Source organism: Musa acuminata, chromosome BXJ1-1 (genome assembly GCF_036884655.1).
Source record: "Musa acuminata AAA Group cultivar baxijiao chromosome BXJ1-1, Cavendish_Baxijiao_AAA, whole genome shotgun sequence".
Classification (NCBI taxonomy): Eukaryota; Viridiplantae; Streptophyta; class Magnoliopsida; order Zingiberales; family Musaceae; genus Musa; species Musa acuminata.
Genome location: NC_088327.1, coordinates 31,440,811 through 31,512,027, shown reverse-complemented (window position 1 = coordinate 31,512,027; position 71,217 = coordinate 31,440,811). Strand labels below are relative to the sequence as shown.

At 37.7% G+C, this 71,217-nt stretch overlaps 5 protein-coding genes across 9 annotated transcripts; 4 read left to right on the top strand and 1 right to left on the bottom strand.

Annotated features, from left to right (window-relative positions):
• Positions 1-14,365: 14,365 nt before the first annotated feature.
• Positions 14,366-15,791, bottom strand: LOC135677696 (probable strigolactone esterase DAD2). The gene is made up of 2 exons (XM_065190072.1): positions 15,173-15,791; positions 14,366-15,089 (listed from the first exon to the last, which is right to left on the bottom strand). Exons 1-2 carry the CDS (start codon positions 15,574-15,576, stop codon positions 14,654-14,656), a joined length of 840 nt encoding a protein of 279 aa, XP_065046144.1. The 5' UTR covers positions 15,577-15,791; the 3' UTR covers positions 14,366-14,653.
• Positions 15,792-20,033: 4,242 nt separating this feature from the next.
• LOC135677678 (uncharacterized) lies at positions 20,034-27,846 on the top strand. Of its 4 annotated transcripts, none has more exons than XM_065190068.1 (8): positions 20,045-20,701; positions 20,820-20,982; positions 22,268-22,378; positions 22,531-22,665; positions 23,847-23,951; positions 25,422-25,591; positions 25,683-25,782; positions 27,691-27,846. In XM_065190068.1, exons 1-8 carry the CDS (start codon positions 20,610-20,612, stop codon positions 27,721-27,723), a joined length of 909 nt encoding a protein of 302 aa, XP_065046140.1. In that variant the 5' UTR covers positions 20,045-20,609; the 3' UTR covers positions 27,724-27,846. The 4 variants fall into 4 exon arrangements, with proteins under 4 accessions (XP_065046129.1, XP_065046140.1, XP_065046134.1 ...); XM_065190062.1 differs by lacking the exon at positions 27,691-27,846 and adding an exon at positions 26,939-27,138; XM_065190051.1 differs by lacking the exon at positions 27,691-27,846 and adding an exon at positions 26,949-27,551 and having other exon boundaries at positions 20,055-20,701.
• A 749-nt stretch (positions 27,847-28,595) lies between these two features.
• On the top strand, positions 28,596-34,014 carry LOC103973435 (mitochondrial outer membrane protein porin 5). The gene is made up of 6 exons (XM_009387998.3): positions 28,596-28,750; positions 28,831-28,898; positions 32,890-33,000; positions 33,092-33,178; positions 33,255-33,463; positions 33,543-34,014. The coding sequence occupies exons 1-6, from the start codon at positions 28,705-28,707 to the stop codon at positions 33,847-33,849; spliced, it is 828 nt and encodes a 275-aa protein (XP_009386273.2). The 5' UTR covers positions 28,596-28,704; the 3' UTR covers positions 33,850-34,014.
• Positions 34,015-45,524: 11,510 nt separating this feature from the next.
• LOC103973436 (mechanosensitive ion channel protein 2, chloroplastic) lies at positions 45,525-59,114 on the top strand. Of its 2 annotated transcripts, none has more exons than XM_009387999.3 (14): positions 45,525-45,681; positions 46,186-46,410; positions 46,501-46,560; positions 49,338-49,495; positions 51,984-52,104; positions 52,199-52,293; positions 52,391-52,504; positions 53,064-53,124; positions 54,122-54,271; positions 54,398-54,508; positions 54,704-54,871; positions 55,000-55,113; positions 56,382-56,438; positions 57,950-59,114. In XM_009387999.3, the coding sequence occupies exons 2-14, from the start codon at positions 46,300-46,302 to the stop codon at positions 58,703-58,705; spliced, it is 2,076 nt and encodes a 691-aa protein (XP_009386274.2). In that variant the 5' UTR covers positions 45,525-45,681; positions 46,186-46,299; the 3' UTR covers positions 58,706-59,114. The 2 variants fall into 2 exon arrangements, with proteins under 2 accessions (XP_009386274.2, XP_009386275.2); XM_009388000.3 differs by having other exon boundaries at positions 45,540-45,681; positions 46,192-46,410.
• A 7,921-nt stretch (positions 59,115-67,035) lies between these two features.
• LOC135677658 (protein SHORT-ROOT 1-like) lies at positions 67,036-69,605 on the top strand. The gene has a single exon (XM_065190031.1). The coding sequence runs from the start codon at positions 67,599-67,601 to the stop codon at positions 69,228-69,230; it is 1,632 nt and encodes a 543-aa protein (XP_065046103.1). The 5' UTR covers positions 67,036-67,598; the 3' UTR covers positions 69,231-69,605.
• Positions 69,606-71,217: the final 1,612 nt, after the last annotated feature.

The window sequence follows — 71,217 nt, the reverse complement described above, 5'->3', positions numbered from 1 at the left end:
GATCATAGCTATTCAAATGATAGTATCTAAATGTCAAAATTCATTACATCCTATCATGCATGATCATTAACTTCTTATTTGAATTTCATGCATTATTTTGTTTCATCACATAAGGAATATCAAGAAGAGTTATTGGGTGATGAGATAAATATTTCATGAGTACAAGGAATTGCATGAAAATCATATCATGAAAAGATAATAATAGAAGACACGTTTTGTTTTGAAAAATCTCCTCTTAAATAATCAAGAAAAAATCTTAGGAGATCATGATATAGATAAAATTCATTCAATCTTAGAATAAGATATTAATTCAAGCATATAAAATTTCTCAATTCATTATGAATCATAAAAAGAATTGTGGTTCCGAAATATCACGATTCATTTAGAAAATTTTTCTCTTTAGTGCACGATAAGAAGAAATATAGCAATGATACCAATCATAATTCATTTGGATAATAGATGCTAAAAAGGAACAATGAGGATACAAGATCTTGATTTTTATAGAGTAAATCTCAAGTTATAAATCTCGAAAAATCAAGATAAAGCTCATTCAAATTCAAATCATCAAATCAAAATAATTTTCAAGATATTCATAAAAAGATGATAAAATAGATTCATCAAACCAAGAATTTTCAAGAAAAATACTTTTATCTATTTAGTTGTTTCATATAAGTATGCCTTTGTCCTTTTTGTGCCAAAAAATATATATATATCATCAATCATTTAGGATCGAAAAACAAATTTCTTCATAACAACCATCAAGATCATTATGTATAACTTTTAAAATCTCATACATAAAATGGTATTAAAACATTTAATATTTTCATTCCATCATTTTGCATTTTTATTGAACATAATTTTGAATGATTCTTATAGATAACTAAAACTTCTTTAGTTTTAATTTATATGATTAACTTTATCTTAGCATGCTCAAATTTTGTTCATATGTCAAAACCATACATCATGTTTGAAAACCAAAGACAAGGTTTAAAAAAAAAAATCATCAAGCCTTCCATTCAAAAGTCATGCATCGTCATTGAAAATCAATATGGAAATCGTCAAAATACAAATTCTTGCTTCTCAATCACATATATAAGATTAATCTTACTAGGTGTATAAGCATTAGATTTATATCTAACATTTTACTGCATTAACATAACACATGCAATTTTCAAGAAAATTAATCCTAAACTAAATTAAAGTTAACTCAAGAAAGTATTATGTAATATCGAAATAAATTAGTGGGATTTTGATTACCTCATTGTTGTAAGAGGGTGAGGCATAGTTTGCCACCTCGCCTTTCTTGATTTTCTCCTCGTCTTCGGAAGAGCTCAATTCATCCCAACTTTTGTTCTTCTTGCGTTCAAAGCAAGTAGTTCCATTCTTTTTTCTTTTTAATTTTTGTTTCATTAGTAGTTTAAGTTCACCATCACTTGAGCTTATGCTCGAGTGGTCTTCATGTGTTCTATGTCCCAAATCCTTCCTATCATTTGGAAGGTTGTTCTCGAGTTTCTTTTTTGTCACATTGTTAATTTCGCAGGTCATTAGAGACCCAATAAGTTCTTCGAGAGGGAATGTTTTAAGGTCCTTGGCCTCTTGAATGGCCGTAACTTTTGGATCCCAACTTTTTGGAAGGGATCTTAAGATTTTAGTGACTAGTTCAAAATTAGAAAAACTTTTACCAAGAGCTTTGAGTCCATTGATGACATCCGTGAACCGGGTGTACATGTCTCCGATGGACTCACTTGGTTTCATCCGGAAAAGTTCGTAAGAATGCACAAGAATATTGATTTTGGACTCTTTCACTCGGCTAGTGCCTTCATGAGTGACCTCTAGAGTTCTCCAAATATCAAAAGCCGAGTCACACATCGAAACACGATTAAATTCATTTTTGTCAAGTGCACAATATAACGCATTCATAGCCTTTGCATTTAGAGAAAACATCTTCTTCTCCAAATCATTCCAATGGTTCATTGGGAGAGAAGACATTTCAAATCCATTTTCGACTATGTGCCATAAATTCAAATCCAAAGAAAGTAAGAAAACTCTCATTTGAGTTTTCCAACAAGTGTAGTCCGTCCCATTGAAAAAGGGAGGACGAATGAGAGAATGACCCTCTTGAAAGCCATAAAGAGCCATTTCTATTTGGGTGTTAAACCAAAGTAGAAAACCGTGGCTCTGATACCAATTGTTAGGATCGGAGTGGCACTAAGAGGGGGGGGTGAATTAGTGCAGCGGATTAAAACTTCGGTTTTAGTAAAATCTTTCGTACAATAAGAACGGAACTTGAAAAGCTTTAATCTTGAAAACGTATTATTAAATATGTGCAGCAAAAGTAATAAGGAACTTAAAGCATATAAGAAGGTTTGCAATAATGTAAATAGCAATAATGAAATGCAAACCAAGAATCACGCCGATTTTAGAGTGGTTCGGTCAAATGACCTACTCCACTTGCGAGGCCCCTCTTCGATGAGGCTCCCACCTTCCACTAGCAAGTCTCTTGAAATGGAAGGGTAAATACCCCTCTTACAACTTTTACAAGCGGTTCACTCTCTTACAGATTTTCAACAAGAAAGAAGGAGGTGAACACTAGCAAATTGAAAACAAGACAAGCTAACACTTTTCTAAGGCTTTTCTCTCAAACACTTGCTGCTCAAAAAGTTGTTCTCTCAGCTGAGATTTGAGGGGTATTTATAGGCCTCAAGAGGATTCAAATTTGAGCTTCAAAATTTGAATTCTCTTTGGGTTCCCGCTGTTGGAGGTGCCACCGCCCAACCAAGCGGTGCCACCGCCCAGGGCTCGGGTGCTGGGCGGTGCCACCGCCCAGCCAGGAGGTGTCACCGCCCAGCTCTCGGGTGGTGGGCGGTGCCACCGCCCAGCTAGGCGGTGCCACCGCCTACAGTGTTTTCAGCCCGACTACAGTGTTTTCAGCCACTAGTTGGGCTTCAATCTTGGCTCTCTAGTTCGTTGGTTTAGCTTAATTTTTAGCCTAAACCAACTCTGACTTTGGGCCCAGTTGGCCCCTAACCAGGATATAGGATTATCTCTTAATCCTAATCCTAATTACAAGTGGACTACATAACCAAAACACATCCTAAGCAAATTTTCAACCGCGAACGTCGAGTCTTGTTCTGGCGAGCTTTCCGACGAATTTTCTGCTGACGGGCTTCTAGCAAGCTCCCGAACTTGTGATGACTTTAATGAGTAGCCGAGCCTTCTCGGTGATCTCCGTGAACCTCCGACGATCTCTTCGGCGAACTTCCGAAAATTCCGACAGGTTCCCGATTTCTTCTCGGTTGGTTCTGGCAGCATCTCCGACGATTCTTCGGACTCTTAAACGTCCATCGAACTTGACTCCGGTATTCTCGCTTTGTGTTTTTTGGTTATCGTAGTTAATCCTGCACACACAAGCAAACACTCTACTCCGATCTAGACAATTATTATAACGCAAATTGACATTCTGTTGCCCGGCACGTCATTGGTTGGCGCTTCATCCGATTCTTCGGTGCATCGTCCTCTCTTGCAGCTTGTTGCCCAATCGGCGGTTGACCTCCGCAACCCCGATATCCTTGGCGCAATTTCGCTCTCCTTGGCCCGATGCCCGACGCCCGAAGCCTTCTGCCATCCAATATCCTGACGTGATCTCCTCCGACGCAACGTCAATTCCTCCTGCGTTAATTGTCTAATCCTGATCGAGTAGACCTGTATCACTCAAAATGTAGTCAAACATTTAAACACAATCAATTAGTTTCATCATCAAAATCCGAGATTCAACACGCAGGAGCATCACCGAGGGTTCATCGGATGATCGATGGACGTTCGCCGGAAACTCGCCGGAAGAAGCGATTGACGCACCGAAGCAAAGCTGCAGAAATTGTCTTAGATTTAATCATAGTTAGCACGTTGATTAAGTTGGAAAATGGGAGGTGATCCCATTGGCTTAATCTTGGGGCAATTGGGCCCCTGAAAGACTGAAATTGGGCCGAATGGAGCTAACCATTCGGACCCTGATTGCACCAGGAGGTGCAACCGCCCAGGCCAGGAGGTGGCACCGCCTGGGCTAAGCCTCCCAACGAGACTGGGCGATGCAACCTCCCCAGCCAGGAGGTGGCACCGCCTGAGCTCAGTCTTCGAGCTAGACTGGGCGGTGCAACCTCCCTAACAGAGAGGTGGCACTGCCTGAGCTCGGTCTTCGAGCTCTGGCAGAGAGGTGCAACCGCCTCAATCAAGAGGTGGCACCGCCTGGGCTCAGTCTTCGAGCTCTGCCAGGCGGTGCAACCTCTCCAGTCAGGAGGTACAACCGCCTGATCCCGGAATTCCGGGATTTGATCGTTTTGAGCTCCAAATTTGAACTGGGTTGGGGCCTATAAATACCCCACCCATTCAGAACTGAAAGAACAGAACACACACTCGAAATCTTGCTATCTTTCTGTGTTTCTTAGAGCTCAAAACTGCTAGTTCTCCTCTTTCTATTCTTCAAGTTTGAGTTGTAAAGAGAGGAGAGAAAACTTCTGTAAGGGTTATCTCCTAAGCCCGTCAAAAGGAGTGAATCTGTAAGAGGGTAGTTGGCCTTCGCCTATTGAAGGAAGGCTTCTAGTTGACGTCGGTGACCTCGTCGGTGGAGGAAGCCAAAAGTGGAGTAGGTCAAGACTGACCGAACCACTCTAAATCTCTGGTTTGCTTTCATTTTGAGCACTTTATCATTACTGCAAACCTCCTACATAGCTACTGCTCTCTGCGCTTTTACGAACAAGTTTCTAAGTTCTGTTCTTTTCAAATCTGCATTCAGACGTAAATCGGTGTTTTCGTACGATCTCTACATTGCGGTTTACACTTACGTTTTGATTCTATTTATAACTGTAAACTGTCTTCTACGCTTTTACGAACGAGTTTCTTTGCAGTTTACGTTTACGTCTTGATTCTGTTTATAACTGCAAACTGATTTCTGCGAACAAGTTTCTTTGCAGTTTATGTTTACGTCTTGATTCTGTTTAGACGTAAAACTGTGTTTTAGACGTAAACTACTTTTAAACGTAAAACTAGGTTTAGACGTAAAACTGCGTTTAGACGCAAACTGCGTTTAGACGTAAAACTACGTTTAGACGTAAAACTGCGTTTAGACGTAAAATTACGTTTAGACGTAAAACTGTGTTTAGACGTAAAACTGCGTTTAGACGCAAACTGCACTGCGCTCAGACGCAATCTGATCTTAGACGTAAACTGCGCTTAGACGCAAACTGCGCTTAAACGCAATCTGCGCTTAGACGCAAACTGCGCTTAGACGCAAACTGCGCTTAGACGCAATCTGAGTTTAGACGTAAACTGCGCTTAGACGCAAACTGCGCTTAAACGCAATCTGAGCTTAGACGCAAACTGCGCTTAGATGCAAACTGCGCTTAGACGCAATCTGCATTTAGACGCAAACTGCAAACTGCAGAAATTGCGCTTAGACGCAAACTGTGTTTAGACATAAACTGCACTTAATCATAAGTAATCTTAGAATTGGCTTTTGCATCAAAATAGTTTTTATCGAACGAACGTAGCTTTCGTTTTTAATCGCTGAAAGATTTCCGCTGCACTAATTCACCCCCCCTCTTAGTGCTCTCGATCCTAACAATTGGTATCAGAGCGGGGTATTTCTCATTTCGGATTTACACCCGAGAGAAATGGCTCTTCAAGAGGGCTTTTCGGTCTTTCGTCCACCGTTCTTTAACGGATTGGACTACACTTATTGGAAAACTCGAATGAGTGTTTTCTTGATTTCTCTAAATCTGGATTTATGGAATATCGTTGAAAATGGTTTTCAACTTCCCTCTAAACCGATGAACGAATGGTCGGATTTAGAGAAGTATTTTTCTTTAAACGCAAAGGCTATGAATGCCTTATTTTGCGCTTTGGACAAAAATGAGTTCAATCGGGTTTCTTTGTGCGAAACGGCTTTCGATATTTGGCGCACTCTTGAAATCACGCACAAGGGAACTAGTAGAGTCAAAGACTCGAAAGTTAATATTTTACTGCATGATTTCGAGCTTTTTCATATGAAACCAAGCGAAACCATTGTTGACATGTACACCCGTTTTACGGATGTCGTCAATGGTTTAAAATCACTTGGTAAAAGCTTTTCGGATTTTGAACTCGTTAACAAAGTTTTGCGCTCACTTTCTAAAACTTGGGATTCAAAAGTAACTGCTATTCAAGAATCGAAAAACTTGAACCAATTTCCACTTGAAGAACTAATTGGTTCATTGATCACATATGAAATGACGTGCAATGCACGTGAAGAACTTGAGAACCACCTTCCAAAGAACAGGAAGGATTTGGGACATAGAACATTTGAAGACCACTCGAGCATAAGCTCAAGTGATGGTGAACTTAAACTACAAATGAAACAAAAATTAAAAAAAGGTAAAAAGAACGGAACTACTTGCTTTGAACGCAAGAAGAAGAACAAAAATTGGGATGAATCGAGCTCCTCTGAAGACGAGGAGAAAATCAACAAAGGCGAGGTGGCAAACTACGCCTTTACGCCTTTCGACGCTAAGGTAATCAAAATGCCTTTAATTTACTTCGAAATTACATGATGTTTTTGATGATGCATTTTTCTTTTTCTTTAAATTTTCTTGAAAATTACATTTTTAATAATTTAATAATGAAAATGCAAAAATATGATCATGCTTGTAATTTTGAAAATGAAAATGAAAATGAAAATTGCATGTTAATGCAAGATAGAAATCTAATGATTGTATACCTAGTGAGATTAAATCTTATTTATGTGCTTGAGAAGCAAGAATGTATATTTTGATATTGCTTTTCAGTGACGATATATGGCTTTTGTTTGGAAGGCTTGATATTTTTCATTGTCTTTGTTTGTTAAATATGATGTATGGTTTTGACATAAGAATAAAGAGTTGAGCATACTATTATAAAGTCAATCATATAAATTAAAACTAAAGAAGTTTTAGGCATTTATAAGAATCATTCAAAATTATGTTCAATGAAACCTTGCTTAATGTTGCAATGAAAATATTAAAGTTTTGATACTATGATTTGACGATTTTATGCATGAGATTTTAAAGTTATAAATGATGATTTTTGTGATTGATGGTTTTATGATGAAATTCATTTTACGATCCTAAACGTTGATGCATGTTTTCATTTGACATAAATGAAAAGGCATGCTAACATGAAATCGATCACTTAAGATGAAACACTTAAAAAAAAAAGGGGGGAGAAATATATGAATTGATGCTATAAATACTATGCTATGATTATCCCATGCTTGCATCACCAAGAAATATATGATTGCTATCATTGCTATATGCCCTGTATCAAGATATCAAACAAAATCTTGCTTCACAGTTTTACGCATTGATATCTTACCATATGATGAAATGCTACAATTGATGAACACTTGAAATGTAATCCTCTATCTTATTGATTTTTCAATAAATCTATGCTTGTCATACATGAATTTATTGAATGTAATTTTGAGGATGATTTCAGATTTGACAAATGCTTGATTCGTATTTACGACATAAGATACACTTTAAATATGAATCATGCATCAATCATGTTAAATGCTTCAATCATTTTCTATCTCTAGAGTTCTCGATTTTGATGAAATACAAGTGATAAATTCATTTATGATATCTTGTAAATCACTTGAATTATGAATGAGTTTTTTATGATGTGTTAAAAGAATCACTTAAAAAGAAAATGCTTTTCCCATCTTATCGAGATTAATGATTTCATGATATTGTGTGAATCTCGAAATTGATTTTGATGAAATAGTAATAACGTTATTCATGTTATGAATCTTAAAAATGATAATATGCTTCATGTGATAATATGAATACATGAAACACTTATGATATTCCATGTATTCATAAAATATTTATCTCATCATCCAATAACTCTTCTTGATATTGCTTATGAGATGAAATGAAATAATGCATGAAATACAAATGAGGAGTCAATGATCATGCATAATAGGATGTAATGAATTCTGACATTTAGATACCATCATTTGAATATCTATGATTATGTTGCCAAAATGATATATCATGAATACTTGAATATCATGTTTGATATGCTCATGATGATGATTGATTTTTCGGTATCGTGCATAAAAAAAAAATGAAATGTAATGAATTTGTGCATTGAAACTATAATGATGCACAAATAAGAATGATTACTTACCTTTGTCATAATTTAGAAATTGATGTAAAGGGTTTTTCCCTTCTTTTTGACAATGACAAAGGGGGAGATAGATTGCTAGCACAATTCAAGAAAAAGGCAAAAATTACAAAAGAGAAGAAATTGCTATCTTGAACATCACCGATAATTGCTAGCTTGAAATGTCAAGAAAATGCAAAAACTTGTTTATTTTCTTGCACATCTAAAGAGAAGATGCAAATGTAACACTTGCCAAATTGTTTGCTTGCCTCATGTAAAACATTATCTCTTGCTAGTTTGGCATTTTGCTAGCTTGCACTTTGCAACGAAAGCAAAAATGACACTTCTCAAAAGAGAAGAAAGAGCTTGTTATCTTGAACATTACAAGCTTGCCAAACAAAAATTGCAAAAGTGCTATCTTGCCTATCTCAAGAAGCAAAACTTGCATATCGTAAAAATTTGCTAGCTTGCAACTTGCATATTTCAAGAAGCAAGAGTTGCCTTCTTGAACATCTCTAAATTGATAGCTTGCAAGTTCTAAAATGTTGCAACATTGCTAGCTTGCATGTTATAAAAGTGCTATCTTGTATGCTATAAAACTTGCATATCTAAAACTTGATAGCTTGAATGTTCTAAGCATGATGTAACATTTGCTAAATTTTTCGGCTTCAAAACTGCATGATGATAAAACTTAATATTATGTTTTTCATGCAATAAGTTGAACCAATATCACAAACACTTGATTGTGGTACTTCTCCTTTTTGTTGATGACAAAGGGGGAGAAGTATTTGATGACATGACATGCATAAGTTTATGCATAAGATCATGATAACGTGTTGCAAGTATTCATGATGAATATTGCAATGACTTGAATTCAGTTTGAATTCAAGGTTCTATCAATATGGCATATTGATAGGGGGAGTTTGTTTAAACTCTGGGAGTTAAGGTTAACTCCGTTTATGATGACATGTTGCTTAGATTTTTGAATCTAAGAGTTTCTATCAATATGGCATATTGATAGGGGGAGTTTGTTTAAACTCCGGGAGTTAGGTTTAACTCCGTCATCAAGTGGTTGTCATCATCAAAAAGGGGGAGATTGTTGAATCTCGTATTTTGATGATGAAACTACTTGATATATGTTTATGATTTAATCTGCGTTTTGAGTGACGCAGGATGCTTTGATCAGGATGAGACAATTAAAGCAGGAAAATCATGTTGTGCCGGAGGAACATGTTAGAAGATTGTACGTCGGGCCGGTGGATCGGTCGACGTATCGACAGTAGGCTTCGGGCCATGGACTCGGGCATCGGGCCAAGAAGAGCGGGTATTGTGCCAAGGATATCGGAGTTGCAGAGTCAACTGGCCGATTGGGCAATAGGCTGCAGGAAAGGACGATGCGCCGAAGAATCGGACGAAGCGTCGAGAGACCAATGACATGCCGGACAACTTGGTTAATTGCTTAGGATTAATTGTCTCGATCGAAGTTTTTGTGTGCAGGATTAACTACGATGAAAGTTAGACAAGCAGCAGGAGTTGTGCCGGAGTCAAGTTCATGATCACGTTGGGAGTTCGAGAGTTCGACGGAAGTTCGGACGGTCGTCGGAGGTTCTGCGAGAACAGATCCGAGAAGTCCAGAAGCTTGCCAAGCGAAGCTCGTCGGAACTCACCAAGTGGATCGTTGCAAAGTCCAGGAGTTTGCCGGAAGTCCGCAGGAGCATCACCGAGGGTTCATCGGATGATCGATGGAAGTTCGCCGGAAACTCGCCGGAAGAAGCGATTGACGCACCGAAGCAAAGCTGCAGAAATTGTCTTAGATTTAATCATAGTTAGCACGTTGATTAAGTTGGAAAATGGGAGGTGATCCCATTGGCTTAATCTTGGGGCAATTGGGCCCCTGAAAGACTGAAATTGGGCCGAATGGAGCTAACCATTCGGACCCTGATTGCACCAGGAGGTGCAACCGCCCAGGCCAGGAGGTGGCACCGCCTGGGCTAAGCCTCCCAACGAGACTGGGCGATGCAACCTCCCCAGCCAGGAGGTGGCACCGCCTGAGCTCAGTCTTCGAGCTAGACTGGGCGGTGCAACCTCCCTAATAGAGAGGTGGCACCGCCTGAGCTCGGTCTTCGAGCTCTGGCAGAGAGGTGCAACCGCCTCAATCAAGAGGTGGCACCGCCTGGGCTCAGTCTTCGAGCTCTGCCAGGCGGTGCAACCTCTCCAGTCAGGAGGTACAACCGCCTGATCCCGGAATTCCGGGATTTGATCGTTTTGAGCTCCAAATTTGAACTGGGTTGGGGCCTATAAATACCCCACCCATTCAGAACTGAAAGAACAGAACACACACTCGAAATCTTGCTATCTTTCTGTGTTTCTTAGAGCTCAAAACTGCTAGTTCTCCTCTTTCTATTCTTCAAGTTTGAGTTGTAAAGAGAGGAGAGAAAACTTCTGTAAGGGTTATCTCCTAAGCCCGTCAAAAGGAGTGAATCTGTAAGAGGGTAGTTGGCCTTCGCCTATTGAAGGAAGGCTTCTAGTTGACGTCGGTGACCTCGTCGGTGGAGGAAGCCAAAAGTGGAGTAGGTCAAGACTGACCGAACCACTCTAAATCTCTGGTTTGCTTTCATTTTGAGCACTTTATCATTACTGCAAACCTCCTACATAGCTACTGCTCTCTGCGCTTTTACGAACAAGTTTCTAAGTTCTGTTCTTTTCAAATCTGCATTCAGACGTAAATCGGTGTTTTCGTACGATCTCTACATTGCGGTTTACACTTACGTTTTGATTCTATTTATAACTGTAAACTGTCTTCTGCGCTTTTACGAACGAGTTTCTTTGTAGTTTACGTTTACGTCTTGATTCTGTTTATAACTGCAAACTGATTTCTGCGAACAAGTTTCTTTGCAGTTTATGTTTACGTCTTGATTCTGTTTAGACGTAAAACTGTGTTTTAGACGTAAACTACTTTTAAACTTAAAACTACGTTTAGACGTAAAACTACGTTTAGACGCAAACTGCGTTTAGACGTAAAACTACGTTTAGACGTAAAACTGCGTTTAGACGTAAAACTACGTTTAGACGTAAAACTGTGTTTAGACGTAAAATTGCGTTTAGACGCAAACTGCACTGCGCTCAGACGCAATCTGATCTTAGACGTAAACTGCGCTTAGACGCAAACTGCGCTTAAACGCAATCTGCGCTTAGACGCAAACTGCGCTTAGACGCAAACTGCGCTTAGACGCAATCTGAGTTTAGACGTAAACTGCGCTTAGACGCAAACTGCGCTTAAACGCAATCTGAGCTTAGACGCAAACTGCGCTTAGATGCAAACTGCGCTTAGACGCAATCTGCATTTAGACGCAAACTGCAAACTGCATAAATCGCGCTTAGACGCAAACTGTGTTTAGACATAAACTGCACTTAATCATAAGTAATCTTAGAATTGGCTTTTGCATCAAAATAGTTTTTATCGAACGAACGCAGCTTTCGTTTTTAATCGCTGAAAGATTTCCGCTGCACTAATTCACCCCCCCCCCCTCTTAGTGCTCTCGATCCTAACATATATATATATATATACATACATATATACATATATATATACATACATATATACATATATATATACATACATATATACATATATATATACATATATATATATGTATTTATTTATATATGTATGTATAAATTTATATATGTATATATATATGTATATATGTATATATGTATATGTATATGTATATGTATATATGAATATATGTATATGTATATATATATACATAGATATATATATGTATATATATATATATGTATATATGTATATATATATGTATATGTATATATAACTATATTTGTATATATATGCATATATATATATATATATACATATATACATATATACATATACATATATATATGATAACTTGAATCATGAATGTTATTTCGGTATTCATGAATTGATTATAACTTGAAAGATTTGTTATGAATCAACATTTTTTATTAATCGTTCTTATACGATTATACTTGTTATCTTTTAAGTGGAGATTTTCTAAATGAATCTTGATTTTTTCTTGTGAGTTTTTGGATTTATTACTTGAGATTTTTTTTTAATCAAAATCTCTTCTTTGTACACCTACGATTTTTTCTTGGTATTTTATTTAAAGAGAGATTTACTATATGAATAATATCTTTTGGTATTTAATTGGTCTTATCCTTCATGACATGATTTCTTTGTATTTATGACTTATATGTCTTGAAATGAATGAAATATTTTACCCCATCATGTTCTTCCCTTCTTCCTTCTTGTTTTCAATGATAAAATGGGGCGAAGTTTTGATCATGCATGGTAGGATGTAATTTGACAAAATTAATACCATCATGATTTGAAATACTATGATTTGTTACCAAAACGATATATCATGAATACTTTAAATGATGAATGTTTGGTATCATGATCAAAATGTTGATAAATGCTTAAAAACTTTAATATTTTAGTATCATGAATAATATGCTCATAATGATGATTGATTTATTTTTCGATATCACACAAGAAAAATGAAATGTATGGTTTTAAAATTGTGCATGTTTTAATTTGAATATATAATGATGCACAAATAAGATTGTCTTTGTCATGATTTAGAAATTGTTGAAAAGGGAAAAGAATTACAACATTGTATTCTTCCCTTCTTTTTTACAATGACAAAGGGGGAGCAAAACATGCTAGAAAGCAAATTAGCTAGCTTGCACAAGTCAAGAAAGTACAAAAACTTGCTTACTTTCTTGCACATCTAAAGAGAAGATACAAACGTAACACTTCAAATTGTTTGCTTGCTTCATGTAAAACATTGTATCTTGCTAACCTGCATGTTGTAAAATAATGTAAAATTTTGCTAGCTTGTACTTTGCAAAAGAAGCAAAAATGACACTTCTCAAAAGAGAAGAAAGAGCTTGCTGTCTTGAACATCACTAGCTTACCTATCTCAAGAAGCAAAACTCAGAACTTGCACATTGTTAAAGGAAGCAAGAATGGCTAGCTTGCACACTTCAACAAGAAATGCTATCTTGCGATCTCAAGAAAAAGTGCTATCTTGCCCATCTCAAGAAGCAAAACATGCTAACTTGCATATCTAGCAAAATTGACAAATTTACATATTTTAACAAGCAAGAGTTGCCTTCTTGAACATCTCAAAACTACTAGCTTACATGTTCTAAAATATTATAAAATTTACTAACTTGTATGTTGTAAAACTTGCTATCTTATATCTATGATGATAGCAAAATTACATGACGATAAAATTGGATATTATATTTATCATGCAATGAGTTGAACTTATATTTCCAAACATATAAGTATCAATCCCATAAGACGTTAGATGTTACTTTATTAGGGAAGTTAATTAATCACGATGATACAACATTTCATCTCCAAGGAGGCATAAATAAAGGATTTGGTCCAAAATGGTGGTGAAAATTCTAGTAATTCAAATGGTGTTCATGTTTGGGACATGATGGTACACTCAATGTACTGTTTGGTTAATTAGAGAGTATATAAGGAACTTATTTTCTCATAATTTGCCAAGTAGTTTTCTACCATCATGTCCCAGTATATATTAATACATGTAACCAACAGGTCATTGTATTCCTATCTATGCTTAAAAGAATAGTTTATCTTGAATTAAAAAATGATAGCAAAATAAGATAATTTCTATATTAATGGTATTCTATTAGAGGAAAGTAGAAGAGCAAATAGTTTTATCATTATTAAAACTTATAATTTTGTGTGCACTTATTATTATGAAATAAATTTATTTTAGTAAAAAAGAAAATAAGAAAAGGACAAATGTTAGATAAGGGTTGTGGGAGACAGCACAAACAAACGACAAAGTCATAGAAGGCCCCTCCACCAGGATAAGATTCACAGCCACCTGTTGCTCCTCTTTAGGTCCCATCTTGATCTATATCCAGATTTCATTGCCCTCCATCACTGGAGCCTTCTCCCACAAGCACCACTCACATCACTATCTCCTCCACATCCCCTTCTTTTCCCTTGGAAGTTCCCAAAACATTATATGTTCCTCTCTCTCCACCAGCCCCACCACATCGGCCACTCCACACATCTCCCCTATCACATCAGAAACCTGTGTCTCATTTGGATCACTACTTCATTGGAGGTTCACATACACAGAGATGAAGCGAAAAATGAAGCATGGAAACGACCCGCGCACTTCCCCACCTCCTTATTCGATATTCATTATTGTGTAGCACGGTAAGCGGAAAAAAGCAGTAGAGTAGCAAAACCAAAGGTGGACGGGAAAAGTCCTCACGTGACCACATACCTCCAATGGACATGTACTATAGCAGCAATGAACACACACACTTGAAGACACGTAATTCTCCACAAATTGATCAGGTTCGGATGCAGGTGATGGTGGTGGGCCAAACCATCAGGTGATGGTGGAGGAGGAGGAGGAGGAGGAATTGGAAGCGTTCATTGGGTTGTCGTCAGGGCGCGGTGGAGGACATGGACGAAGGAGGCGGGGGCGCTGAGGTGGGGGAGGTGGCCCTCGTCGTGGAGGAGCTCCAGGGTGGTGCGGCCGCCGAGGTGGGCCTTGAGGTACGCGGCGACGGAAGGCGGCACCGACACGTCGTTGGCGGTCTGGATCACCACGCAAGGGGCCTGCACCAGCCCCAGCACCCCCCGCAGATCGCTGTTGAACACCGTCCGCGACACGAACAGCGATATGTCCGGCCGCATGTTGAACAGCGTCCGGCTGAACTCCCTCACCGCCGCCGGCACGTCCGCCCCCACCGCCAGCGGCGCGAACCCTCGCACCCACGCCTCGTAGTTCGCCTCCATCGCTGAGAACACCTCTTCGGTCTCCTCCCTCTCGAACCCCCCATGGTAATCCCCATCGTTCAGAAACCTGGCTTCCACCAAGACCTTGTCACACACACACAGACCACGAGAGCACATGTGCATATGTAAAAGAAGCAGTAAACCGCACACCTTGGGGATGCTCCGACGAGGATGAGTTTTAGGAAGAGAAGAGGGCGGCGGATGGCGGCGAGGATGCCGATCATGGCCGATACGGAGTGGCCGACGAAGTAGCACCGGTCGACGCCGAGGGCGTCGAGCACGGCGAGAAGGTCGTCGACGTAGGCGTCGAGGGTGGTGTAGCGGTGGAAGTCGAAGTGGTCGGGGTTGACGCTGCCGGCACAGACCAGATCGTAGAGCACCACCCTGTAATCACGCAGGAAGTAAGGGAGCACGCGGTTCCACGCCGACTGATCGGTGCCGAAGCCGTGGGACAGCACCAGGACTCGACAGCCAGCGCCGACCATCCTCACGTTGAGGATCTCCAGCAGCTTGCGGCCCTTGGTGGCCGTATCATCGCTGCTGCCAAAACCCATCGTCGTCGATCTCTCTACGATCAGAGTACTGGTCTGTTATGGCATAGGAGTGTGTGCTCCTCGGATGTCGGGAGCTCGGAACAGTAAATAACAATCAGGGATTGAGGAGGAGGTGCTGCTGCTTCTCTCACAACAATTTGTTCGTCTGCCCTATCAGCTTCAGCTTTTGAAGGCCAATTAAATACGCCACTCTTATCTTTCTTATCTTTGTCGTTTCCAATCTGCACCAGAGGTCTCTGGGAACCCTCTCGACTTGTTCTCCTTTTGAGTCTTTGACCGCTACCGGTGTGAGTGGGATGCCAATTGAAGGGTGTGCAAAATGAACCCATCAGGCCGAGCGATTTGGTCCGGTTTACTTTTGTCTAATGGGTTTAGGGGTCATCTAACATTTTGGAAAACCAAACAGCTTCCAATTTGGTTTGAGTTACAGCTTAAAAAAAGGTCACGTCAGTAAATATGTAGTAGTACACATATAACGTGGGAATTAAACTATTTGGATACGTACATTTGATGTTTAAGATGCATAAATAAATCTACAATTTTTGTCAACCAACCAAAGTTGTTGACGGCAGACCCCAAAAGAGGCCCCGCGGCACAATTGACTGGCATGTGAATTGTGATCGGAGGCTGCTGCGGGGCGGAGCAAGATGTTGCTGGTTGACGATGGACGGTTCGGATGTTGCGATGGAGCGACTTCCGTGCTACTGCTACAGATCGTCGAAGACGGTCGACGGAAATGGAAGGGTGGTGGTGGAGGAGGTGGGAAGGGGAATCCGCCGCCATTTGATACTTCTCTCGTTACCCTCTCAAGATCATTCTACCCAACAAGGTCTAGTCCTCGTCGCCGCCACCGCCGCTGTCTTTTCACTTCTTTACGCGGGTCATTCCCCCTCCATCCATTTACTTTCATCTCCACCGATCGACGGCTGATCTTCGATCTCACTCTTGGTTAGGGTTTCCTTTCAAAATTTTGGTCGACGGATGGGTTGATTATTTCCCTCTTTCTCTTATTTTCTTTTTGTTTCAATCATTGCGGAAATGAAGTTGTTTCCTCTCCTTCGGCTTAATTCACAATTCTGGTATTTTCAGGTCAAAATGCGATGATTTAGCCGTTTCCTTTTCTTTCCCCTTTTGATAGCGAGATGGAGCCTCGTCGGCGATGGTGCATCGTACGCTTCTACCAAGGTTTGATTCATTCATCCCCGTTCCATTTATTTCATCTTATTAATTCAGGTCCCTGTGGCCAGTAGATCAGGGGAATAAAAAGGAAAAACTAAGGGAAGCAAATCTTAATCGATTACACTTATGGAAGCATGGCATAACAAAGGTGAGGATTCTGCACTGTTATCGTTTTCAGTCGATTGTTCTTAGTGGTTATTACAAATGCATTAGTCAACCAACTAGAATGATAGCTTTATGTTTATACTTAACCCTTGATTCCAATTTTCTGTTTTCCTTCCTCATTCTCCTCTTCACTTAATCTGCATTTAATCTATTGCAAGACAGGTCTACGAGTACGGAATCGAATCATTCAGTGCAAATTTTGCAGGTAATTTAATTCCAGAAACACGAAGCTGATCACAGAATTGAATTTTGGTATGGTTTCATTGTTCATGTTGAAATTAATGACTGGTACATACCTTTTGTTGTTTAAGTATGCTCCTACTTTATCAACTGAATTCAATTTATTCCTTCACTTTGTAACAGTAATTATTAGTGATTTTCATATGTGCAATAGGTTAGAGTAACTACTGGATACTCCCAGACTTGTATTCTGATTCCAGATACGTCATTGTCGATTGGGCTACCAGTGAATTAAAATTAATGAGTTAAAATTGAAGAAAGTTATATGGGGTTTTACCGTTCTGTCAGACCAATCACTACCTGAACTGATCGAGTCTTTGTATCTCCTTTCGTTATATAAAATAGTCTAGGATGATTCATTTATGAACCATTAAATCCAAAACAAAATTCTATGAAATAAAAAAATTTTGATTCTAGATTATATTGATAATTTTAAAAAAAAACTACTAACTGTAGGATGACAGTTGGGTGGATATGCGCTTATCGTTTAGTGATTCATGACATCATTCTTTTAATGAGATTGTAGGTTAAAAATCGTTGATTATAGATAATCAATAAGCTCAAAAGAAATTCTTTCTAGATCGATGCCCAAGCAATTAGTAGAGATGAATCATAAATTCGTTCTTGTTAGGTATTAAGAATCTTTAGAGTTAGGTATAATTAATCATTCAGAATTTCATAAATGGATTAATTAGTGAACTCATTTTCTAATGAGCACATGCATTGTATCCCTAGTGTCCCTACACGAGTAACTATGAGACTAATCATATCCGGATAGATATATATTACACTAATTTATTTAATTATCTCGATATCCCTCTTAATTAACTTATGACTAGGATTATTTATGATCTGTGTTGAAAAGTGAAGGTGAATCAGTCTCATTATCATGATCTTATTATGATTTTATTATTATTACATAGATCCATGATCATATATATATATATATATAAGCAATACAAAGTGAGAGAATATAATAATAATAATAAACAATAAGATAGTGTGTCATGTCACACGTGTCATCACTCACGTGATTGGCTTACAAGGCACCTATGACCAGCATGTTCCAACATTAAGAAATGAAGAGACTTAAATTGGTAATGATATGTGAACTCCCGAGAGCACCCAAGTGTTGTTCAAAGACAACTTGCATGCTTATAACTATGTAAACTTTCTATCATACTTTTGTTTCGTTATTTCAACTTTTGTAGTTAGCATTTTTAGCTTTACAAGTAAAATAGGTTATTTTTTTTAGTTTTATGCTTGGTCTTTCTATCGTAGTTTTCTTCTCTACCAAAACTTATATCCAAAAGGTGATATCGAGTTGATGGATCGTAACCCAAACCTCATATAGATCAACCTTCGTATCACCCTCTACACCATCGCCCCCTAACTCAACCCTCTTCCTCTTGCCCTCTCCTATATTGTTGCCTTCCATCCTTATCCTCCTCAAATGATGACATCCTCCTCCTCACCCTCTACCACTTGCACTCTTAGCTTTGCAATGCACTCTAGAGGAGTTCCACTTGGATTCCTGGGTGACCTATTATTTCATCACTATGGATGTTTCCTAGAGTTGGATAGTTGATGCCTTGTATATTCTCTAGGATCTCAAGCTACTTGTCTCAGTATCCCATGGACATTGACCACCGTGGAGGATGTTAGAGATAGTGTGACAAGGCAAAGGGAGATAGAGGTGGAAGCAATAATCAATTATGCCTACTCGGAATAGGTGGCTAAGGCAAGGGATATTTAAGATATTATAAAAAAACATCAAATGAGAAAAATAAAAACCAGGATAACCTTATGGAAAAACCCAAAGATAGAAAGAGAGGTCGAGGAAATCATATATATATATATATATATATATATATATATATATATATATATATATATATCATAGTTGTTTTTTATTTGGGCACTCTTTTTTTAATGTCGCCCTCGACCTCGACCAACTTGATGAAAATATCCCTCCCCTGTCGCCCTCGATTATTGTCACCTTTGTTATTGTTGTTGTCCCCCTTATTCCCATCACGTGTGATACCTCCTCCTTTGTCGCTCCCCTTGCTCTGCCACCTCTTTCCTCCCCACTTTCCCTTCCCATTCCCTCATTCCTCTTCTTCCCTTCCTTCTTTCCCCACTACTCCACAAAGCACCCCCACCCCCCTCCTCCCCATGCACCCCCCCTCTCAACAATGTGCATAGGTGATTGAATTATTGGAGTTCTTTATCGAGAGCAACTCCTTAGAGATATTGTAGACGGAGAAGTAGATGACATAAGTGAGGTTAGCATTGAGACTCATGGCACGAGGAAGGGGCCCCTCTGCCTAGAGAATAAAGTGAATAGCATGGCAAAGACCAAGTGACAGAGTGGAAGGGCGAGGAGCTAGCTTGCATCTGGGTCTTGAGGGTTTCAACGAGGAACATAGAGGTGTACTTAACCACTCCCATAGCAAATCCAACCACCATGAATTACAAAAGAGAGGAGGGAGAGGAGAAGGGGGAAGAGAGGAGGCACCGTAATGGCGAGGATGATGATGATAGTTAGGGGCAATTATAGTGGTCAACGAAGGTTGATGGAGAAAGAGATATTTTCATCAAATTAATAAAAAAACCATAGGTTAAAATCAAAGGGATCATTTGGTAAAAACCCGACAGATGATATTTTTAAATTATATATATAATTATTTTTTTGAAAGGATATTTAGGTAACATTAAAATGTATTGGAGTACATATATTATTCTCATTGGCTTGATAGATATAAGAACTTTTTGTAGTTGAAATGAAATAATTTTTACTATGTTTTATTTTTCCCATGTTTCTCTTTAGTTCTATTTTTTAAATAGAAAAAAAAATATTACGGCTACTTGCGAAATGATTACACTTGATTCCCAAAAGATATGTCTATTATAATCTAATAAGGATGACCTAATGTACATGACTCTCACCAATGGGACATGAAGAGATTTAGCAGATGACACGATATTAATTTTTATTAAAATTTATATGAGAACACTCATAATTTATATCCGATGAAAGACACTTCCCATTGCACCTGCAATACATAATTTCATGCCATTTGGGCTTTAGAACTATAATAATTATAAAATGCTCAAACTTTAATATTTTTATCCCAAAAAAACATTTCTTTCTCTCATGTTTTCATACATACGGAAAAAAGAAAACTAACCAAACAGTAAATACATTAATCAATATGAAAATACATGAACAATTATGAGAGAGGGGGAAAAAAGACTTGGGCAAAAAAAAACAAATACATAGATAAAATACATGAATAAACACTATAGATAAGAGGAAAATATCTCATTTTAAGAAGATTCGTATATACACTAACACACGTTTAAATAAGATAAGAGGAAAGCAAAAGTTCATAACAACCTAAACAGATAGACGCTTTGTTCCCTCTTCCATCCTCCTGCTGCTTCCCATGGCGTTCCGATCCGTGTTCGACGGCGGAGCCCTGCGGACGGAATTCGAGAGCGCCGGCATCAGCCCCCACTTCGTCCCCCTCATCTGGAAGTAACTAATCAACAACTCCCTCTCTCCCTCGCTCAACGCCTCCTAATTTGCCTTCTTAGGGTTTTGTTTCTTCTTCGACCATCATCGTGTGATCTCTTTCCGCTGTGAATTTGAGCAGGTACGTCCTCCACAACCCTGGCTGCGATCTAAGCGGCGTGCCCTCGCTTCCTTCGGCGGCGTACCCTCTACTCAGCTCCAAGTTCCGGCCACTCACCTCCTTTCTCTCCTCCGCCCTCGACTCCAACGACCGACTCACAACCAAGCTCCTCATCCGTCTACAGGTCTCGCATCTTTCTCTGTCTTGTCCGATCTGGGGCTGACAGATTGGATTCTGATGTTCCCCGTTTGATTTCACTTGTTGCTTGAGATTGCTGTGGCTCTGCCTATTGTGTGCTGATAGAATGAATTCTAATGTCAATTGCTAGGTTGAGCTGTGGACCTCGGGCTTGTTGGTTTTATGTCAATTTCTACTTTAGTTTTGTTGTAGATAGTTTGATTTGGTCAAACTTTAGATTTCGCTCGCCCTTCATCCCATTTGTGATTGTGGTGCTTCGTAGACAGAAAAATGGAATGCATTAGAGTCAGGGGTCTGATGAGTAGCCATGTTAGCTATGTTTTTTGTGACCGATGCTCTGGTCCTGGTTTTCACTACGATACTAGCCTTTCAGGTCACCTATATCATTTTTTCACCGTAAACAAATAATTTTTTATTTTATTTTCACACCTTTCTCTTTACATTCAAATTGTCTTGCTTTCGAGATTCATGATGGTAACTAAAATTGAACCACTAGGAGCATTACTTAATGCGACAATAAGTATCTGTAGCTTTACCTTTCATAAGTTCTAGTCGTTTGCGCTTCAAAAATGTGCTTGACAAGAACCAAGTAGATGGATTGGGAGATAAGGGATTAGGAAGAATGCCCCTTCTCCTCACATAGCTAATTTCCCACCTAAGGTAAGGTATAAAGTGTTATTTTTCAATATTTGACTCTATAAATCTTTTAATGGTTGTCTAACTTATTCCATATACATAATGATTAAATAATTAATATTATTCGAAGATAATATTGAATTAAAAGAATAAATTGTGTTCAGCTAGTGCGTAGTTTGATTTGTTGATTTGTCACTGCAGCCCTACCTAAATGGAATCTAGTCCCAAGCCATCTCAACCCATTATCACACCTCTGTGTATGCACCATAAACGTAGCTTGTCTGAACTACGAGAAGATTCGAAAGTTCCGTTTGAAATTTTGAAGCTCTAGCACTGCCAGATTAATCTACTCAGTTACTGAGAACAAGTATAAAGGTATTATTTTCGAAGAAAAAAAGGCTTTAAATTTTATAAAGGACAGACGAGTGAATGATGTCAAACCTTTATTATTAATTAGACTTGTCCTAAGAAGACTTTATGATCTTACAGAAGACAGATGAGTGAATAATGATAAAAAAATTATTATTAATTAGACTTGTCCTATGAAGACTTTATGATCTTTTTATAGAACAGCTTAAGTGTTATCTTGCTAAAGAAAAGGATATTATTGTTGTTTTTATTTTTTTTATTATCAGAATGGCAACTCTGTGGAGGCTGTAATTATGAGATATGACACACGACAAGGAAAATATGATGGAAAACCTCGTTCTGGGGGTCCTAGATCAACCTTGTGTGTCTCATCCCAGGTGCGACCATTCTGTTTGCTCTGGTGTAATAGCCATATTCTGGTTTATGACAAATAATCTTAGCTAGACTATTGAATGCCATGTTTCTGGTTAAGATTCTGCAGTTATTCTTTTTTCAAGAGCTTTGAGTTCCATAACCAGCTTGTTTTCAGGTGGGCTGCAAAATGGGTTGTAAATTCTGTGCTACTGGGACAATGGGTTTTAAGAACAATCTTTCATCAGGAGAGATTGTGGAACAATTGGTGCATGCATCTCGCATCACACATATACGGAATGTTGTTTTCATGGTAATATATGTGTTAGCATCTCTTGTTCTGAAACTTGTTTTGTCTTGTTACACATATCATGAATGTTGCTTTAGCATGCATTAGTGTCAATTTGCTTTGTTGACATTGAATAAGTTTTGTGAATAATCTTTCGATAGGAGAGATTGTGGAACAATTGTTGCATGTATCTCACTTTACTCATATGCAGAATTCTGTTTTCATGGTAATATATGTGTTAGCATCTTTTGTCTATAACTTATTGTCTTGTTGCACATGTCAATAGTGTTGCTTTAGAATTCATTAGGGTCGATTAAGTGAAGTCATCAGATGCCTGAGCGCTCACCTTGGCACCCAAGCGAGGTGAGAGCGCTTGATAAGTAGGCTAGGCGAGCGACTTCAATCGGGCGTGGCCCAGGCGTTGGGTGGACCAAGCGCCTACCTGATTCAACTTAGGCTGGGTTGAGCCTAAGTCGAGCCAATTTGGTTCAATTGAACTAGATGAATGGTCTCACTCAAATAGCTACTTGCTACCCTCCCAACCCCTTATTTCCTTCTGCATACTTCTTCCACCTCTCCTTATGTTTCTTTCTCTTGTAATCATGTAATGTTAATCATTATTAATAATGGTCCATAGTCTACGAATTTGATGGTCATTGACTTTCTTGAGGGAAATTGTTAAATTTTTAACATTAATCTTCTTTTTCTTTTAGCAGTTTTATTATTAGATTTGGACAATATAGTACTTTGGTATTTTAAATGAATGCAGTTTGATGTTTTGATGGTGATATTTAAGTACCTAGCTTTGCTAGGGCGTTTTGGCACCTTGGTGCCTTTTAGTGTCTAGCGTTTTTTACTACACTGGGTATTGTTGACTATGGATAGGCATTGGTTGATTATGCTTACAGTTGTTTTGATCTGTTTGAAATCTTAAACCAGATTGATAAAAGGGAAATATAAATGTGCAACAATTTGAAAGTATTCACAACCTTTCAAAACTATTTGGCATGTGATGCAGGTGAACTTTTAATTTTGGTTCTTCTCTGCTTTAGCTCTAAATATATTTGTGTTTTGCAACACACTTATCTCAAGCATCTTCTTATTGTACACAGAGCTTCTCTATTTTGCCATTGAGAATAGCTAGTGAATTTTGTATTCTATACCTAGATGACTCCTTGGCCTTATTGATGGTTGTACTTACACAGGGCATGGGGGAACCATTAAACAACTATGCAGCTTTAGTGGAAGCCATCCAGATCATGACAGGATTTCCATTTCAGCTATCACCTAAAAAAATTACTGTATCAACTGTAGGTACTAACTGCTAATGCATTTTTTAAAATATTATTGGTGGATTTATTACGTCCTTTCCTTCATGTGTACTTGCTTTCATTCATTTTATTTTCTGAGTTTGAAATGTATCAACCTCATCAAACCTTGATTCCCATTGTGCATTTCTTGGTGGAACAGTTATCTAAATTTTATTGTCAAAATACTTGACAATTTTCCATGTCAGGCATTTATTTATATTTTGGTTTGCTTTTCATTTCTGTCTAGGGCTAAAGCCATTTAAGCTGTCATCCAAACAGGTTACAATCCCAGTGTGTTTGTCATGTCTATCAAGGGCTATATTCCTATTATTGAGTTGTAGCCTAAATATCTCTCAGTAAGGATGCTTATCTTGTTTCCTGTAAGCCGTACAATAGCATAAACAGTTATGTTGGAGCATGTTCTACATTGTAATAGGATGTTTGATACTTTTAGTATTCACTAAAGCTTGACTCTTATATGGCCTTTCTCACTCTAATTAGATAAGGGTTTCCTGTAGATTTCAATATAATTTATATTGGTGAACACCGCACCGCAGAGGACATTTGTTTGGTTATGGATTTGTTTGTGAATATTAATTTGTATTATATATCATAATTTCTTGATGGAACCTGTTCAAATTTAATCTGATACTTGGCTTTCATCTTTCATGGTCTTCATCATTTCCAAAAGATTATTTATTTTCCCTTTCACAATAATCACTTAAATGTGTTTCTTGTACTTCCTTTTTTTTCTTGTTTGGGTATTGACATCTTATTTCTGTTGATCCTCTTTATGTTTTATTTCTTTTTTGTCTACTTTAAAGTTGTCTTTATATTGATGTGATCACTTTCATTAATGCTATCTCTACCCATTTACTTGTTTCTTCTAGTTCTTGATTTTTCTGTTTGGGTTTTTCATCTTGTTTCTGTTGATCCTCTTGTGTTGTTTCTCTTCTGTGTGCTTAATAGAATTGTTCTTGTATTGATATGATCACTATCATTGATGCAGTATTGCATCTCGACTTAAGTACAACATGCCTATTACAACTTCAGATTAGCTTTTATCTTTACATCTCATAGCCACACTTTTATTTTCTTGTTAATTCAAAGTAAAGGAGCCTTTAATATATGATTATGGTTTATTGTCTAAACATCAACAACACTTTTGTGTGAATTGCAACATACATATATTAATAACATCAGAAAAAAATTTAATAAAAAAATATACATATCAGTTTTTTGTTAATAAGCCATTTTGTCACCATTTTGTGCAAACAAAATCAGTAAGGCACATAGCAGTATCTTTCCATTCTGTTTAAAATGAAATGAATATCTTTTTGCTACTAAATTAACATGTATGCATCTTAAATTCATCTGCAGTTGATTATTTATCTATTATTAGCCAAGTTTCATAGACAGTCACTGTTAATAGTTCACAAAATGATAATATTTCTGTTATACATTCTGTAGGTTGGGATAATTCATGCCATCAACAAGCTGCCTATTGACCTTCCAACTGTGAATCTAGCTGTGTCATTGCATGCACCAGATCAGGATATTCGTTGCCAGATAATGCCAGCAGCACGAGCTTTTCCTTTGGGAAAACTTATGGATGCATTACAGACCTATCAAAAAAACACGTGAGAACTAGGAAACTGTGCCCATATGCTGAATATGTTGTCTTTATTATTTTCAAGTTTAGTCAAATCTTTTTATGACCCTTGATTGCAGTCAGCAGAAAGTCTTTGTAGAGTACATCATGCTTGATGGGGTCAATGATCACGAGCAGCATGCTCACCAACTGGGCAAATTACTAGTAACATTTAAAGTGGTGAGCTTATCGTCTAAAATATTGTTTGCTGTCCACTTTTGAAACTGATTAACTTCTTATGGCCATTTAATGAAAAGCATTTGTTTGTTTGAACAAGCACAGAAATGAAAAAAGGTAGTAATATTTTGATATGCTGTGATGTACTGACTTAAGACGCCTTTACAAGATATGAAAAACATCCCATCAGAAATATGAATCTTTTGGCTACAAAAATTAGACTTTATAGTTTAATTACTGAAGGTCGTAGTTGTTGGGTACAACATATGAATCTTTATCTTGTTGACTACAAGATATGAATTGTTTTGGCTACACATTTCATCAGAAATATTTTTTTATAGTTAATTATTGAAGGGATTTTTGGTCTTGTCCTATCTAATCGTGCTAGATTGTTTCCTTGTTTTCCTGTAATAAGCAAAATTGATTTTAGTTCTAGATTGAGAAGTTATATTTGGCAGCAAATGTCATGATAAATGAGCTAAAATAGTTTTTGATATATTTTGTTTTTCTGATAATTTGAAGCAAAAACATTACTATGTCAATAGCTGTCTTACTGCTATTTTTGTTGTGTGTGTCAAATGAGCTGGCCACTTTCACCAGAAAAATGTTATCCTGATAGCTGCATACGATTCATCGAGTTAGGAATTCAAAAGCTTTGTCCATGTGTTGTTGAAGAATATTGTCTATTTGAATGGAGGTTTGTTTTGTTTGAAAATGGATCAAAATTAGGTGTAAACAGTTTGGAGTTGGTCCACAGGCCATGGTCTTTATATTATGACAGTTATCCATTGTGAGGTCACTGTTGGTCTTCACTGACTTTTCAGTTTGAGATGTTAAATTTACGTGTCATATTTTTTAGAAATGTTCATAAAACAGACTGCCTTAATGTCTCTGCAGCTTAGCTGTTCAGAAGTGCCATTCCTATAAACTGTCAGATCGCCAATATAGCCTTGATGTCATCCATCATCTGTACTTTAGGAACTAGCTGTTCAGAAGTGCCATTCCTATAAACTGTCAGATCGCCAATATAGCCTTGATGTCATCCATCATCTGTACTTTAGGAACTAATTAGTTCAGGAAATTCTTCATCTCAATATTGGATGTGCAAGCTGCACAAGAAATGTGTACAATGCCTGATCCAGTTTCTAACTGTTTTTAGTTGGAGACAGGTGGTAAACTTGATACCTTTCAATCCGATTGGTAATTCGAGTTGTTTCAGGACTAGCAGTGAAGAGAATGTGAGAACATTCCAAAAAGTTCTTAGAGGTGTATACAATATCCGGACAACAATTCGTCAAGAGATGGGCCAAGACATCAGTGGTGCCTGTGGGCAGCTGGTGGTGAATCTTGCAGAACAAAGATCAGCTGGTGGTGCAAGTATCTTGAAGGACATCGAGGATCTCCATATCTGATATCAATGATCTTCACAAGTAACTAGTCCTCCTCCTTCATGGTAGCGCTATGTTTTCCAAGCTTTCTCCGGTTCTGCCATCAAATCAAATATCCAAGTCCTTTTTATGGTTCTGCCTGCGCATGAGATGGTTTTTGAGTTTGTTCAGTATGATTGGCGCAACTATTATGTAAATGCTACCAATCAGACATTTCACAATTCAAGTGCCTCCAAAAACACTTGAACACAGACCTAATTTTCTTAGGGATCAAGTTTTTTCATGAATTAACTTGCTAAATCACTATAACAAAGGGTTTTTGCACTAATGTAAATAATGCATTGTTTGGAAACGAAGGTTTTTTGTTCTTTCCTGGTTCAGCAATACTAGCGACTTTTGCCACTCTAAATGACAACCGCTTGCATCTTCTACTTCATTGTATTGACATGATCATGTTATGCAACCAATCAATTCTCTTGATAGTTCATTTGATCTTATACCTTGAATTAAATTTTGTTTTCAGTTACTACAGATCACTGTGGGCCTGCGACGATGAGAGCTACGGCTTATTCTTCATGGTTTATTCTGTTGCGCGGCCCACCCTGTGGAAACGCCCTCTGGAGTTTCCCAGACGTTATCGAGCTTTAAACACATGTTGGACTGCATGTACTTAATCAACTGATCTGGTCCAGATGTCATCTAATGGCGTTCGATAGGAAATTGGTAATCGAGGCTCATTTCAACAAATCTAATTCTTACCTTAACTGAGATTCATGGAGAGGTTGATACTAGAAGCATCCACATACGTTTTTGGGCGTCATCCCCCTCAAAGATGTGGATCCAAAATCCGCACGATTTGTAGAGAGAAATATACACCAAGGTTTCATTTAGTTTAGCGGCACATTTGAAACGAGAATATGACTATAAACCTATATAGGATTATATGGACTTGCGATCGGATGCCATGAATAATGCTATAAAATTATCAACAGGCAGAGTACAAAGATGAAGCGCACGCATTTGGAGCATTGTGCTATGCATGCTGCCTTTTTTTGCCCTTCTTAAATTTCCTTTTATTGTAAGAAGAAGACAAAGGCCGTCATTTTGGGTTACCCTCGTATCTCATGCATTCTCACGGCATCGTATGTCAGCGATAACTGATCGGATTCGTTTGGTATCTTCGTACCTACCAACTAGTCGTTCGTTCGGTGCGGCCCACGCCCACAGTTGCCATTAGCAGCCGGAGAGGAAGAGGTGGGGCCGTAGCTAACGCTTCATGGGGTGAGCGAGCGACCGATACCTGTAAGTGTTACCTCTGCCCATCTACTCCTCACCGGGCCATTGGCTCGTGTGGAGTCGCTGGGTGGGGGGCCCGTCGTTCGATGAGTGGCCAAGCCAGAGCGGTCACGAAAAGTATTATTATTATTATTGTTAATTTCTTTTTTTATTTTTATTCTACTCCCCCCCTGTTCCCCAGGCCAGTAGGGTCTGCCTCTTTACATCTGTAGCAGAACTCCGTCTCTTCTCGTCCGCAGCCATGAAAGGACCGGGGCTATTCTCCGACATCGGCAGGACGGCCAAAGGTATCTCATCTTTTCCCAATCTCTCTTTTTCCTCGAAACTTGAAGTTTTCTGTTTTTTTTTTTTTTGTTCGGCAACTCAGATCTGCTGATCAAGGACTACACCTGCGACCAGAAGCTAACCATCTCCACCTCCAGCGCCTCCGGTGTGGTAATCGTCCTCTACGGCTCTCCCCGTTACCCTTACTTTGCTCTTGTCGATTTCTGATGAATTTGGAATCTTTGATGACGAGCTTATTTTCTAGGTTTTGCAATTTCAATGTCGAATCATGTTGATTGGCTCCGTAATCTAATAGTTGCTGCCGATCTGATTGACGTTCGTTTCTTTTTCTTTGTGAAGATTTAGGATGGTCCCATTTGTAGCGCTTGTTGCTCCAAGGAGATCAGGAATAACTTCTGCGTGTGTATCTGGAATTATGGGCATTTCTTTTTTCCGCTTAATTTGTGGATTTGCAAGTGGTTGATTGGTTTTTGTCATTTCTGGAATTTGGGGTGGCTTAAATAGTCTGCCTCGATTTAATGCCCTTTTATGCGGCTCTTCATGTCTGTGGTTCACAGTTTCGTAATGTTGGATGTGGTTTTATTTGTTCTGTTAACTGTTAACTGCACATTTGATTTTTCCTATTATATGTAGTTATACTTTTTGTTCTGTTGATTGGGTATTTCAATGTGGCCAGGTGTTGTCCTTGTGTGCGGTCATGCTGTGTCTTGCTAGCTTTCCTTTGTATATGATTACCTGAAAATTGATTCTGTCATATATTTATTTCTGAGTTTTGGATTTCTTTTGCCTTCTGGAATTTTGCTTCTTCCATGCCCTCTTTGTCTATGAAAACCTCATTCATTTATTATCATTTTATATTTCTCAAATGATGTGAATAACTGCCCTTTCTTATACTGTTCTCTGAATCTACGTTTTTATCTTTTTTTTTCGATTTATATTTACTATTAGGTTGATATGATGTTTCTTGATATAGCTTTGACTCTTTGGACTATTAAATTCGTCTGAAATTTTCAACTTTTCTTTGTTTGTTTGTTTCTTTTATATTTGAATATGCTGTATTCTTTCTCTTGATTTCGTGACCCTTTGGTGTCAGAAATCAAATTTTAGAGTTACTTTTTTATAATTGAAGCTCTACTGTCTTCTTGAATGTATTGGCTTTGGATAGAAAGTTGCTTTGCCATAGTTACTCCAAATTAGTATATTACCTTGTCAGGTGGTTCAAACATGGTTTTTCATTGCAAAGTATTTTTCAAGGAAAATTGCAAGCAAAAGAAGTATCTTTGCACTTAGAAAACATATTATCAAGGTTATTGTAAGAAAAGCTATAGTAGGCTGTCTGATTCCATGCATCAAATATTACCAAAGACCCATTCCTAGAAGAAAGAAGTATTGCTGATCATCTCCATTTGAGATGTTGGGTTCAGGGGAGAAAACCAACAGAAATACAGCGTTGACTGATTAAAAAAAGATGGCATGATGTTCAAATATTAAGAAGGCACATATCAGAAACTTGTGCTGTTGTACTCATAATATTTGTAGCAGGTTTCCCAACAGAATGGTAAGTGCTGCCTGAAATATGTGGCACAAATTGATACTGTTGACATAAAAGTGAGATAGGTGAGCAACAATGTTTGTTATGTTTTTATCAAGATCTATAAGGAGGATCTCTAGTATCTGTTATAACAGTTTCTTACATTCGGTCATGTTAATATTAATTGTGGCATAAAGGAACAGAGTGACAGTAATTAGAAATTCAGCTCTTAATCGATGCTGATGTATCTGTGCATTCTGTCCGAGTTGCGTCACAGCAGAACTGCATTAGTGTGTATAAAGGATCCAAATGCTGGTGGTGGTTGGGCCCCTGAATTCCAACAATCCAATCTATTTGAAGGCACATCTTTTATTACAATGTGTAGCGAGAGTCCAAGGTTGGTTCCTTGTGGTTAGAATGAGTTTAGATCAGATTTTATAGGCAAAGTCAATTGGCTGGGTTAGTTTGTGAGTTTCTTAGTGCATGTTAAGAGTCCCAGGTTGGTTCCTAGTGGTGAGTCTGATTCTAGTCATAAGTTTGATTGGTCTGATCATTGGTTTAACCCTATAATTAGAGTCAGTTTGGATCAGATTTTATATGCAAAGTCAATTGGCTGGGTTAGTTTGTGAGTTTCTTAGTGCATGTTAAGAGTCCCAGGTTGGTTCCTAGTGGTGAGTCTGATTCTAGTCATAAGTTTGATTGGTCTGATCATTGGTTTAACCCTATAATTAGAGTCAGTTTGGATCAGATTTTATAGGCAAAGTCAATTGGCTGGGTTAGTTAGTGAGTTGCTTAGTGCATGATAATGTCTGATAACAGCAGCTAACATCTAGTGAGAATCTTCTTTAACTGAGGTCTATCTGGACTCGAAGTTCTTAATTCATGACAATGATTGATCAGATCTTGGAGTCATAATATTTAATCACGTTAGTCCTTTTCCAAGTTGGAAAGAGCTCTGTTACAGAGATGAGGCAGGTAAAACATACTCGTTTAAGTAATTTGTTCTAAAGAAGAAAATTTTGATATCAACCTTTCCCTTCTCTCTCCCATTCTTTAATAATATTTTGTTTACTCTCTTTCTTCATTAGTAATTTACTTTCTCAGTCCTCATTACTATCAATTCCAAAGAGAATCTTATTTCTTTTTTAAACATATGATGTGCTTTTTAAAACATATTATGTGGATCCTTTGCCCTTGTTTCTAAGTCACACCTGTAAGCTATCTATATTTCCATGTAATGTATCATCAAGTAAGATTCGAAAGCTTGTTTTAGTGTCCAGATAATGGTAATGAGTGGAAAAAGAGTGTTTGCCTCTTTTTGCTGTGTCTTTACTCCATTAGCATTGACAAATGACTTCCATCTTTCTGTGGCAATAATGGTGACACTGTGATACATTGTATAAAAGGTGTACCCACCTGTTTTGTGACTAGTTTTGATGTTAATCTATTGGAGTGGTTCATATGACCTGAATCTTATTTCATTAAATGTGCAAATTTTGCATCTTGATCATGTGGGTACTTAATATTGAAGGTGCAGAAATAGCCATCATAGTTGTGATATATTATTTTGTATATTTTTCTTATTTACCTGAGATTGCATCCTCTTGGAAGAACAAATATTTCTAGAATCTTGTTTTCTATTTAACAAAAGAAGTTGTAACAATACTGAAACAATTCCTATGTGGTGTTCTCAAGACTAGATGGAATCTGCAATAGGGCCAAGGTCTGGTCATTTCTTATACTACTATGGTCTTTTTGGGAGTTCAATATGTTGTGGATGGGTTCCACAAAGTCAGGAGAAATCTGAACGGTCTTTATTTTGGCTGTAAACAGCTAATAATGCATAGAGTATGTCTTTTGTAATTATCTGATATTCTTATCCTTATCGTTTTTGCTGCTGTGTCAATGGGTTCTACATAATCAGGAGAAATCTGGTTAAGGTTCTTTGTGGGGTGTAAACTGCTAATAATTCTTGGTGCACCATTGATGACCAGAAACTAAAGAAGTATTGTCTTGGCCAATGGTCGTCTGCCCACTTTTTTTTTTGTCTTTCAATTTAATTTCTTTGTAATGACTACCGAGTCTTTTCCTGATTATTTCTATTGCCATATTAAAAACATTCATTGTTGCCCTCTTTCTTGAAATTGCATCAATCATCACCCATTACTCCCTCTCTCTCTCTCAATTAATCAATCTCCTGTTTCTTTCCTTCAAGCACCAGATACTACAACCTTGATCCAATAACCTCCACCACACTACAAATCTAATCTGTTTCCCCTAACAGCCAACCCTGGGCACTTTTGCTCGGAATGTGATAATTTTCAGAGACAAATTTGAAGAAAATTCTGTCGCAGTTTTGAAGTAGCACTTACATAATTTGTAGATTCTTCTTTTGTTGTTTGCATCTTTCTAGTGATCCTTATGTTCTGATATTTTAGTAAATTTGATGCTCATGACTTGATCTCAAACTATGTTAATTGCTAGCTGTGCATGTCTGAAGTTATTTGTTCCAGAAGTTATATTATCATGTATTTTCTTCTGGTTTCTTGTCTTGAGATATTCTTTTTCTGCATTTAACAGACTCCAAACTGTTTCTGATTCAATCTACAGGCACTTACTTCTGCTGCTGTCAAGAAAGGAGGGCTTTACTCTTTTGATGTCGGTACACAGTATACGTACAAGAATACCCTCATTAATGTCAAAATCGATACCGATTCGAATGTGTGTTTGTCGCCCCATTATCTTCTTGTCAGACACAAATTAGTAAGCAACGAAGAGGTTCTGATTTTTTTTTCTCTGCGTTTTCTACCAGATTTCTACCACTCTGACCATGGCAGAAATCTTACCATCCACAAAGACTATTGCTTCTATCAAGCTGCCCGATTATAACTCAGGAAAGGTAACAAGGTTTGATGGCAGTAATAATTATGACCTGATGAGCCTGGAGGCTGAAATCGAATTTTTACTCCATTCAGCTGGAGGTGCAATATCTCCATCATCATGCAAGTGTTGCCTCCGTGGTGGCTCTGAAGCAGAACCCTTTAGTTGAACTTTCTGGGACAGTTGGTGCCCAAGGCATTGCATTTGGTGCAGAGGCTGGCTTTGATACTGCCTCTGGAACTTTCATCAAATATACTGCTGGGATTGCCCTGAAGAAACCAGAATATAATGCTTCCATCATTCTGTAAGCATCTTTGTTGTTTATCACAAACCTCTTCTTCTGAGTTCCATGGCATCTTTACCAGTAACACTCTTGTCATCAGGGCGGATAAGGGAGACACTCTTAGAGCTTCATACGTGTACCATTTGGATGAGATGCAGAAGAGCTCTGTGGTCGCAGAGATCGTTAGAAGGTTCTCTACCAACGAGAACACGATGACTGTTGGAGGACAACATGCACTGGATCCCCAGACAACAGTGAAGGCAAGGCTCAACAACTCTGGCAAGCTCGGGGCTCTTCTCCAGCATGAGCTGAAGCCGAAATCCATTCTAACGATATCCGGTGAGTTCGACACCAAGGCCTTGGAAAGGACTCCCAAGTTTGGTTTGGCTCTTGCTCTCAAGCCTTGACCGTTAAATGTCGGAATGAATTGTGCATTTAGTGGTTGGATGGTGGAGGATTTTGTACAATAAACACAATCCACAGACATATTTTTGAAGTTTTGGATGCTGTGGGAACCAATTGTTTTGTTGGGATTTAGATTCACACTCTTATTATTGGAGGCGTTCTCACTAGTGCCAACTTGTAATGCTGCTTGTTTTTTGGGTGCCACCCTCAAAAAGTGTTGCATCATAGTTTGCAGAATTATCATCGGAAGTTCTCACAAACTTTTGTTGCTTTGATGTGCTCGTCATTTTCGACAAAATCGTTTCATAATGGACTTGTGCAACTTTGAAAGGTGCTGAGGAAAAGGATTCGTGGTTTGCAGACAAAGTCTAATGACATCAACCGCACGTCGTACTAATTTTCGGGGATTTGGTGTATCAGTCTCATGATCGAATGAGATTGGTGAGGGTTTTAAACCTGAGAACATGTTGAAGAATTACATTGATTGATTGCTCTCAAAATGAAAGAAATCTTGACTAGCCGAGTTTAATTGATCTCAAGAAAGTCGACCAACTAATAATCTCTTTTTTTTAAATTTATCGGATGAGGATTCAAATTTTTAACCTCCATCAAATGATTACATTGATAAAACTCTTTTAACAAATTATGTTAGGATCGAGTAACAGAGAGTATCAATAAAAATTTTATTTATTTTTCTTATTTATTTATGTTCTAACAATCTAAGGTGAATCTCTGTCACATTTTAATTAAGAATCTAACAAGGAACTAACTAACCCTCCATTCAAATTTAATTTCACATTGTATTTGATTGATCAGTTGTGCATCATTTTATAGATTTGATGACAAGAAAAGAAAAAAAAGAAGCATCAAGCATCCTAATATTGTTTAGGATGGCTCTCAAAAACCATGGAGTCGGCGATGAGTTGTTGTTGAGGTCGTCAACAATGAGCTTGGCATCAGATTGAACGAGCAGACTAGTCTAGCGGTGCGCAGAAGAAGCATGCTGAAGGCCTTCGAAAATAGCTGGAGCTTCTCTTCCATTGAAGCCAACGACCATTTTGGAGTTTGTGTTTGTCCTAAAAAGTTGTGATAATTAAGCCAACAACCAATTTTCTTCTAGTTAAGTTAAAGAGGAAAACTTCTCTTATAATTAGTTGTGATAATTATTTGTTTTAAGTGGACTCCATAAATGAAATGATTTAAGATGAAATCTTAACATATTTTGATTAAGGAATCAATGAAATTATTAGTTAATTAGTAAAAAAAATCTTGTTGTGAATTTTCAACTATTTAAACAAATAACTTTAGCAAAGAGTTCTCAAACGATAATTGCTCAAAAGTTCTCAAGTGACAAGGATAAATCACAACAAAACGCTTGTCATCGATTCTTCCTTTTCTCATCTTTCATCTTTCAACTAACAATACCTTCATTGATACTACTAAAGATGTTGATTCTATTATACTTGTTGTTACAATATCGAGGATGAAGATGAAACTATAGAATCTTATAATAAGTTGAAAGAAAAGAACTTCTTGCTTGCTGGTCTTGGTAGCTCTTAAGTTAGAAAGAGTCCTTGACCACTCAAAACTTATAGATAGAAGAGAGAATATATAAATTAAGAAATAATGTTTAGGAAGACGAACTAATAATATTTTCTTCTCTTGCTCTCTATGCGAGAACTTCCATAGAGCTATGAAAATTAAGATATAATGTTTTTATGATAAAAGTATTATGCATATGTGAAATTATGATAAACATGATGCATATATAAAATTATGAAAAATATTATGACATATGAAATGGGTAAGAAAACTACCATATGCAATATGATGAGTTTTATGTTAATTCTTTTGAAAAACGTGGGGGCTTTAAAATATGTTTCTGTTGATCAAAATCCTATTAAAAATATAAGTGTTAAATCTCGTATTTTGATGATGAAACTACTTAATATATGTTTATGATTTAATCTGCGTTTTGAGTGACGCAGGATGCTTAGATCAGGATTAGACAATTAAAGCAGGAAAATCATGTTGTGCCGGAGGAACATGTCAGAAGATTGGACGTCGGGCCGGTGGATTGGTCGACGTATCGACAGAAGGCTTCGGGCCGTGGACTCGGGCATCGGGCCAGGAAGAGCGGGTATTGTGCCAAGGATATCGGAGTTGCGGAGTCAAATGGCTGATTGGGCAATAGGCTGCAGGAGAGGACGATGCGCCAAAGAATCGGACGAAGCGTCGAGGGACCAATGACATACCGAACAACTTGGTTAATTGCTTAGGATTAATTGTCTCGATCGAAGTTATGTTTTAAGTGTGCATGATTAACTACGATGGAAGAAAGACATGCAATAGGAGTTGCGCCGGAGTCAAGACAATGATCACGTTGGGAGTTCGAGAGTTCGACGGAAGTTCAGACAGTCGTCGGAGGTTCTGCGGGAACAAATTCGAGAAGTCCATAAACTTACCAAAGAAGCTCGTCGGAACTCGCCAAGTGAATCATCGCAAGTCCAGGAGTTTGCCGGAAGTCCGTAGGAGCATCACCGAGGGTTCATCGGATGATCGAGGGAAGTTCACCGGAAGCTCGCTGGAAGAAGCGATTGACGCACAGGAGTAAGTTACAGTAAATGTCTTCGGAAAAATCGTATTTAGCACATTAATTAAGTTAGAAATGGGAGGTGATCCCATTAACTTAATCTTGGGGCAATTGGGCCCTTGAAAAACCCAAATTGGGCCGAATGGATCAACCCATTCGAACCCTGATTTCTGCCAGGCGGTTGAACCGCCCAAGGCAGGAGGTTGCACCACTTGGGGCTCAATCTCTGAGCGAGACTGGGCAGTGCAACCTCCCCTGACAGGAGGTGGCACCGCCTGAGCTCGGTCTTCGAGCTATAACAGGAGGTGTAACCACCCCTGATAGGAGGTAGCACCGCCCAGAGGCTCAGTCTTCGAGCTCTGCCAGGCGGTGCAACCGCTCCAGTCAGGAGGTGCAACCGTCTGATCCCGGAATTCCGGGAATTGACAGTTTTGAGCTCCAAATTTGAACTGGGCTGGGGCCTATAAATACCCCACCCATTCAGCACTGATAGGCAGCAATTTTACACCGAAATCTTGATCCTTTCTGTGATTCTTAGAGCTCAAAATTGTTGTAAAGGCCAAAAGTTCTTCTCCCTCTGTTCTTCCAAGTTCTGAGTTGTAAAGAGAGGAGAGAAAATTTCTGTAAGGGTTGTCTCCTAAGCCTGTCAAAAGGAGTGAAACTGTAAAAGGGTGGTTGACCTTCGCCTATTGAAGGAAGGTCTCTAGTTGACGTCGGTGACCTCGTCGGTGGAGGAAGCCAAAAGTGGAGTAGGTCAAGATTGACCGAACCACTCTAAATCTCGGTTTGCATTTACTTTGAGCATATTATCTTTACTGCAAACCTCCTCTGAAGCTTACTGCTTTTTGCGCATATACGATCGGGTTTCAAGCCTTTCACTTTCCGAATCAGCATTTAGACGTAAATCTGTTTTTTCGTACGATCATCATATTTCAGATTGCGTTTACGTTTTGAGCTCTACCATAACTACAAACTACCTTTATACTCTTGCTTAAACTGCATCTTGCCTAATCAAGTGATTTACGAATCAGCATTTAGACGTAAATCAGTTTCTTCATACGAACGTCGTATTTCAGTTTGCGCCTATATTCTGGTTTTCATCATAGCTGCAAACTGCCTTCATAGATTGACTTTAACATCATCTTGCTTAGAATCGGCTTTCACACAGAAATCGTTTTTATCATTCGAACGCAGTTTCGTTTTAATCGCAGAAAGTTTTTCGCTCCACTAATTCACCCCCCCCCCCCTCTTAGTGCTCTTGATCCTAACAATTGGTATCAGAGCCCGGTATTTCTCATTTCGGATTTACACCCGAGAGAAATGGCTCTTCATGGCTTTCAAGAGGGCTTATCGGTTATTTGTCCACCGTTGTTTAACGGACTGGACTACACTTATTGGAAAACTCGAATAAGAGTTTTCTTGATTTCTATGAATTTGGATTTATGGAATATCGTTGAAAACGGTTTTCAACTTCCCTCTAAACCGATGAACGAATGGTCGGATTTGGAGAAGAAGTATTTTTCTTTAAACGCAAAGGCTATGAATGCCTTATTTTGCGCTTTAGACAAAAATGAGTTCAATCGGATTTCTACGTGTGAAACGACTTTTGACATTTGGCGAACACTTAAAATCACGCACGAGGGAACTAGTAGAGTCAAAGACTCGAAAGTTAACATTTTATTGCATGATTTTGAGCTTTTTCGAATGCAACCAAGCGAGACTATAGGCGACATGTACACCCGTTTCACGGATGTTGTCAATAGTTTAAGAGCTCTTGGAAAATGTTTTTCAGATTTTGAACTCGTAAACAAGATTTTGCATTCTCTTTCTAAGAAGTGGGATTCAAAAGTAACTACAATACAAGAAGCTAAAAACCTAAACAACTTACCACTTGAAGAACTAATTGGTTCATTGATAACATATGAAATGGTGCACAATGCACATGATGAACATGATGAACAAAATCACCTTCCAAAGAACAGGAAGGATTTGGAACTCCGGACAAATGAATACCACTTGAGCGATGACTCAAGTGATGAGGACAATGATGAACTTGAACTTCGAACACTAAATCTTAATAAGTTTATTAAATAAAAATCTAAAATAGACAATGAACTTGAACAAAGGAAGAGGCCAAAGAAGAGGAAGGCAACCAAGGATGAATCAAGAACTTCCAAAGGTGAAACGGCGAATTGGGTTTTGACGGGCTTCGACTACAAGGTAAGTAACTCAACTCTTTTGAATTATTTTGAAATTACTTGAAGTTTTTCATGAGTGCTTAATTTAGATAGTAGGAATAAATTTTTTTTTTTGTTTTTCAAAAATTATATCATGTTTTTCTTTTTAGCATCTTTGGAAAACTAAAAATTTGATCATGAAAAGTATATTTCTAAGGTTTCATACATGTTATGTTTTGAAATGTTGAATGATGTATGCAACATTATGGATGATAGTGATAGTGCTTAAGATTAATCCATGCATGTGTATTTTGATGATTTTATGTCATGCATGAGCTTTTGAAGTAAATGTTGATTTGAAACTCTCATTTTGGATTAACATGTTTTTGGTTTAATCATATTAAGATGACATAGTGCATATACATCTATGTATGAATTTCTTGATAATCTTTTGATGATAGATGTGATATCATGATATTTTATTTTTGATGTGTTTGGTCTTGACGGCTTTATGACGAAACTTATGTTTTGATTTTAAATGATGATACATGTTTTCACAAAAAGACTTGAACACCCTCACATGAAATCAATTGTATGAAATGGAAATGAATTTTATATCCTATTGAGATTAATGAATTTATTTTACCAATCTTGTAAATCTCATGAAAATAAACATGATGAATATTTTGAAAATAAATGAGTGTATCATGCATTTGGTCTTAATGATTTCTCTTGAACATACTTAATAATGAATATTAAGATATTAAAAGGATATTATCATGGAATCATGCTTGATAATTTATTTTATAGAATTTATCTTTCTATGTTGACATTCTTTTAAAAAAGCAAAGGCATGCTTATAAGAAGCAAATCACATGAATAGAAATTTATAAAAATAAAATGTAATTCTCTATCTTATTGATTTTTTAATAAATCTATGCTTGTCATATATGAATTTATTGAATGTAATTTTGAGGATGATTTCAGATTTGATAAAAGCTTGATTCGTATTTACGACATAAGATACATTTTAAATATGAATCATGCTAAATGCTTCAATCATTTTCTATCTCTAGTGTTCTCGATTTTGATGAAATAGTAATAACGTTATTATGATTTTTTTTTATGAATTAACTTGAATGAAATTTTGTTTTAACCGAATCATGAAATTTCCCTTGACTTCTTGACTTAAGAATTTTGAAGAAACATGATGATTACTTGATATTTGATACTTGAAATTTCTTGTAAAATGTGATCTTGATAAGAACGTTTCAAGTTGCTCTTTGTGCTATATCTTTTCAAATGAATCATGAGCCTTGATATCATATATTCCATAATATAGAAATAACAAGATTTCTTTGCCTTGTATGTCTTATGTAATGATTGTACATCAATTTGCTTTATTATGAATTATATGAATCCTGATCGTGAACTTGTTAAGAAGAATTTTAATGAATCATGAATCATATCTTTGGTATTCACGAATTGATCCTAACAATTGATCCTCATTGATATCTTTCATTGATATGATAAATTATCATCTCATGATATATCGCATAATTATATCATGTTTTACGATTGTATCATGTGATCTTTGCTGAATTTTCACATTGATATTCTTCATGACATTATTTCTTTGCATTGTATGCTTCATGTGATAATATGAATACATGAAACACTTATGATATGATTTTTATATAATTTCGTGTATTTATAAAATATTTGTCTCATCACCCAATAACTCTTCTTGATATTCCTTATGTGATGATAAGAATACATAAAATATTCATTAATTTGTTTTATACAAATAAGAAGTTTCGATCATGTATGGTAGGATGTAATTTGACAAATTTGGTACCATCATGTTGCAAAATAAATGATGATTATGAATCATGCATTAATGATGATTGTATATTTTATGATTTGGCATGATGCATGCAATGATGAAATATTCATGAATTTGAAATGATGCATGCAATACTTATGACAATGATGTACATGATGTATTGCATATGATATGTATCATGAATGCTTTAAATGATGAATGTTTGGTATCATGATCAACATATTGATAAATGCTTAAAAATTTTAATGTTTGAGTATCATGTATGATATACCCATGATTGATTTATTTTTCGGTACCATGCATGAAAAATAAGGTTTTTGAAATTGTATATGTTTTAATTTGAATATATAATGATGCACAAATAAAATTGATACTTATCTTTATCATAATCTGAAAATTGAAAAAAGGGTCTTCCCTTCTTTTTGACAATGACAAAGGGGGAGCAAGAATTTCTAGCGTGGATATCATGAAAAGAGGCAAACTAGCTAGCTTACATAATTCAAGATGAAAGCAAAAATTACACTCCTCTAAAGAGAAGATGCAAATGTAACACTTGCCAAATTGTTTGCTTGCCTCTTGTAAAACATTATCTCTTGCTAGTTTGGCATTTTGCTAGCTTGCACTCTGCAAAGAAAGCAAAGATGACACTTCTCAAAAGAGAAGGAAGAGCTTGTTATCTTGAACATCACAAGCTTGTCAAACAAAAATTGCAAAAGTGCTATCTTGCCTATCTCAAGAAGCAAAACATGCTAAACTTACACCTTGCAATGGAAGTAAAATTGCGAGCTCAAACATCGCAAAGGAAGCAAAAATTTGCTAGCTTACAACTTGCATATTTCAAGAAGCAAGAGTTGTCTTCTTGAACATCTCTAAATTGCTAGCTTGCAAGTTCTAAAATGTTGTAACATTGCTAGCTTGCATGTTCTAGCTATATTGTATGTTGTAAAACTTACATATCTAAAACTTGATAGCTAGAATGTTCTAAGCATGATGTAACATTTGCTAAATTTTCTGGCTTCAAAACTGCATGATGATAAAACTTGATATTATGTTTTTCATGCAATAAGTTAAACTAATATTCCAAACACAAGAATAGTTGGACTTCTCCTTTTTGTTGATGACAAAGGGGGAGAAGTATGATGTTATGCATAAGTTTATGCATAAGTTCACGATGACATGTTCGTGTTGCAAGTATTCATGATGAATATTGCAATGACTTGAATTCAGTTTGAATTCAAGGTTCTATTAATATGGCATATTGATAGGGGGAGTTTGTTTAAACTCCGGGAGTTAAGTTTAACTCTGCCATCAAGTGGTTGTCATCATCAAAAAGGGGGAGATTGTTGAATCTCGTACTTTGATGATGAAACTACTTGATATATGTTTATGATTTAATCTGCGTTTTGAGTGACGCAAAATGCTTCGATCAAGACAATTAAAGTAGGAAAATCATGTTGTGCCGAAGGAACATGTCAGAAGATTGGACGTCGGGCCGGTGGATTGGTCGACGTATCAACAGAAGGCTTCGGGCCAAGAAGAGCGGGTATTGTGCCAAGGATATCGGAGTTGCAGAGTCAACTGGCTGATTGGGCAATAGGCTGCAGGAAAGGACGATGCGCCGAAGAATCAGACGAAGCGTCGAGGGACCAATGACATGCCGAACAACTTGGTTAATTGCTTAGGATTAATTGTCTCGATCGAAGTTATGTTTTAAGTGTACATGATTAACTACGATAGAAGAAAGACATGCAATAGGAGTTGCGCCGGAGTCAAGACAATGATCACGTTGGGAGTTCGAGAGTTCGACGGAAGTTTGGACAGTCGTCGGAGGTTCTGCGGGAACAAATCTGAGAAGTCCATAAACTTGCCAAAGAAGCTCGTCGGAACTCGCCAAGTGAATCGTCGCAAGTCCAGGAGTTTGCCGGAAGTCCGCAGGAGCATCACTAAGGGTTCATCGGATGATTGACGGAAGTTCGCCGGAAGCTCGCCGGAAGAAGCGATTGACGCACCAGAGCAAGTTGCAGTAAATGTCTTAGAAAAAATCGTAGTTAGCACATTGATTAAGTTAGAAATGGGAGGTGATCCCATTAACTTAATCTTGGGGCAATTGGGCCCTTGAAAAACCCAAATTGGGCCGAATGGATCAACCCATTCGAACCCTGATTTCTGTTAGGCGGTTGAACCGCCCAAGGCAGGAGGTTGCACCGCTTGGGGCTCAGTCTCCGAGCGAGACTGGGCAGTGCAACCTCCCCTGACAGGAGGTGGCACCGCTTAAGCTCGGTCTTCGAGCTCTATCAGGAGGTGCAACCGCCCCTAACAGGAGGTAGCACCGCCCAGAGGCTCAGTCTTCGAGCTCTGCCAAGCGGTGCAACCGCTCCAGTCAGGAGGTGCAACCGCCTGATCCCGGAATTCTAGGAATTGACAGTTTTGAGCTCCAAATTTGAACTGGGTTAGGGCCTATAAATACCCCACCCATTCAGCACTGATAGGCAGCAATTTTACACCGAAATCTTGATCCTTTATGTGATTCTTAGAGCTCAAAATTGTTGTAAAGGCCAAAAGTTCTTCTCCCTCTGTTCTTCCAAGTTCTGAGTTGTAAAGAGAGGAGAGAAAATTTCTGTAAGGGTTGTCTCCTAAGCCTGTCAAAAGGAGTGAAACTATAAAAGGGTGGTTGGCCTTCGCCTATTAAAGGAAGGCCTCTAGTTGACGTTGGTGACCTCGTCGGTGGAGGAAGCCAAAAGTGGAGTAGGTCAAGATTGACCGAACCACTCTAAATCTCGGTTTGCATTTACTTTGAGCATATTATCTTTACTGCAAACCTCCTCTGAAGCTTACTGCTTTCTGCGCATATACGATCGGGTTTCAAGCCTTTCACTTTCCGAATCAGCGTTTAGACGTAAATCTATTTTTTCGTACGATCATCATATTTCAGATTGCGTTTACGTTTTGAGCTCTACCATAACTGCAAACTGCCTTTATACTCTTGCTTAAACTGCATCTTGCCTAATCAAGTGATTTATGAATCAGCATTTAGACGTAAATCAGTTTCTTCGTACGAACATCGTATTTCAGTTTGCACCTATATTCTGGTTTTCATCATAGTTGCAAACTGCCTTCATAGATTGACTTTAACATCATCTTGCTTAGAATCGGCTTTCACACACAAATTGTTTTTATCGTTCGAACACAGTTTCGTTTTAATCGCAGAAAGTTTTCCACTACACTAATTCAACCCCCCCCCCTCTTAGTGCTCTTGATCCTAACAATAAGAATATCATGTGATGCATATATTTATGAATTTCCTTAGAAATATTAATTTCTTGATATGTTAAATTTCCTTAGAATTGTAATGGTATCATTATCATGTTTATTATATTTATGAATTTATTCATTGTAATAAATTATAAGTATTTATATTTATTTTAGCATGTTTAATAATTATAATTTGATTATGTATTAAATTATTTATACGCATGATATATATCAAACATAAAATAAATTATATGCTTAATAATACTAAAAAAATTAATATGACTATATAACATGTTGGATAGCCTTTATAAAGGTATAAAAATAATAAAACAAAAAAGACTATTACTTGATATCATTTAGGGGATAAGTTTGCAGATCTAAAAATCTAATTTCTATAATATGAAGATTCAAATTGATAATAATAAATCGATTGATTAACTAAGGAGAGTGACATATTATTATAATAATAAAATTTAACTCCAACCTTACTTACCCTTACGATGAATGTTTATTATTTCTACTTAGCGATAAAAGAATAATTTTAATGACGTAAGGCATCCACGAGATATCACTTTACGCATATATCCTTTTGGGTAATTTTTAAAAGCTTTAAGAATAAATCAAGACACATGTGCATCGTCATAAGCATGCAATTCTATGATAGAATATTCTATAATTTGATAGAATATTTTATAATTTGAGTTAAAAATACCTCAATAATTATAAAAATACCTCAATAATTATATAATATATATTCGATATTAAGTCTTATACCTCACTTCGTCTCTTTTAGAAATTATAAAAATACCTCACTTCGTCTCCTTCGTATAGAAACTACTTATACTAAGGTATAAGTCTTATAAAAGTACCTCAATAATTATATAATATATATTCGGTACTTTTTATTTGTTCTTAATATTTTTAATAATATTAGAAAATTTTAAATTTTTATAGTTAGGATTGAGTAATGAAAAATATCAAAATTATATATATACTTTCTTCTTATTTTTTTCTTTTCATAAGATTCGTATTGTTTGAACCTAAAATATTCACTTACCTTAGTCTTCCCTATAAAGCAGTGAAATAATTTTTATTTTTTATTTTTCTCATACAGATATTTTCTTCTCCTTAGAGTTCTTTCTTTTTCTTCAGAACGAAATTTACCTTTAAAATGATTATAGGTTCCTTTTTTTCCTTTAATTTTCTCTTATTTATTAAAAATATTATCGGTTCATGTTCTAACAAATTATGCCCCATATATGTTCTTTAAATTTTGTTAATCTCTTTGGGTGAATTTTCGATAAAAAAAGATATCTTATTGACCTTTTTCTTGAGGGTTCTCGTAATCTCTCTATCATTATCCGAAAATAATCTCCTATCCTTTTTGTATTACATTAAATTAATTCATAAAATGAATCAATATATTGTATTTCTCGATCTTTTGGTGTGTGTTTCTGATTACATGATTTCTCGTCTCCGACAAATTACATGATCTCTTTTCGTTTGTTTGCTTCCTTCCTCAGTACGAAGATGTGACCGTCGAAATATTCTACCACACCTGCAGCTTCTACGCGAATGCCTTGAATGCTGAGGTGGTGGTTCAAGAAAGGCACAGAAATTCGCGCAAGCTTTACGGGCGTATAATTTACTAGTGCATTTTGTGTTGCTCTCCAGCCACGTACTCATACTCAAACACCCACGAGGCCGGCTATCGACCCAAGACCTCGAAACACCACCGGACATCCAACTAAACGACGCCACGTGTATAATAACTTATGTTTTTAACCCTCCTCGAGGACGTTTCGTGCCACGCTAACTCTCGTCCGTCGTCTCCGACCCCCCATACCCTTCCCCTTCCCCGGCCCTCTGTCCTCCGCTCTCCGCTCTCCGGGACTTTCTTGGAGACAAATCGAGTGTCTGATCTGAGCGTACCGATCTGGTTGATTTTTCTTTGATTTTCGGAGAGGTGCTCTTCTCTGTTCCTCTTCAAGTTTTATTCTTTGTATCCTCCAGGTGATGTAGATACTTTGTAATTGTGATTTCATGTGAAGGCTTAGGTTACGTAGCGCTTGATCTTCTTCTCTTGGATTATGGGTTAAACGAAAGGATGGGTTTCCACCATCAAAATGAGTTTCTTGGGGTTTTCCCCTCATAATCATGTTAGGGCTATTTATCTGCTTGATGCCTCATGTTTTCTTTGTCGATTAGGATTAAAGCAAATGACCCTATTCGTAATCCGACTTAAAACATTACGAGAAATGTGATTTGAGAAGCAGTGTTTTGGGGCGATGAGGCACTTTTTTTTTTTTAATTTGCTCTTGCGATTTGCAGGAAACACTTTGTTTTGTAATGTTTTAGCTTTTGTAAACGTCTTATGAGGTGATCAGTGCAAGTGCTTGTTAGGTTGATGACCGATAACTGCCTTCTTACTCGTCTTTTGTTTTCTTATCCTGTGGTGGGGATTCTGAAGGTTCAGGGGCCTACTATACATAGGTTATTGTGGATCTCATCCGTGGAAAGGTTCAGCAAGGGGAAGACTTGTGGCTCCTAACCCCATTTATTGAAGTTTTATGCCAGTTTGAGGATGACTGTTGGATCTTCCTTGCATTTGTCCCATGAGCTACGTGTTGTCCAAAGCACTGGCCAGACTAACCAGCTTAAGGTAAGAGGAATCGGCCACGCCAACCGACTTAAGGTAAGACAGAGTTTGTTTACATATTTGTTTCATTTTGGCACATTATGCTTCTTTAGTATGAGTATCTGAAGATCAACCATGACTTTGCAGTGCTACAAAATAAACAAATTGTACTGCTTGAAGACCTTTCCCCTTTCTTCTTGTGCTTCGGTATGTTAATCATTCTCAAAGGAATTTTTACCATATTATTTTGTTGTAGTTGTGCTTAATTTGTGCCAATAATAGTCACATATTTAGTGTTCAGTGCTTTCAGTTGCGACACAGACTCTTTGATGCTTGCTTATTCTTTTTGTAATTCAATCATAGCAAGTCATGAAAGAAAACAATAATAGGCTGAAGGTGCTTGTGAATGGAAAAGTGGTATTTCAGATTTAATATTATGTCTATCCTGTAAAATAGTGCTTTAAAGCAGAACTTGTGTTTTAAGATACAGTGTTGTGCTCCTATTTTCTAAGTTGATTTCTTTTTTCAAGAATATTCTCGTCAGAGTATTCTTGTTAACATGATTTGTTATCCGTTAGTCATAGCAAAAAAAATTCTATGCTAGTCATTTAGGTTGATTTTAAGGTAAGCTGTGATTTTTGATTAGCTAACAATTTGTTTGAGGAAACTTCAGAGTCACATTGATGTTAAACTTATGCGTCAAAGGATTCACTGTCTTTTTTTACTTATGACACCAAATTGCAACTGCTTTCACATTGGTTAAAATTTTATCATCTTTGTCTTTTTTTTTCTCTCCATTATGATGGTAAGTTATCTGAATCAATGTACTTGCATAAAGGCAAACCATGGTGTACTTGATGCCATTAGTGCTTAGGTGTTGAAGTTAGAAGTAAATTCTACTTCTTGAGAAGTCAGGCAATGAAAACAATTGAAATGAAGTGCTGAATAAGGTGTTATTTAGTATATTGAATAGTCAAAGCTGGCATAATCCATAAAGAACTATATCTTTTTGGATACCTTTTTTTTTTTATGTAAATATTAAATTTCAGTTATCTAGTATTGAATAGTCTCCTTTAGATTTAAGTAGGTGATGCCACATTTTTTGAAGGACATACCACGACATGTAGGGTTTAGAAATAGATCCCAGGTTGCTATAGTTATAATAACAAATTTAATTCAAGCACTCGTGTTCTTTGTAGATGTATGCTACTTTTTATATGGATGGTCTAGATCAGTGATTACAATAGGCTCTCAGGCGCTCGCCTAGGCGCTCGGGCGAGGCAATTCGAGGCTTGAGCGCCTCGCTTCATTTCCAGGCGACGCGCTTCAAAGAGGCTCCGCTTGGGCGCTCGCTCGAGCCCAGGCGTCGGGCGCTTTAGGCGAGCGCCTGAGTTAAACCAGGTGACCGAACCAGATTTTTAGGTCTGATTGGTCTCTGGTGCTTTAGTTGATTCAATCGAACCAACTAAATCACCGATATTAGGCTCCCTCTCGCGATTTCCCCGACTTTCCCAACCCTAACATTCGTGATTTTGCCGTCGAGATTTCTTCCCCGCTATCGCTGCTCTCTGTTGCCACTGCCACTATCGTTGCTCGTCGCTATTATCGCTACTCGTCGCTGCCACAATCGCTGCTGTCGTCACTCCCGCTGTCGCTCACCGCTCCCGCTGCCGCTACCACTCACTGCTCCCGCTCCCACTCCAGCTACGGCTATCGCCTGCTACCTCTACCGTTGCCTCAGCAGTCTTGGTCTTCTCACACACTTCTCACTGTACTGTTTTAATACTATTAATTTTTATTTATTTAATAGTATTTTTTATTTAAAAATAAAAAATATACTATTATTATTTATTTATTTATTATGATTTTGTACCTATTTTTTTTAAATTTAATAGCATATTTTTATTTAAATAATTATATTTATTAATTATATTATATATATTTTTATATTTTAGCGCCTCACTTCGCTCGGGCGAGCGCCTAGCGTCTCGGGCGTTTTTCGACCTTGATGCATTTTTCAACGTAAACTGGTAAGATAATAGTTAATATTCTTGTTAACTACAGAGTCAGTAATGGTTAATATTCTTGTTACTTTTACTTTAGCTTAAACTGGTAAGATAATAGTTCTAGGTCATTAATTTACACAATTGTTACAAACTTTTTAGTTATTGTTGAGGATAACATGAACTTTATTTTGTTTTTGTCCTCATCATTTCATCTTCTTCAATGTTATTTCTAAGTTCTGTCCTATATATCCTTTCTTTGCTTGCTTCTTATGTTATATAGCATGCAGCAAGAAATGAAAGGACCTTTCAGAAAGGTAGGATTAGAAAAGTGAAATAAAAAAAAATTATAGGAGATGCAGGGAATGGATAAATAGCTTATGTTGATGGATTATTTACCTACTTTAGGTCATTGATATGCATGAGCCATCCTGATATAAAGTTAAAACATCTGACTTTTGCTGGTGGGAGAAGATTCCAATTTTTTCAATATGTAGATGATCTCTGATTCATTTCATTTTTCTCTTCGTCACATATCAATCTTTGTGTTTTAATTGTTTTAGTTTCAAAAACATATATATGTATCTTTCTTGTCTTGTTACTATTTCTTAGACAAATACAATTTGTCACCCTTGAAACATTATCTGATAATTTTTTTAAGATGTCAGCTTGTCTAGCTGGCGAGGATTTTGAATGTTGATGGCAAGGTCTTGAAATCAAATCCTGTCTTACAACTTTGCAAAAAAAAAAAAGTCACTGTTACCTCATCAATGTGCACTTGAAACGATGATATATGGAAATTGGACTTCTTTTCTTCTACTGCCTTTTAATTTGTGAATTTAGGATTTTTTTCCTAGATAAAAAATGATGCATCATTTTTTAAGAAACACAAACTTCTAGTATATTTTTTCTTAAAGGGAAAATTTATGCGATTTAATTTGCTTATAATATTTTCTCATGCATATCCAACTTTGCATGCAGCGACAAGGTGCTTGGAGTTCCCATATTTCAGACAGGGTACACAAGCCAATGTTCTGCATTCCACACAGATACAATGTTTTCAAGTGTCAGTCTTCTACTATACCATTCTCAGAACATGTGATTCCTCTTCTGAGGAATACCACCTTGTCTTTGACTAGGTATTGCATTAATTTGATGCTTAATAATCTACAAGATATTGATTCATGAATTTCAGATGTTTTTCTTTCTTTTCTGTGGGTAAAAACTGATATTACACACTTAAATATTCCATTCATATCATCATGCTAATTTGTTACCCAGTCCATACCAAGGACTGCAATTTCATGCCGATCGGCACAGCCAATCTTTGGCTGATTCGGCATGTGCCAGTTTGTACTAGCGTACCAACACATGATATGTCAGAATGTGTTGATAGTTTCCAAAAAAACCCAGAAAATATCCAAAAATACATGAAAATTAGGAAAAAGTTTAGTTTAGGGGTTTTTTAATTAGAACTAAATGCAAATTTAGTTCTATTTTAATAAAACATATTCAAATATGGAGGGGACAGTGGATTTATATTTTTTGGATGTTGATGAGCATCTCTGCGGCATGTTCTAATGGTTCTTCCATTGATATTGAACAAGAGTAAGAATTTATGAGAAAGAGGGAGTGATTGAGTAAGAAAGAGTGCTAGAAGATGTGAGATTGAAATAGGATCAAAGAGGGAGGAGAAATGGGGTTAAATAGGCATTCAAATGGGTCCAACTAAATGTTGGAACCAATTCAATCTGGGCCACCAACCGGTACAAGTCAGTAATAGTCAAATTTCGACCATTTCACCCGGTATGAAGGATGTGTCATTCGATATGTCCCCCAACTGCTATACCGTCCAATATAGGGCTGTTCGTGTTCCGATCAGCTGTTGGACCAGTAGATACTGCCTGTACCATGCCGTTTCGGGTGGTACATCAAACAATGGCTTATACCACAACAAAAAAGTTTTTCCTTTCTTCAAAACATGAGAAGAATCAAATAGAATTCTCATGAAGTGATGTTCTCTATTAATGCATCTCTTCTCTTTCACTCTTATAATAGTACAAATTGAATCACTTCTATTTGCACTCCTTTACTTTTCTCAATGGCTGTTCCATAGTGTTCCCTTAATGCTGCTGTAGTTGTGGCCTTGATCCAGTAGAGTTACTCGTTGAAAGAATTATAATTATTTTAGCAGTTAGTATATACTCCATATTGTACCTCTTCTCTTCCTTTCTCCTTTCTCTTTCCTGGAGTCAGGTGCTTTCATAGTTGAATCACTTGTCCCGATGAATGAAGAATTGGTCAGTTTTGATTGTATGCCTTCATACTCATTTGATTACCTTTAAAGAAAGTGGTGGGCCAATTATGATCAGGATCATTATGGACTCGTGTTCTTGGCTACTGGGTCAGCTGACAGGGTGCTTCACCACCTAGTAGTTTTAGTGAGTCACTTTGTTGCTTTGTTACTTCATTGCTGATATTCTGGAACAGCCAGATAAATTAGAATATTTTTAATCAATGCTCAACGGGTTCATTGACAATGATAGAACATCTTGATTTTTGCTACCTAGTATTGCATAGGATGTTGAAATGTTGCTTTAGTCATTTGTTTATAGTTCTCTTACATCTTATCAAGTAGCATAACTAAGCTACTTATTGTTGGTCCATGACAACTCAGTTGTTCTTTGTTGAAGATGTTTGGAGGATTGGAATCCAATATAAATAACATGGGCCATTCATTTAACGGACAATCTGCATAAAAGTTCATTCTCACACCTTTGTTGCACCATCTATATGCTTTCTCAACAAAATAGCTCAATTTTTCTGATAATTTATCTCAACAGCTTTGTTTCACCCTTCATGTGATCCTCATTAAGTTACATGTAGTATTTCAACTATTATATTACTGCAGGGGCATGAGTTTAGTTTTTTGTTCAATGTTCTTGGTCTCAAGCATACTATGGTTACATAATCCAATTGATATTTTATCTTCTTCTTATGACCTTCTCTAGTTCTGGGATTTGAGTTCCAAGTATTTTCTTTTATCATGAGTTACAACTATCAGGATTTATTATATCTAGTATTGTAGATTAAAAAATTATTTTGTTGACATATCTATGATGTTATATATGGAAGATTTGATGTGGTGGACCATCTGTTATTCCAAACTGTGATATTGACATCCATGCTCTATATATTTGGAGGGATGAATTTGTTGCTTCATCGCTGTTAAATAATTACTAAATAAAATGCTAAGACAAATATAAAGAGTGCATGTCTGGCCAAGATCCTATTATCGGTGAAAATTATCTTGAAGGTTATTTATGTAGCTTACAAAATAGATTAGGCTACTTCTAGACTCTAAAATATATTGGGCTAGTTTTAGATTTTAGAATAGTTTAGGCTATTCCAGATGCAATTAACTTTGCATAAAGGAAAACTGAAGTTTGTAAATATTAAATATTACTCTTTTGCTAAAGTTCATGAGAAGCCTGACTGGCTTTTGGAGATGGCTTGTTGTGTACTGATTGATGTGCTTTTAATTTTCAATTTCATGTCAATGTTTTGTTGCTCAATATCACAACTGTGGATAGAAGCATAAAATTAAGTTGATTGACTATCTCATAGGTCATGCAATGTGTTGCTTGGAAACCATCACTCTTACCATTTAATCCCTGCTGTTGGGATCATTGCTTTTGCTGTATGGGGTCTTGGGCCACTGATGCGGTACCTGAGAAGCCTATTTTATGTAAGTACTTATGTGTTCTCATCACAGCTACATGTTTTTACCTATAATTATAGGAGTTCATAATATAACATATTTTTTTTCAATGCTCCAACAGAATGATAGTAACTGGAAAAAGAGCAAAACATACTATATGTCAACCTCATATATTCAGCCGCTCCTCATTTGGACTGGAACCATACTTATTTGCAGGTGTGCTGACATACATGATACCTTGTTTTTGTGGAGTCCCGTAAATTTAGTGCTCCTTTTATATGTAATAACATTCTTTAACAAAATCTACTGACAGGTTTCTGGATCCTGTAGTTCTAACCTCGGAATCGAGCCAAGCAGTTAAAATACGTATTCTTAGTTTTGTAAGATCTTTATCAACGGTGCTAGCTGTTGCCTATTGTTTATCAAGGTGAGGATGATAGTAATTTAAAAACAGAAACAATTGCTGCAGTCATTTTGTTGATTTCTCACTTGTTGACGCCACATATTCTGTGGTTGTCTTGGTACTTCCCATGACTCAGTGGTGGGAATTCTTACTTAGATTTTCGACCATGAGGAATTTTAATTGTTCTCATGTGTGCCCATCTATCAATACTATTTTTAGCTTTCAGTAGCTTGGCATGCTTTTTAGGAGGTTAAAAGATGTATATGATATAAACATATTTTTGCAAAATGGTCATGAAGAACAGAAAATTGAATATAATTTGTTGTGGGTTAGTACTGGCTCTTATGTGATTCCTTTTTCAGTTTTCATCAATCTGTATTCTCTTTATCTTCTTGGTTTCCTTGAAAGATTGTTCCTGTATTAGCTCTTAGAGCTTACACTTAATATTATATATCACCAAATGTACGACATTGTTAATAAGTACTTGTTTTATTTTATTTATTCTTCTCAGTTACACTTTATATATCACTGAATGTATGACACTGTTAATAAGTACTTGTTTTATTTTGTTTATTCTTCTCAGCTTCATTCAGCAGTCACAGAAATTCTTCATGGAGCACAGTGGCGCTGATGATACAAGAAAAGTATGTTTGTCATGCTATTCATTAAGTGCATCTGTTTGAATTATTTTTAAAATTTGAGGTTAATCTGAAGAAATTTGCTGGACATTTTACAACAACTACAATTGCACTATACTGAACAGACTGCTAAGATCCTTTATTCGACTTTTTAGTAAATGAATTTTTTATGGAGAATACTTTATTATTATTTGTGGTGGAGCTTTGCCAAGGAAAGTGATCCAAAAAAGATTTCCTTATTTCATATCTAAAAATTATCTCATTGCCTGTAAGGTTATGAGGTTTAATGAAAAAAAATGCCTTCTGCAGCAGCTGTTATCAGATTTCATTCTTAATGATAAGCAAGTACTATTAGTTTCAGAATTATTGTGAAATTTTTGACAGTTAATTTCAAAGAAGTTAATTATATAACTGTTAGATGCATCTGGTTTATTCAAAGAGAATAGATCTTGGTTTATGTTTTAGTGCTTATCTATTTCTCAATGTGGGTCTGTTTCTTTGCAAAAAACACATGGGGAAAAAATGGAAGTTGCTTGGATTGTAGGAAAAGGAAATGGAACCAGTTATCTTTTCATTATTTTGCAATTGGAATGCGTTAGGAAGTTAACTGTATTTTTGGAAAGCTTACAGAAAAGTCACTGACATGAGGTTCTTGAGAGATTTTCATTTTTGGGAAAATACAATCCTTAACCAAAAGGTTACATCTGAAAATCTTAGAAATAGTTTTAATTTTTTTTTAATTTTCATATCAAACAAACATCAGAAAAGAGTTTTTTTCAAGGCAAAACAAATTTCTTCAAAATTTACCATGGAGCCAAACAGACACTAAAGGTTTTTCACAGAAATACATGAAATGGCATCAAAAGATGATATCATGTCTTCTGCACTTTATGCCGTTGTTTGTGTAATCGTGTCAACTTCAGTCTGTCTAGTAATTTGTTTTTATGTTATTAGTTAATGGGCTTTCTGTTTACGTATGTCTTTTTTTTTTAATTTTGTGCAGATGGGTTTCCACTTTGCTGGAAAAGCTATCTACACAGCAGTTTGGGTTGCTGCAATTTCTTTATTCATGGAGTTGTTGGGATTTTCCACCCAGAAATGGATCACTGCTGGTGGTCTTGGAACAGTGCTGTTGACTCTTGCTGGTCGTGAGGTATTGTCACAATTTATCCTTTTTAGCAAAGGAATTATTGACCTGCAAACTTCTCCTTAAGGTTTGTTAAGTGCAAACTGGTCACTGGTGCCGTTTTTGCTAATCAGATTCAAAATGTTTTCACAGATTTTCACGAATTTTCTTTCAAGTGTTATGATACATGCAACACGTCCATTTGTTGCCAATGAATGGATTCAGACTAAGATTGAGGGCTGTGATGTTTCTGGTTCCGTAGAGGTTGGTTTTAATAGATCAGTTTACAGTAAATTTCTGTTTTAATACACAAGAGAATACTTTTATATATTTATTTGAACAAAGACATGATAATATTTGTCTTTAGCATTTTATTGGAAACCATCTTCTTTTACTTTGTACAACAAGTTCCTTGCATAAGATTTGTCTGACTTGCTGTTGGGCCAAACAATGTTGCAGCATGTTGGTTGGTGGTCTCCAACTATCATAAGAGGTGAAGATCGTGAAGCAGTTTATATTCCCAATCACAAATTCACAGTTAGTGTTGTGAGAAATCTCAGCAAGAAGACACATTGGCGTATTAAGACCCATCTTGCCATCAGCCATTTGGACGTTAATAAAATTAGTGTGAGTAGCAGTGTGGACCATCTTTGCAATTGGACAATGATTTGCATCTAGCCTTTTTTTGTCTAGCTTTGGCTTTCTTTCTGTTTTTAACCAAGCATTGAAAATTCTATATTTTTTATTATGCACAGAACATTGTAGCAGATATGCGGAAGGTTTTAGCAAAAAATCCTCAAATAGAGCAGCAGAAGTTGCATAGAAGAGTATTTCTAGACAATATTGACCCAGAAAATCAAGCTCTTCTGGTAAAATTTGCCACCTTGTTTAAACTTTTTTACTTTCGAAGCATCATGTATCTGAAGGCACACTGGCACAGCCATTTGATATCCTGGGATTTTTTCAAATGTTCCAAGTAAATTCTTTTGGAACTTGGATTACAGAATTCAATAAGGTGTGATTTTGAGGATGTTTGGTCCAAAACCATGTGAAATCCCCATATTAAATGGGAATATGGAACTTGATTCATAGCAATCTGGGGTAAATTTGGATCAGCAGATTCTCAGGGGTGGAATTCCTTTAGTTGGATATGAGAATTTTTGTCTAAATGCAAAGGATTTTATAGTTAATCCTTGTTAATCACCATATTAATCACTATACTGGACATATTTCTTATATGATTTTGGCCTCATGGTTAGTATATATGAAGATACCATGTAAGCTTCATTTAGTTATGCATATTTTTGATGGACAATTTTTTTTGCCATTGGGGACTTCCATAAGATGCATGTTAGCAACATTAGACCTTAGACTTTTGATTGTAAAATATTTGTAAAAATTACCAGGTGATTTTATAAAAAATAGAGAAGAAAAAGCTATAATTGATGCAAATACTTAGGGTTTGATGATAAATAGTATGATAAAGGATTTAAAATAACACCAGACATCAAATAAAAAGATATTCCTGGTATATGAAAATTCATACGCCGATCACCAAAAGATAAAAATTTGATGGCGAGGCACATATAGTTCATCATCTATGTGTTGTTTTACTCCAGTTGCATAATTTGTTGCGATAAACTTTTTGGTTCCTGCTTTATTGAAGTAGTTACTGATAGCAAACATGAGCTTTGGTAGGTACATTAGTGCTTCTTACTTATTCTTTTTATGCTTGTTTCTGTAAGCTTTTGTGCTTTTTAAGTTCACAAGATTGGAAAGAAGAATATTCATCATAATTAGCTTTCAGTAGGGCTGCACTTGATCTTGTTTCCTAGTAGTACATCAATAAGAAGACTATAACATTTTGATCAAAGCTGTTGTTTCTGCCCAGTTTTTAAGTACTATTTGGATCAGTACATATTGATTAGTTATTTACTGGTTTGACAAGGTCCAATATTGAAATGTGTATCTTATTGGTACAATAACTACATATACAGTTTATTTTTTTTAAATTTTATTCAATATTCTCAGATGATACAAATCAGAAGTATTGCTTGGTATATTTGTACCATATCCACTATATTATCGTTACTTAGTGTCCTTGTTTCTTATTCTTTTGCATTTCTTCCTATTGCAGATTCTTGTTTCATGCTTTGTTAAGACCTCATATCATGAAGAGTATCTTTGCGTAAAGGTAAGTGGATAGTATTTGTATTAACTATGCAGTTAAGAGTTCCTATTTTTCTTTTCAAGTATTCTTTAAATGAATTTATTATAGAATCTTAGCATTTAGTTGAAGTAGGTTCGAGTGTATCCACTCTGTGTAACTATGAAGAATCTGTTTTGTCTTGTAGGGAGACATAAAAAATGCATTATGGGTGCTGTTGCCAAAGAAAATCATTAAACAATTTCTGAGTTGGTTATCTATGATACTTAGTCCAGAAGAATCAGAATGCCTAGCATTGTTTACAAAAATGTCACATGCGCCTTGTTTTCTTCCTACTTTTTGAACAAATGAATATTAATATTAATTAAAGATGATCCCTAGCATTGTTTACAAAAATGTAACGTGTGCCTAGTCTTTATCGACCAAAAGCGGTTGACCAATTTGTCTTGGTTTACCACAATTTATGGATTACCTTTTGTGATTCAACATGATGTGCACACTAGACAATAAGTGGCCCATGATTTTGTTTTAGATTTATCTAACACATTAAGCTAGTTAAACACTTCAAAATAGAAATGTTATTATTAGCAGTCTGGAGGATTGATAGATAGTTCACACACAACCAATGGTTTCATCCCTGCGGTATGTAACCTGGCCAGCCTGAACTCAAAATTCAAGTCTTATGAGTTTAAACTGGTTTGGTAGGACGTTCACATTTTAGGTGAAGTGGGATTAGGAACACTGCAAAGGGCAAGTAAAACCAAGTTGATGACAGAAAGGATTTGTTCTGTGTATTAGAGAGAGATGATGAAACTAGAATTCCTGGATTATCGAGAGATGGTGTGGCAGGTGCAATAAGACTGCTGCAAGCAATACAGTGGACTAGCCTTCCATAGTTGATTATTTTTGTTGGAGACAAGAATGGATCAGAGGGTTGTGAATGTGGATCAATCAACAAAGTTGGTAAGCCAGATGTAGGGGCATGACTGGGAGATTGCATGAGGGGGTTATCACAGTGGGTGAGAGGTTAATGCAGTGATTAGGAGGGAGGAGATAGTGCATTAGGGTGCAAGTGAGATGTGGTAAGAAATTTGAGTAAATGAGTTAAGCCTTTATTGGCAAAAACTTAGTTTAACAAAAAAAAATACAAAGAACTGACTTAATTAAAATCTGACTGTGATCCAAAGTTCCAAACAGCTAAATGTTCAAAACTCGAGCCTCGTCTAAATTTACAGATACTGGGATAATTTTTTGGTTAGCCAACTTTAGTTGCACAGTCCAGCCACTTGGTGAATGTAAGCAGTTATGTTGGACATCCATTCTTTACACCTTTCATTTTGTCTTCCACACTATTGGTTTATCCTAGTCTTCATTTCCTGGCATCACATATTCAGGATAATCAAGTTCTTATTATTTAACATCTTATTTTGCTTTTGGCTGCTGATGGACACAGTGTTTTTTCTCATAATGTTAGTTTTCTATTTATGGCTTAACAAGACATAATGCTAAGAAAATGATGGCTGTTGGAATACAAACAGGAAGCTGTTATGTTAGATCTACTCAAAGTCATCAGCCATCACAGAGCTAGACTTGCAACTCCTATCCGTACAGTCCAGAAGATGTATGGTGATCCTGACATAGAAAATAGTCTTTTCGCAGAGAGTGTTTTTAGACATTCTGCAGCATCTAGTCGTCCATTTCTTTTGGTTGATTCTCAATCAAGAATCAATGATGATGACAAAGTAAAGCCTCGTTCAACATCACGTGCAAATGAAAACCAAACCAGTAAGACTGCTACAACACAAGAGCCCAAGCCGACTCATGGTGGCACAGCTCCAAACAACCTCAACAAGCACCAACAGAAGAAGGAAGATTCTGGGGATGCTTCACCTAAGAACATGAAAGCCGATGAGGCGGTAGCACCATCTTCCAGTTCTCCATCCACGACACACCTTGAAAGCCTGGATTCATCAGGGCCAACTCCAAATTCTGGTAGCCAAAAGCCTCCTTTACCGGAGGCTGTTACCGAACAGATTGATGCAAAGAATGAAGCTGAGAGCGTGCAGACAGTGAAGCCACAAGTTGCCAGATCTGCTTTCGAAGATAACATTGTACTAGGAATGGCTCTTGAAGGATCAAAACGTACTCTCCCTATCGAAGAAGAAAAGGGTCCATCATCCATGCAATCACAGGAAAACGAGTTTGCTGCTGGACGTGGTATTGTGCCTTCTTCATCTTCAAAGGATGCTAAAGGGCCAGTCGCATTGGTTGACCAGAGGGATCATGACAGCTGACCATGTCACAATCAGCCGAAAGTGTTGTGACTACTATGCACCTCTTTTCTTTTTTTTTTTCGAAACAGGTGCGTGGAAGTTGTCTGTGGGTGGCTGGTCCACACAGTTGTATACTATTGCTTGCCATTGCGATACAGAAGATTCCTAATTTGCTTGATGGTTTTCCTTTTTAAACTGGGATCCTCAGCAATGATGGTTTCAAAAAAACGTGCAAACCATTGGGAGCTTCTCACTACACCATGTAGTTCATATGTTCACTGGTCTTGTTTCCCTCGGTCATGCTTATTTTCTGTTCCTGTATTTGTAATGCATACTGAGAGGAACTAATGGTTGTCACACTACTTTTGTTTTCTCCTCCTAAATTTGATCGATTATGGTCTCCGTAAAAACCGATTTGGTTGGGATCTAATGTCTGTCACCTGTGATCCTTTATTTGTGCCTCTGCTGTGATTAATTGCACATCCATTACTCGACTATAATAGTCCATGATGCCACTATCACTTATTCAAGGAAAACAAATTCCACACTCCTTGATGCTCATCGTTTCTTTGTGGGCTATGTGCGGGTGCGGTTCACTGTCTCTCAATTCGGGATGCAATATTTACCTCGTCGTCGTGGCTTTCGAATCTCACTTCTCCAAACTTTAAAACTATCGAGAGACGACAGAGAGAAAGAGAGAGAGAGAGAGAGATCTGTTTAGGCACTATCTCCACAAGTAGAGATCTGTTTAGGCACTATCTCCACAAGTAGAGAGACTGTTTCCGCATAAAGCGATCTACATAAAGTCCGACAATAAATCCTTGGTTTAAGACAATCGGAAAAACACAAACTATTTGGAATGGGCCCCAAGACGGCAACAATTTGATGAGCATAGTTGACACCTGACCTGACCTGACCTGACCTGTTGCTGCGTAGTTATCCAATTCCGTTTGATTGAACACCCAATGCCACAATCCTCCAAGTCTCAAAAACATTTTTAAGCTATTAGTTGAATCACTCAACTAACAAGACGTCTGAATGAGGGTCACTTCTTGGTTGGAGAGCGGAGATAAGTAGTAATGCCTCTTGACTCATTAGTAGCAGTGGTGGGTACACTCGACCCCTTGGGCGCATTCTACGTATGTATGTGCCTTTCCATCGAATGTAAAAAAAGTCTGGGGGCCTGCGTCCATACTAAGCTATCCATCCATGTATCAATCATACTCCTCTATCCAACTCTTTTCAATCCATAAAGGTGCCATCAAATCTGTCTATTTTTTCTAGACAAGCCACTGACATAGTTGTAAATGGCAAGACAACGTACACACTTTGGAATCTTGTTTGATTTAGCTACACGAATCGTTAAATGGGTCTTAACTAATAAATAGCTAAAGGATGTTAATAACTAATGTTCCTGCAACTAATAGGACAATTTAATCATGAAGTAATGTTTTCATCTCAAGTTAAATCAGATCTACAGTAACTTATTGCTGTGATTACTTAGGAAGAATTTAGATATTATGTACAATGACGTGATCTTTGTATCCTAGTTATTCTCTAGGGTTTTGGCAAGAAATTGAGATTTATATATTCATTATTCTTATAGTGAATTATCTCTAGTTTGCCTCGTAATTTTTACCCTTCGGGTTTTTCACGTAAATCTTGATGTTCTATTTGATTGTGATTCTATTTAATTCCACTACGTATTATGATCTGCTAATATTTATTTATATACAAAAGTTTATTTCTCTTTATATCCTATCAACTAGTATTAGAGCAAGATTTTGATGATTTAATTTTGTATTTGAACATGGAGGCTAGTGGTGTTTCTCACATGATTAGTTTGAATAGAAACAATTGGATGATATGGAAACCAAGAATGGAAGATCTCATGTATTATAAAGATTTGTATTGATCTTTACAGGGGGATAGTGCAAAACCCACAACTATGACAGATGATTAGTGGAAGAGGTTAGATCGAAAAACAGTTGGGTTTATTCGATAGTGGCTTGATGATAGTGTCTTTCACCATGTTTCTACTGAAAGTTCTGCATATTCTCTTTGAAAAAAGTTGGAAGGACTCTATGAAAGAAAAATAGCTGGCAACAAAGCTTTTTTGATCAGAAAACTTGTAAACCTAAAATATAGAGAGGGTGCTTCTATTGTTGAGCATCTGAATGAAATACAGAGTATTACTAATCAGTTATCCTCTATGAAAATGTCTCTTGATGATGAGTTACAAGTATTATTACTTCTCAGTTCATTACTAGAAAATTAGGAGACACTGGTGGTTTCCTTCAGTAATTCTACGCTAGATGATGTTGTCACAATGAGTCAAGTAACAAGTAGTTTGTTAAATGAGGAGTTGAGAAGAAAGAATTCAACAACATCTCAGAATGATTCACAGACACTTATCTCAGAGAACAAAGGAAGGCCAAAGTCTAGAAGTAGTTCACGCATGGATAGAAGCAAGTCAAGATCAAGAAAAGATATTGTTTGCTATAACTATGATGAAAAAGAAAATTACAAAAATCAATGTAAGTAACCTAAGAAGAGTAAGAAAAAGGGACAAGAAGTGGAGTTTACATAGTCAAAAGATAATATCACAGCTATAGTGCAAGGGGGTGATTATTTGATTTTGTCTCCTTTTTTATGATTTTTTTTCTTGTATGTGTCAGGATCTTGAGTGGGTGATTGACACAGGTGCTTCTTATCATGCTACACCATGGAGAGAGTTTTTTGCTACATATAGGTCTGAAAATTTTGGTGTTGTCAAGATGGGCAACTATGGCACGACAGACATCATTGACATGGGTGATATCCAAATAAAGACTAACAAGTTGGTGTTTAAGGATGTGAGACATGTGGTTGACTTGAGGCTGAATTTAATTTCAATTGGAATGTTAAATGATGAAGACTATGCTAGCAGATTTCATAGAGGGCAATGGAAGCTCAGTAAGGGTTCTCTTATTGTGGCTAGTGGAAAGAAATGTCATACTTTATACAGGTTGCATGCTAAAGCTTATGGTGAGCAGTTAAATGTTACAGAAAAAGACTTCAGCATGGAGTTGTGACATAGGCGATTGGGACACATGAGCGAGACGGGGCTATAAGCTCTTTCCAAGAGAGAGGTATTGCCAAACCTCAAAGGTACACATTTGAACCATTGTATTGATTGTTTGGCCAGTAAACAATACAGAGTTTCATTTGCTAGTTCTGCTTTGTCTAGAAACATGCATACCTTAGACCGTGTTTATACATATGTATATGGTCCTTTGAGGATAAAAACTCCTGGTGGATCTGTTAATGTTTTTGGCATCAGTGGTGCACATTATTTTGTTACTTTTATAGATGATTTTTCTAAAGAAGCTTGGGCCTATGCTTTGAAGACTAAAGATCAGGTTATTAATGTCTTCAAAGAATTTCATGCTAGGGTTGAAAGGGAGATAGAAAGATAATTGAAATGCATAAGATCAGATAATGGTGATGAGTATATAGGATTATTTAATGATTATTGCAGGTCACATGGGATTCAACATGAGATGACAGTTCCTGGTACACCTCAGCATAATGCTATTGCAGAGAGGATGAACCGCACCATCATAGAAAAGACCATATGTATGCTTTCACAGGTCAAGCTACCCAAAATATTTTGGGATAAAGCTTTAAGGACTACAGTTGATGTGATCAAATTGTTACCATATACAACCCTAGATGGTGATGTTGCAGAGCATGTATGATCAGGGAAAGATGTTTTCTACAGGCATTTGAGAGTGTTTGGTTGTCGTGTATTTGCATTTATTCTAGACAATGAGAGGTTCAAGCTGGATGGTAAGACTAAAAAATGTATTTTTCTTGGCTACTCACATGATTATTTTAGTTACAAGCTTTGAGATCCAGAAAAGCAGAAGGTGTTTAGAAGTAGAGATGTAATCTTCTTTGAGGATCAAACCTTTCAGGATTTGAAGAAGAAGACACCAACCAAGACTTCTGCAGAAGGATTAGCAGATTATGACCTAATTACTCCTTTAGTATATCAGGGTGATGGGGGAGATATGCAAAAAGATGGTATAGAGCCTGATGTTGATCTACCTACGGGACATGTTGAGCAAGAAGAAGTTGGAGAGCAACTTCCTATAGAACCTTTGTTGAGAAGATCTTCTAGACAATGTCAACCTTCCAGAAGATACTCTACAGATGAGTATGTGATGCTTACTAATGCAGGTGAACTAGAGTGTTACCAAGAAGTAGTTGAAAGTGAGCAAAAAAAGAAGTGGTTAGTTGCTATGTAAGAAGAGATAGAAGCTCTTCAGAAGAACCACACTTATGATTTGGTGTTACTACCAAAGGGAATGATGGCTTTGAAGAACAAGTGGGTTTTCATGTATAAGACTAAAAAATATTGATCACAACCAAAGTACAAAGCTAAATTGATTGTAAAAGGCTTTGGTCAAAAGAAATGTATTGACTTTGAAAAGATTTTTTCTCTTGTTGTTAAAATGTCTTCTATTCGTGTTGCTCTTGGTATTGTTGTTAGCTAGGACTTGGAGGTTAAGTAGTTAGATGTGAAGACAACTTTCCTTCATGATGATTTGGAGGAGAAAATTTATATGGAGCAACCAGAAAACTTCAAAGTCAAAGGTAAAGAGAACTTTGTTTGTAAGCTGAAGAAGAGCTTGTATGGGCTGAAATAAGCTCCAAACCAATGGTACAGAAAGTTTGATTCATTTATAACAGAAAATAGATACAAAAAATCGACTTCAGATCATTGTGTATACATCAAATGGTTTGGTGAGAATTATATTATTCTCTTACTTTATGTTAATGACATGTTTATTCTTGAGAAAGATATGTCTAAAATTGACAAGTTGAAGAAAGAATTGAGTGAGTCTTTTGTAATGAAGGACATGGGGCCAGCAAAGCAAATACTGGGCATGTATATTTCTCGTGACAAAAAAACCAAGACGATTTGGTTGTTACAGGAGAAATACATCGAGAAGGTATTAGAAAGGTTTAGTATGAGCAATGCAAAGCTAGTTGGTTCTCCTTTTACAGGTCACTTCAAGTTATGCTCGGAACAGAGTCTATCAAGTGACGAGGAGAAGAAGAAAATGCAAAAGGTTCCTTATGCTTCAGCAGTTAGAAGTTTAATGTATGCGGTACAAGGCTGGATATCGTATATGCAGTTAGTGTTACTAACAGATTTCTTACAAATCCAGGCAAAGAGCATTGGGCAACAGTGAAGTTGATTTTTAGATATCTTAGAGGGAGCTCTAAGGGTTGTTTAAGCTTTGGAGGTGGACCACCTGTGTTGACAGGTTACACAGATGCAGATATGGCAAGAGACATATATACTAGGAAGTCCACATCAGGTTATGTACTTACTTTTGTAGGGGGAGCTATGTCATGACAATCTAGATTGCAAAGGTATATTGTTCTCTCCGTCATAGAGGCAGAATATATTGCTACTATAGAGGTTTGCAAAGAAAAATTATAGATGAAAGAATTCTTACAAAAAATGGGGCTAAAATAGAAAAATTATGTGGTGCATTGTGATAGCCAAAGTGACATCCATTTGTATAAGAACTTAATGTTTCATTTCAAGTCAAAGCATATAGATGTCAGATACCATTGGATTTGAAATGTATTTGAAGAGAAGCAGTTGCAGCTTCACAAAATCCATACAGATGACAATGGAGCAGACATATTAATAAAGACTTTACCAAAAGAAAGACAGGAGAAATACCGACAGTTGATCGGCATGACTTCACATTGAGGAGTCATGAGACAGCCTTCCTTATGGGCTGAAGGGGGAGGTTGTTGGGCTAAGAGCCCATAGTTTAACCCATATTGGGCTTTAATAGACCACAACCCATCTCCCCTTTGACTAAACCCTAGATCTAATTAAGGGAGAGTTGGGGCTGCGAAATTGAGGTAGAAAAAAGGTAACAGCAAGGGCGAAAATTACTACAGCAACTTGATTCAATAAGGAAGAGAACAAGGTAGTAAAATAAGAGAAAGAAAGAGAAGAAGACAACGACAACGCAGTGAGATTGTTCTCAATCATTCAGCAGTGTTTTCATCTCAGGTTAGATCAGATATATAGTAAATTCTTGGTGTGATTACTTAGGAAGAATTTATATATTATGCATAGTGATATGATCCTTGTATCCCAATTATTCTTTTGTGATTGTTGCTAGGGTTTTGAGCAAGAGATTGAGATTTATATATTCATTATTCTTATAGTGAATTATTTCTAGTCTGTCCCCATGGTTTTTACCCTTCATATTGGAGGGGTTTTTCACGTAAATCTTAGTGTTCTATTTGATTGTAATTCCATTTAATTTCGCTACGTATTATGGTTTTGTTCATTAAGACTCTATCGTATCTATAACAAATCTATACTCAAACCAGAAACTAATTAATTAAACCTTGGAACATGATAGGCTTGATTACACTTTGCACAAAACGCTGATCGATCCAATGAACATGCACATGAGAAAGTTTACAGGTCTGTAGCTTGTTTAAGCACTCAATCGAAAATAAATTAGTGAACCTCTTTGATAGTTGTTCTTCTTTGAAAGATTAAGCATCAATTTACCAAACTCATATGCTGAGTTTGAGTCTTTTGCAACCCCTCTCACCGTAATCGAAGTGTCTTCCGGAAAGAACAACGATAATTGTTTTGGAGTTCACATGTTAGATGTCGGTTGCGAGGTCAGGAGATGCCACATATAATATTAATAGCAAGACAAAGGCAAACGGATGATGATGATGATGATGATGACGTACGGACGTTGGCTTCCTTCGTTTGAAAGGAGAGCTTCCACGAGCACGCATCCACCAAAGTTTATCCGGTTCTCATGACGGACAAAAGACAGCATGAGCTCCAACTTGGGAGTTGTCCGCGATGGTTCACAGGAGGTATGGATGGCTTCGGCCGTAAAGAAAAGGAACCAATGACAAGGAGAGAACACCCATGGAACATTCTGCGATTCCCGTGACGGACAAAAGACGAGAACGACACCAAAGCAGGCGGTTCTCCATACTTATGATGTTTCAGAATAGGTATAGGAAGAACGATGAATGATTTTGCCTTAAGACAGGGATGAAACGTAGTGCAATGCTAGACAACTGGAGCTCTGTGCAGCGGTTCTCCCTCGTGATGAAATATGGGATATTTGTGTACGAGGAAAGATTGATTAGAGGCTTAAAAGAATACTTGAGAGAATCAATGACATGCATATATTGAGTCTGATCCAAAGTCTAATAATTTAGATTTTAAAGTTGAATTGATATTTAATATAATAATATCTATTGACCTTGGTCAAGTTAGGACCAAAGTATTCAAGCATGAAAGTACTTCTATATGAAGTAAGGAAATTAAGATTTATTTATTTATTTATTTTAATATATCTTCTTAAGATTTTGATAAGAGATAATGAGATACACACACACATATATATATATATATATATATATATATATATATATATATAGAGAGAGAGAGAGAGAGAGAGAGAGAGAGAGAGAGAGAGTAGGAAAATACTGTGAGTTGTATGTGAGAAGGTGTATGTATAAAGGTCTTTTTAAGCTTGAATTTTAATTCACTTAACACGCGCACAAAGTAGGAAGTTATGTATTTTTGTCCCCTAAGAAGAAGAACTGATAGTAGAAAAAAATAATAATAAAAATAAATAACAAGAAGACATGCATGGGATGAAAGAGCACATAAATGGAGGCTATAGAAATTGAGTTGAACAGTACATTTTACTTGCTCCGAATCAAGCACATAAACGGAGGTCAAATTCCTAAAACTTGATTTCCAAAGCATGGCTTCCTCAAAACTAATACTGTTTAGGGTTTTTTGCTTTGATAAGGAGAACCAGAAGACTGATGACACAGCCATGCCTAAACTAATAAACAATGTGGCAGTAAACTTCCAATTGCCGAAATTAAGTTCCCTCTAAACTTTCACGTAATGAAAGTTGTGGTAACGTATAATTTCTAAGAAAATTCCCCACAGAAATAGGAGAAGAATTAGCGACGGTGGAAGCTGATATTCAAATACGTCTCCAAAATATGAGCTTCTTTTCCTTTCCGTCAAGAATATTGTATGATTTTTCTTTTTTATTTTTTTCCTTTGGTGCAAGTTGATGTACACTATCCATCTTTATGGTAAGAAAAAAAAGGCCCACTGTCAATAATTATGATTAAGCTTGCAATAAAGTGAATCGAGAAGGTGGTGATGGAATGTGATGATGATGATGGTGGTGGTGGTAATGCACGCTCTCCAGCTTTTCTCTTCTCGCTGGTCTCCCTCTCTCGTATGGATGTCAGAAGACACAACTCCATCGCCACCTCAACAACGCAAGGGAAAGCTGTAGATCCTCATCTTCCTCCAGGCACTGTTGCCTCCTGCAAGCTGGGTTGGATTCTTTTCCTTTTGCTGACCTTTGTGTGTGTATGCATGATTCCAGGCCCACGTACGTACCAGTCTCACTGCCACCAAATGCAACATCATGAAAGAGAGATGACAGCAAGCGAAGAGGAGGAAAGCAAGCCATGAGAAAAATTGGAGAACAGCCCTCATCTCGCTCATCTGCTGCACCAAAAAGCATCAAGATAAAGGCAAATCTCTCATTGGCCCCATTGAGAAGCATGCACTCACCAACACCTCCACACCCACCTCCTTAGATTCCCCTCCCCACCTCCTTCCTCCTCCCACTCTTCCTTCCCCACTCTCAAAAGCTACAAATTAGCCCGTCCCTCAGCTAAATTCCAATTCCTAGATCCTCTCTCTCTCTCTCTCTCTCTCTTCGCCTCCTACCGTGTACATAGTCTTCTGCCGTCTGTTCGTCAATCTCTGTGTGGAGAGGTAAAGCTGGCGACAAGCAATTGTTCTCTCGGGTAGATGGACACGCTGTTTAGATTGGTTAACCTGCGATCATCTGATCAACAGTCTTCCCTCAATTCCAACCGCACTTCTGGTAGCTCGAGATCAGCCTCCAAAGGTCACCAAACCTACCACCACCATAACCACTACTTCACAAGCTCTTTGCACCATCAACAAGGGGAGCAGTATCAGGAAGAATGCGGCACCAACAGTTCTCGTCTTTACATGGATGAAGACTTCTCCTCCGGCCCATCGTCACAGCACCGCCACCACCCTCCCTCCTCTGCCGCCGCCACCACGCCCACATCGGCTCCACTTGTTGATCCCGACGACTTGTCTCTTCTTCGGGACCTCAACATCGACTTTTCTTCTCCAGCCTCGTCGTCAGGCAATGTCGGCGGCGCCGGAGTCCGGTGGGTATCTAAGCTTCTGCCGGAATGCGCACGCGCCGTTGCCGCCTGCGACAGCCAGAGGGTGCAGCAGCTGATGTGGGTGTTGAATGAGCTCTCATCCCCTTACGGCGACGTGGATCAGAAGCTGGCCGCCTACTTTCTCCAGGGCCTCTTCGCGCGCTTGACGTCCTCCGGCCCGCGCACCCTGCGCACCCTCTCTGTTGTCTCCGATCGCAACTGCTCCTTCGACTCCACCCGCCGCACCGCGCTCCGCTTCCAGGAACTCAGCCCCTGGTCCTCCTTCGGTCACGTCGCCGCCAACGGCGCTATCCTCGAGTCCTTCCTCGAGAGCTCGGCTTCGAGCGGGACGCAGAGATTCCACATTCTTGATCTCAGCAATACCTTCTGCACGCAGTGGCCGACCCTACTCGAGGCGCTTGCGACGCGATCTTCCGACGACACGCCGCACCTGTCCATTACCACCGTCGTATCGTCGTCATCATCACCGTCATCCTCGCCCTCGTCCTCGTCCTCGCCCTCGTCTGTTGTACAGAAGGTTATGAAGGAAATCGGGCAGCGGATGGAGAAGTTCGCGAGGCTAATGGGCGTCCCCTTCCGATTCAATGTAGTTCATCACCCCGGCGACCTGTCAGAGCTCGACCTCGATCAACTCGACCTCCGGGACGGCGGGAGCGCCGTCCTCGCCGTCAACTGCGTCAACACGCTCCATAGAGTTTCCCCAGCCGGCCACTGTCGCGACGCGCTCGTCGAGGCCTTCCACCGGCTCCAGCCGCTGATCGTCACGGTCGTCGAGGAGGAAGCCAAGCTCGTAGCCTGCGAGGGAGGGGAGGAGGACGGCGAGGCCTTTCTGAAGGTGTTCAACGAGAGCTTACGGTTCTTCTCGGCGTACTTCGAGTCGTTGGAGGAGAACTTCCCGAAGACGAGCAACGAGCGACTGGCGCTAGAGCGGGCGGCAGGACGGGCGGTCGTGGACCTGGTAGCGTGCGCAGCATCGGAATCAACGGAGCGGCGCGACACGGCGGCGGGGTGGTCGAGGCGGATGCGGGCCTCAGGGTTTGAGCCGGCGGAGTTCAGCGAGGACGTGACCGACGACGTAAAGGCCCTGCTGCGGAGATACAGGGAGGGGTGGTCGATGCGGGAGGCGTCGGAGGCCGGTGCCGATGCCGGTGCCGGTGCCGGGATATTCCTCGCGTGGAAGGAGCAACCGGTGGTATGGGCGAGCGCGTGGAAGCCGTGAGAGAGAGAGAGAGAGAGAGAGAGAGAGGAAGGCCATAGTGCCTAGCACGTGCGGGAGGGGGTGGGGGGGGGGGGGGGCGTTTTCCTTAAGGTTGGCACGTACGGGAAATTAAGCTGCAGGTGAGGGGAGCTGACAGGCGAGAAGACAAAGGGCAGCGTCGTCGAGAGAAGGGAAGAAAGAGAAAAAGGGGAAAGTCTTTTAATCCTGCCAGAATATATCACCACCATTCTTCTCTGTATTTTTTCTTCTTCTTCTTTGTATTGCTTTCCTTCAATTCTTCTTGTGTTTGTTCTGAGAGTCTTCTATTGTAATCTTCTTTCGCTGGTTTATGTTGCGAGCAGCGTTGCAGAATGATATATTTCTTTTGTGGTAGTACACAGGACAAGGACACCAACTGGGAAGGGATCCACTCCAATCATATATAAAAACTAAAAGAAGAAGAAAGCTTTGCATCCTAATTTAAACCAGTCAGTGGGCTTCACTACAATAATTCACAAGAGGCAATAATAAAGAAGATGAGAAATGATGGAGATTAGGTGACATGGTGCTATCAGGGTAGAAAGTTTTAAGCATATATCTAATGTGTATATATATATATATATATATATATATATGAATGGATATCGAAACAAAGGATGCAAGGGGTCGTTATCTGGTAAGCCAAGGACGGTGTGGTGGGAGGAAGGAATCTTAGGACGAGTGCTTCTGCAATCTAGCAAAAGATGGAGGTGGTGGTGGTGGTGGTGGTGGTGGTGTTGGTAGTGGTGGTGGACGGCGACTGAGACTGAGACTGAGACTGCGACTGCGGCAGAGACAGAGACAGAGACAGAGACAGAGACAGAGACTATGAGTGCTCTGCATGGCCCCCATTGCTATCTTTGCTTTCTCCCTTTTTCCACATCACAAGAGGGAGGAAAGGCTTTGGGCCACTGTAGCCAATAGATCATGCATGCATGCTTTTGAGCCCCACTAGGAGATAGTGGGAGCTCCTTTTCAGGTAGGAACATGGGAATGCATCTGCTTTCCCCTCTGCAGCCACATAAACCGCAGTCACACAAAAAAAGGAGACCTGCTTGAGTTACGACTCTGGTCCCGGCCATGGTGAGGACCGGCGTTCACGCTCCACCTTCTCTTTCTAGGGCTCGAGCTGCTGCCTTGCGGTTGGAAGGAGACATGTTACACCAGCTTGGGCACATAGGTTCCTCTGTTTCTGCTGCAGGATGCCACTGTGTATGATCTCAGCTGGTAATTGTGCTGTCCATGTCTTCGCTAGCATCAAAGACGTAGGTAGAAGACATGGTGTTAGTACAAAAAAGCACCTACATCCGCCATTGTTGGTAGAAGGAATGTTGGAGATAAGGCCATTACTGATGGATGCTCAAGTTTACACGAGGAAGAAAAAGTACCAAGGATGTGTGTCGCTTATAAGAGACTTGAAGCGAGGGAAGAGGTTCTTTTCTTTTTATTATATTAAATTAATGGTGTTTTTTTGTGTGTTAAATTAAATATATAGATACTGAATTTTTATTCAAAGGTTTTAACCATATTAGTTTAAACGCAATACAATTACAAATATATTGTGCATTTTTAAGGGGAAACATTATCTAAATATCAAACGAATGTAAAACAAACAAATGCCATTTCAAATCTAACCATCACAATTCTTAGATAGGAATATAAAAAAAAGCAAAAGAAATAGTGACAATGACATTTAAGCCCTTCCAAGCATTTTTGGTTAGAACTCAACTCAAATATAATAAAATATAAAACATTTCGAATAACAAATTTGCATACGATATTAATACCGTCTAAACTCATGTAATCTATCGGACTTCATATACTTATTCTTTCGAACTACATTCCATGTCGAAGGGTCTGAGAAACAAAAGATGACAAGGCGTCGATTGAGCAAGACAGTCACCGAGTGACCTTTCGTGCTGTCGAATTCAAAGCAGCCTATCATTTGTTTACTTCTCTCTTTGTTTGT

What these genes read in the sequence shown, in the direction of transcription:
- LOC135677696 (XM_065190072.1), bottom strand. Translation starts at nt 15,576, where the DNA reads ATGGGTTTTGGCAGCAGCGATGATACGGCCACCAAGGGCCGCAAGCTG. An exon ending in CTCGTCGGAGCATCCCCAAG is followed by an intron (nt 15,090 to 15,172) that starts GTGTGCGGTTTA and finishes GGTGGAAGCCAG; the next exon opens with GTTTCTGAACGATGGGGATT.
- LOC135677678 (XM_065190051.1), top strand. Translation starts at nt 20,610, where the DNA reads ATGGCGTTCCGATCCGTGTTCGACGGCGGAGCCCTGCGGACGGAATTC. An exon ending in AGCTCCTCATCCGTCTACAG is followed by an intron (nt 20,983 to 22,267) that starts GTCTCGCATCTT and finishes TTTTATTATCAG; the next exon opens with AATGGCAACTCTGTGGAGGC. An exon ending in CAGACCTATCAAAAAAACAC is followed by an intron (nt 25,592 to 25,682) that starts GTGAGAACTAGG and finishes CCTTGATTGCAG; the next exon opens with TCAGCAGAAAGTCTTTGTAG.
- LOC103973435 (XM_009387998.3), top strand. Translation starts at nt 28,705, where the DNA reads ATGAAAGGACCGGGGCTATTCTCCGACATCGGCAGGACGGCCAAAG. An exon ending in AAATCGATACCGATTCGAAT is followed by an intron (nt 33,001 to 33,091) that starts GTGTGTTTGTCG and finishes GTTTTCTACCAG; the next exon opens with ATTTCTACCACTCTGACCAT. An exon ending in TATAATGCTTCCATCATTCT is followed by an intron (nt 33,464 to 33,542) that starts GTAAGCATCTTT and finishes TCTTGTCATCAG; the next exon opens with GGCGGATAAGGGAGACACTC.
- LOC103973436 (XM_009387999.3), top strand. Translation starts at nt 46,300, where the DNA reads ATGACTGTTGGATCTTCCTTGCATTTGTCCCATGAGCTACGTGTTGTC. An exon ending in GGAACCATACTTATTTGCAG is followed by an intron (nt 52,294 to 52,390) that starts GTGTGCTGACAT and finishes ATCTACTGACAG; the next exon opens with GTTTCTGGATCCTGTAGTTC. An exon ending in AAGAGTATCTTTGCGTAAAG is followed by an intron (nt 56,439 to 57,949) that starts GTAAGTGGATAG and finishes GAATACAAACAG; the next exon opens with GAAGCTGTTATGTTAGATCT.
- LOC135677658 (XM_065190031.1), top strand. Translation starts at nt 67,599, where the DNA reads ATGGACACGCTGTTTAGATTGGTTAACCTGCGATCATCTGATCAACAG.